Below are 62,795 nucleotides of genomic sequence, written 5' to 3' on the forward strand. Positions count from 1 at the left end.
ATTGGATGTTTTGTCAAAGGAATCAGGGCGATGCTAATTTCCAGCATTCATCATTCCTGCAGCGTTCTATATAGACTGCTAATCAACCGGTTCTAGGCTCCTCCTCCCTCCTTCACAGGCAGGTAACTCATAGCTGGTCTACATCACAGTGGGCAAAAACAGACTTCTTGTTGTTAGTGGGCGACTGAAATGATACGTGAAATTCTGCGCAGAGTAATGATGCAGAAAAGACTGAGGATAAAGCTAACAAGGTGTTTGCAATTATGTATAAAGGGTAACAAGGTGTTTGGAGCCTTAATATTGTAGTACTGGGTACTATTTTGTGATTTCTTGGTAACAGGCATCATTCTCATGTTTCAGTCAGGACAACAGAGTAACTAACCATCTTCCATTGCAGGCTTGCGCAAATAAACCCTCCAAAACTCTCGAAGCACTGTACTGTAGCACTGAACACATTTTTATTTATTTAAAAAGGGGCACACAGTCTTTATGTATGCAAGAGGATTAGGGTCAAATGTGAAAATATATATGTTTTTTTTTTTTTAATTCTGACTGATTTTTCTGATAAGAAAAAGAAAATAATCAGAAAGATAATTTTTTTCACCTGGCACTAATCCTCTTCCGTATCTATCGCATCTCGCTCTCGCTTCTATGTGGTTTGATTATTTGAACTCGCTGAGGTGACTGCCAGAAAGTATGTACCGTAAATGCTAATGATATAGTTAGTTAATTATATGCTGACTCTATACATACAAGATCGCTGCTGCTTACCTGCTTATTAGCAGGTAATGGTGACTAATGTTAGACACATTTATGTGCGCCCATTACATTGGGTTTCGGCATTTATTATTGCCTGGTAATGTCTTATGTGGTTCTCTGTTGAGGTCAGTTTGCTCCAAGTGAAACCAAGGCACAGGATCAAAGCTGAGGGCAGAAAGTTGTTGTTTCAATTCGGGGATTTATTTCTTGTAACATTTCCTGCTCAGTACTCACATTTCAGAGAAACTTTAGGACAGAATCGATCAAGTAGTTGTCCTTGAGGCATCTCAAAAGCACATTGTGATGCAGAAGTTTTTATGCGACACACCTTTTTCTTTTACATGGTATTCTCATCCACACCTTCAAACCTGTCAGGTGAGTCATCGGTAATCAGTTATAAAAAAAAACACAATGTTCTAGACATGAGGAGGAAACTAACAGTCTTTCTTGTGGTTCATAAACACATCTTTGCAACCTTCCTGTATGTTGTAGGCACACAGGTTAAATATAAGAAGCTACACCTTTTTTTTCTTCCAGGCAACCAGAACCTCGGACGGCTTTAATATTTATCAGATTTAATGAGTAAAGATTAGTTACAAAGACGAATGTGGGAACTACAAACAGCGAGGCAAGTCAATCAGACAACCTGTATGATGGGTTTTTATCGCACTGAGATGAAACCACGACAGATTTCAAAACACGGGAACATCTATAATCTCCATTCTTTAATGAGGACAGGAAAAGGTTATCAGAACCGCAGCAGGAAACGAAGAGATGATTTATTCCTGCTCATATGCCATCTTTATTCAGACCAGCATATCAATTTGAAGCCTGCAGGCTTTGTGTTGGGAGGCATCCGGCTTTTTTGTCAGTGGCATTAATGCAGTGACATGGACTGAATACAGATTATTTTAGCACAAATAATTGGATATAGGATATTTCATACCTTATGCTCCATATACCTGCACACAAATTTTATTAATACTGCATTATCTACAGGTATTATGTCAGTTATTTATTCAGTCTGAGGAAAAATGATTGCTGTGGAAAGAGCAGCTGAACCTTATGGTTCATTTTTCTAACTAGCAAGGCCAGCTTTACTAAGCTTTTAATGGACCCTCTTGTGACTTAAAAAAACACTGCAACAACCTCCTGACTACTATGTTAAAATAAATTAGCACTGGTGAATTGGTGCGACTGCTGTACCATTTTTTTTTTCAATTTAACAGTCAGTCTGAGTGCTTAAATACAACAGTATATACAGCTGTTCCTGCTCTCTCTCTCTATCTCTCTCTCTCCCCCACTCTCCCCAATTTCACTTCTCTCAACCCAAGACGGATGCCCACCCTGAGTGTGGTTCTGCTAGAGGTTTCTTCCTGTTAAACGGGAGTGTTTAGTGCTTGCTCATTGTGGGAACTGTTGGGTTCTTCTATAATATTGTAAGGTCTTGGCCTTACCCTGTAAAATGCCTTGAGATAATGGTTGTCGTTATTTGGTGCTATGCAAATAAAATTGAATTGAATTGAAAATATGTAAATCTGAAACCTATAATAACAGATGTTTTTGGCCACGTGTGGTATTTCTGGTCTCCACCAAATATGTGGAAATTTGTGGTTCTTTAGCTGCTAAATGTTCACAAGCTTGTCTCTAACTGTGTCTGTCTGGTGTTTAGTGCTGAGTAGGTAGTGTACAGTAGGTTTCTGTATGCGTAGGTACGCCCTCACTGTCCATACTCTAGATCTACTATGTTGTTCCTGTCTTTAGACATGACATCTATTGCAAGTCTGTCCATCCTGGAAGAGGGATCTGTCCTCTGTTGCTCTCCCTAACGTTTCTTCCATTTTTCTCCCCATTAAAGGTCTTTTTTTTTGAGGAATTTTCCTTATCTGAGGACAGAAGACGTCATATGATGTACAGGTTGTTAAAGGTCATAGAAAGTGAGATTTCTGTGTCTTCTTTGATTATGAAGCAGGCCTAAGTTCTATATTAATACTGTGAAAGTATCAAAGCGCACAGTTCACAGAGAAATGCACACACCCTGTGTTCAGAAACTGAGCCTTAAAATGAGCTGTCAGGACTTCTGGAACTTTGTGATGTCACAACAAAGTAGTCACCGCACCCAGCTGCGCTTCTAGCCTCGCCCACCTGGAACCTCCATCCAACCTTGCAGAATTTGGTTTCTGTGAGTCTTTTCATGAAATCTGCTATATTTTTATTCGTTCACACAGAAAACAGTCAGCCAATCAGAACAGAGGATCAGAGCCTCCTCTCTTATGATTGGCTCACCAACCTGTTGTTACTATAGCTCAAGAGCGAAGCCTGAGAGAGGAGATGTAAAACTAAATACATTGGTTCTTAAAACCACAAATATATCCTCTTATGGATCAACACTTCAAATAAAAGGAAAAGTGTAAAATATTAAAGCCTATTGAGGCAAATTTGTCATTTGTGATATTGGGTTATATAAATGATTTTTGAATTTGTGCCATCAGTGACTAAAAATCATAACCCTTCCCCCTCTCCCCCACTAATGATTTTCCTACAGTATCTAACTATGAGAATGACAGTTGATAAATTCTCAGAACAAATGTGTGACTCAACAGATGGTGAGCCCACTGATTTTTTACACAAAGCTTAACACGGCCACAAATAATTTTATAGTGTGTGCTTTTGTTTGTGCGTGTGTGCCACTGCTGTGTTTTCAGATGGAGCCGGTCCAAGAAAACATGCCACAAAGTGCATCAATCACAGATCATCCAAAGTCCTCTGAGTTATGTAACAGCCCTGCATTCCAGGTAGGATCCCAGGCTGGGCTAAAGCCCCTGTGGACTGAATACAGATTCATTTAGCAGAAAAAAATAGAAAGTATTTCATACCAAGTGGGCACAAATATGCTGTATATACCTTCACACACACAGACCAGACTCCTGCCAGATTTTATCAATGTACTGGAGGCTGTGCAGGAGCTGTGGCAAGGATGAGATGAACTCAATGTGAGTTCATCTCGTCTAGATCGTTGTGCGTGTCTGCAGAAGGCTCATTTCATTTCATGCTCTTAAATGTTAAAACATTTCATGACCCTTTGTTGCTATGACCTCCTCGCTCTTCAGCTCGCTGCTTATGCTGCCGTTTATTCATCTGCCTCCTCATGACTGCTCATTAAGCACCCGTCCATTTCCTCTGTGGCATGAAACCTACAGGCCGATGTCGGCGCAGAGGTCATTCACTGAGGTTGCTGCTTAAGTGTGAGAGTGCAAAACTGATGGAGAAGTTTCACTTCCAACGCCAAATATTATTTTAATCACACGGTCAGGATGTGTTGTTATTGCCGCCCTCTCTCTTTTGCTCTGCACACCACTAGCTGGCTGCATGTCACCCAGATCACAGTCAAGAACCCTCACTGCACAATCATTCCAGTTGCTGAATAATACAAAGCAAACAGTGACCTACTTTCAAAGTAGGGAACAAGCTAGATTAAAGACCTGGAGTGGAATCCGTGGCGGAGTGAGGGAGGAGCGGAGGCAGAGCGGAGTGCTGAAGCAGAGGCTTAGGCATTGGTTTGTGTAATGATCTAGGAGAAAGGAGGCCGGCCTAGATGTGAGCAGCAAGCATGGTCTGCCATGTGAGCTCCTGAGTCCGCTCCAGACGCTCTAGTAGTCCCCAACCGTGGCTTGTGGGCTCCTGTAAATGTGATTAAACAGGCAGGCACAAGAATACTGCAGCAAGCCCCTATCCTGGAGGCCTCCCTGCTCAAGGAATGCAGTTCACAGAAACAGGGCCTCACACATGTGTCACACCATCAGTCTGGGCCGTGTACACTTTCTGACCCAGTACCCACCCTTCTGCATTCCTGCTATTTTCCACCTTTTGTTTATATCGTTGCGTTTATCTTGCCTGGAGCTGCAGGTACGATGCAATGTTGCACTTGTTGCTAAGGGCGTTTTCTTAAGAGAAAACCGACAAAGTGGAAACAAAAACAAATATGCACACATAAATAAACGCGTATTCAAAGAAAAGATGCCCCCTCTGTCTGAAACTAATTCATAATTATCATATTGCCTTAAGTTGTTGCTGGAGTGACTTTAAAAATGTCTCACATTGTAATTTAGGGGTTAATTATTGGCTGAACAGGGCTGGTTATACTTTTTAATGAGTGTTATTAATGAGTACCCCAACATTTAATGACCTTTAATCAACTGGGGCTCTTTATTTAGATGAGAGCATAAATTTTGCCTTGAAGAAAGAGACAGTTATTCACTGGATCACTTCAGTAAAAAAAATGTAGATATTATTTTCCTCTGGTCTGTAGCAAACTGTAGTTCAAAAAGGCATCAGGCAAGAATTAAATATAAAAAAAGGAAATTACTGAGTCTGAAAGCGAAATAAGAAATTCTGCAGATTTGCCTTGTTTGCAATAACAAAAAAAAATCTGATGTGTTGTAAGCTAGACTCCACCACATACAGGAAGACAATTTTTTAAACAGAAGTGAGTTCTCATCTGTTTAACATGAACTCTTCTGCACGTTACTGAGGTCAACACACTTCTTTTCCTGAGTACTCAACTTTCACGACATTTGGAACTGAAACATGCAAGAAAAGTTGCCCAACCACAGACTGTAGACAAACATGGATGTACTGCTGCTGTAGTGCACATAAAATCTAAAATACAAAATATGAAAGACATCTGGCCATCACTATCCAACTAAATAAATAACCGATTATTTTGGCCAATTAGGGGCATTGGAGTAAGTGAAGTACAATTTAAGTTGTGATAATTGTTCAAAATCAGTTGCTTATTTACGCGTCCAGCAGTTACAGAGCAGGATTTGAAGTCGCACTTGTGTCCACCTGATGAATGCAGGTCAAATATTCGTTCTTTTACCTCTGTTTTTGGTCTCCACCCACTCCCGAGGGAAATATCTGACTCTTTAGTTGTTAAATGCTCCTCTATGTTTACCAGCTGATCTCTAACTGTCTCGCTCTCTGCTGAGCAGGTAGTAAACACTTTCCCTCTGAAAACAGCTGCTGCAGCTAAAAAGTACAATGTGAGAACCGTGAGAGTGAAGCAAAACAGTGTTGTCCCGACAGCTAAACAATGACCTGAAGAAGCTCCGTAACACCAAGGGAAGCTGCAGATAAAGTGACAACTCTCTGTAGGTTTGTTTTTACATTGTCATTTGATACACAAATATTAAAGAACATCCATTAGCTGCTGTAAAATCATCACCATATCTAACATTTTTTTTTCTTTTTAACAGATTACTTCTGAAAGGACTTTTGAAAAATAGTCAATCCAAACAATCCAGATTTAGCCAAAGGTGAGGACTAAGGCTTTCTTTTCATTATTCAGTCTGACATATTGGCTGTTTTGGTTTTGGAGTGCCCTTTGCCCTAACCTGTGTTGCACTATTAACTTTGATTTAACCCTCTTCTGTTGGACTATGGCTGCTCCAGAAAATGAAGGTTTGCAGACAGGGTAGTAGAAAAACAAATCTTTTGAATAAACTATGAACTTATTGTCCCATTAGCTACTAAGCCAAAATCAGTGCTAACGTGTTTGCTAGCTGACTGTTAGCAAACTTGTTAGCTCTGCAGGTATAGGCACTATGTCATCAAAACTTCTAGGTATTCTAAATATTACATAGATGTGTGGATTAATGTAACTGTACCACTTTCACCACTCAAACACTTTTTCCAGTTTAGTGGCAGCTTTTTTCACCATTTTGCTGGAACCAGATTAAAAGTGCTGAGACCACTAACAATGAAACCTATTTTTAAAACTTTTATTCATTTTTCCAGTCACCACTAAAACATTAAAAAAGTGAAAATGAGAGCTATCTTATGTATCTTAAAATACTGGCACTTTTAGGAAAGTTTTTTACTTTTCATACACCCACTAGTGGTCATCAGTGATAGTGCATCTCTTTGTCCATAGTGACATCTGAAGACATAAATGCAGATAAAGAACATAAATGTTGCTAAAACAAAGTCACAGATTAACTCGCAGGCATGGCTTGTTTCATACAAAGCTGTGAGACATAAAGCTTTCTTTTCCTTTCCTCACCCCTGACAGCCTCACAAAGCAATATGTGTCAGCCAGCGTTTCCTCTTGACTCTGCTCCTCCAATACTGAGACCGAGTCATGCAATGCTGCTCAGAGACCGCCGGAAGCAGAGGTAGACGTGTTCTGTATATCTGAAAGGGAAATGTAGGACATGTTGTTAGTACTCTGTAACCAGCAGCAGCAGAATGTATGTATGTGTATGTGGTGTCTGACTGGCTGGTAAAAATAGATCAGTGTATACAGGGGCCAAGCCTAAACTGGGGTTAGGTTCATGATGCTGGGAGGATGACTCCCATTGTCACTGCCTGCTCGACTGTTGGAATAGCAACACCTTCAGCTCATTCTTTGCTAATTAAATAAGATGGTTCTCGTGGTGACTAATGGATGAGTCATGATAACTGCAACTGCTCTGAAGTTGGTTTGGTTATTACAGTGATTTTTTTTTAATTACTCAAATCCAAATTTTTGGCTCTTATGTAGTGTATTCTAACACTAACTCTCAACCCACAAAAATATATAACTTTAAACATAAAAAAGTTCTCTCCAGAGTTCTCCAGAGACAAATACTACGGTATCAGTCTTACACCCCTAGTGGCAGCGAAAAGGAACAGTTTCTTAAACCACCACCTTGATGTTTAAGGTGGTGAATAAAAACGACAAAAACTTTCATTATGCTTGCGAATGAGCCCAAGTAAAAGCTAAATAGGCCTTTTTGTAGAAATATGCAACCTGTATTATTGAGAAGGCTCTGACCTCAGTGGCAGCTAAAGATGCTGGTTATCCTCATGCAGCTGTCCATCAATAAGTTGCAGAGATTTAGCCGTCCACTAGATTTTACATATGTGTTTTTGAATAAGTGAAGGAATAACTAAAATCTACATAACGGAAATGGAAAAAAAGCCTACTTTGACTAATTTGGTGGAGGTTTTGCTTCCATTGTGACAGATACAGGTGTATTTATAGCACAGTCAACTGAAACCCATCGACTACACATTGGTGGTCTCCACATAAATGAGTTAATTTATGTGGCTTCTAAAACCAGCTGACTTCACCACTGATGATTTAGGTGTGTCCTATCAAAAGGGCGTGAACACTTCTGTAAACATGTATTATATTTAAATCACTTTGAAGAGATCAGTTTTCACTGTCAATTTCTGTCAATTCCTCAATTTCTGAGGAGGCTGTAAACTTTTCACAAAGACAATGTTTGATTTTCATTCTGACTGTTTTGACAGTTTGAATAACCCAGTAATAGTCATGAAATTGAATGCACTGATTCATGTACATCGACACAAATTTTACATTTTTTTGTAATGTGTTGTTTCCTGTGTTTAATTTGAAGTGTTAATCCATAAGAAGATATATTTGTGGTTTTAAGAACCAAAAATAATCTCAATGTAGTTTTACATGTCCTCTCTCAGGCTTCTCTCTGGAGCTCTAGTAACAACAGGTTGGTGAGCCAATCAGAAGAGGGGAGGCTCTGAGCCTCCTTTCTGATTGGCTGACTGTTTTTTTAAGTGAACTAATAAAGATATATCAGATTTCAACTAGGAGACAACACTAGGAGAAATCAAATCCTTCAAGGTTGCAAGGTGAGTCCAAGTGGGTGGGGCTTGGGGCATGGCTGAGAGTGGTGACTGGTTTATTGTGACATCACAAAGTTACAGAAAGTAAGGCTACCAGCCCCGGCTGTTAAGAGCGGGGCTGGTAGCCTTAGGCACCTTGGAAGGGTGAGAGGCCCGTGGTGGAGCTGGTGAGGGAGTTGTGGGCGTACTCCACCCATAGGAGCTGCTGCGACCAGGAGGACAGATTCCGGGAGACCATGCAGCGAAGGGCCGTCTCCATCTCCTGGTTCTTCCACTCAGTCTGCCCGTTAGACTGGTGAATATGATGGCCCCCTGGAGAAGCTCGAAGGCAGAAGAGATGAGTGGAAGGGCGTAGTGGTTTTTAACCGTGATGTCATTAAGCCCCTGATAGTCTATACAAGGTCTCAGAGTTTTGTCCTTTTCCACAAAGAAGAATCCCGCCCCCGAAAAGGGACAGATGATGCCAGGGATTCATTAACGTAGGTTTACATGGCCTTTCTCTCAGGGCCAGACAGGGAGTACAGACGTCCCTTGGAAGGGGACACGCTGGGCTGGAGGTCAATGGCACATTCATAGGGCTGGTGAGGAGGCAGAGACGTGGCCTTGACCTTGTTGGAGACCTCTCGGAAGTCGTGGTACTCAGAGGGAACCCAAGTCACGTCTGGAATGGTGCTGGGTGGTGACGAGAATGGAGCTGAGGCCACTTGTTTCAGGAAAAACAGATGACAAGATGTGCTCCACCCAGTATGGCCACAGTAGTCCAGTCTATGTGGGGATTGTGCTGACAAACTCACAGGTACCCCAAAATCAGGGGAACGTGTGGAGAGTTGAGGATATGGAATTGGACTGTCTCATGGTGGTTTCCAGATATGAGAACGTGGACCTGGGTGGTCTGGTGGGTGACAGTTCCCAGGAGGTGTCCATTAATTGCGCCCCAACTGAGGCTCCGGAGTCGAAGGTGGCGAAGGTCTGGGGCCCATCAGAGAGGAGAAGCATGACCTGGAATAGGGGTCGATGGTTGAGGGAATGTTGCGTGGAAGCCCGGCTCATCAGAAATTCCCTCTCTACTGGTGAGCCCTGGCCTTTTACTGGGCAGCAGGAGACAAAATGGCTGGCCTGGCCACAGTACATGCAGAGGTTACCCTGCCGACAACACTCTCTCTCTTCTGTAGTGAGACTGGTGCAGCCCAGTTGCATGGGCTGAGGACCTCCTGAAAGTGGCTCTGCCGAAGAGCTGGAGCTGAGGGAGGAGAAAGAGACCCGAGGAATAGCACACGGGTGATGATTCGGACCACTCTGCCTCTTCTCTTGTTTCTGTGCCTGGATACGAAGGTCCAATCTAGTAGCTAACATGATCAACCTGTGTGGACGGAGGTCACGCGGCACCAGTTAAGCCTTGATATAATCCTCTAGGCCATGAAGAAAAGCGTTGCATAGAGCTGATGAATTCCAGTCACTCTGGCGAACCTTGGTGCCAAAGTCAATGGAGAAGTCAGCCACCGTCCGGTTGCCCTGACCCATGCTCATCAGACCCCATGCTGTGCCAGAAACAAAAGCCCAAATATCCAAAGGATATTGGTAGAACCCAGTTGCAGCACCACAGGTACGATTGGTAATGACCTTTAATTATGAACCAGCAGAGATAATGCACACAGGTGGGTATTAGGGGTAGAGGTAGGGGTCCAGGGCTGGAGAGCTGTGGGTCAGGTGTGTGGAGTGAGGTGACTGAACTCAAACACACAGGGGAAAGTTCATGGACCCAAAGGCTGGGGCTGTGGCGGTGCTGTTCGTTAGGGAGCAGGCTGGAGATCTCGTCGAGGGAGAAGGAGGATCAGAACCAGGTGAGCAGTCAGCGGGGAAGAAGAACCAGGAAGGAGCAGGCAGGCGGGTAATCAAAGCCAGACGAAGGATCAGGAAACCAGCAGGGAGGCACTCACGTTGCGACGTCGGAGCTGGTGAACACCAAACAGCCACAGGGATAGGCACACGGGGACCAGGAAGCGCACAGGCAGAACTCGTGGTCGGGGACAGAATGCTGAGGCATTTACCAAGGCAGAGACGAGGCAGGATGGTCAGGGACGAGCAGAGTCAATAACGGGAAGTCAGTCCGGAGATGAACGCTCGAAAGTCTTGCATGAATACTAAGAACGATCTGGCAAAGAGCGAGTGAACCAGGGATGCATGTATACTGGCCTGATTGGAGATAGAGTGCAGCTGGGGGCAACAGGTGAGGACAGTGAGGCTGATTAGGAGGTGTGGCAGAGTTTAGAGTGAGACAGAGGCTAGGTGAAAAACAGAGAGGCATAGCAGGCAGTGACACAGTGGTTTAAAAAATTCTCTATGGACATTTTTGCACATTTCCCCTTTGACTGGATGTGGACACTGATGGAAGGAAAGACTATGCTTCTAATCAGCTTCATTCAGTCATCATAACAGATTGAAGTATGTTGATCAGAGCAGGTCTGAGGAGTCCTCTCATCCTTACGAGTGGTCCCTGTGGGCTCTCAGCCCTGCTGGCCTCAGGCACATTGATGTCACATGTGGCCTCACAGGTGGCTGTGTGAGTCACCTTCAGCTTTATTCTGGATGGGTACACCAGCAGGTCAGCGTCTGATGTCCAGTCCTTTGGTCCAAGTGTTCTTAGCAGCTGTTATTGTGTTGATATTTTTGGACACACAAAGGCTGGGCCGAAATAACATTGTCAAAATGATATAAAAAAAAAAAAAAGTAATTTACTTGTTTTATTTAACCTTTATTTATTTTTTTTGTCTTTTCTATTCATTTCTCATTCATTCATGATTTTTTTTCTTTTTTTGACTTATATGTTTTGGGGAAAATAAACACAGTCCAACTTCCTGACATACCTGTATATAGATTAAAAGAGTATGCAACTTGAAATCAAGCATGACACACATTTCACAGAGAGTACAATGAAGTTAAAAATGAGGCTGGTGTTTTTCGGTATTCAAATCCCATGAAAAGACCAAAACCAACATTGTGAATTTAGCAGAAAGTAAAAGTAATTTCAGTTGGATACTGTAGTTTTCAAGGTAATGCTACTCAAACAGGAGAAAATAGTCTACAAAAAAAAAACACTTGTTAGCAGATCAATTCATTATAAGGTTTTTAAATTTCTTTTATATTTTAATTAGATTTATTGAAAGAAATTTTTTTTTTGTTTGTTTTTTTTAAAAGCACCGGCACGTATTGTTCAAACAAAGAAGCATAATTTGGAAATGGGACAGATGTGAGATGATGTTATGATGAGACTGAAATGACTGAACATATACACCCACACACACGGCCAGCCACAGGTTTACAGGTGTGTTTTCCTATTTGACAACATGTGCATTGTCACATGTTATAAAAGGCTCTGCCACCAAAGAATCTGTAGTCCTGGAGACATGATGCAACAAATTCAATGGAGCCATTATATCATGTTGTGAAGTAAGAGTTTCACAATGAAAATGTGGCCTGAGGATTGCTCTCTGCGACAACAGGAAGTCCTATGTAACGGACAATGGTGATTATGAGGCTGCGGTGCATTCAACTAATTAAAAAAAAAAAGATACAAAAATCCCTGACTGAAATGCATGTTGTCCGTGTGGAAGCCTGTGATTGCTACACTGGCAGGAGCCGAGAAGAAAAAAAAAAAAAAACCTGCTGCAGTGTGAAAGCGGCATCGTTGTTTCCTTGGGAACTGAGAGGAGGCTTTCCATCTCTGAGCTGAGTGCTGGGAGAGAGTGACACTGACCAATTAAGAGCGAGAGGGCCAGTGGCGCTGAGCCTCTCACACGGCCTCGCTAAATTATCTTCAAGAGCCTTTCCAGTCACCTCAGTGAAGAATATAATTAAAAAGCAACAAGGTAAAACTTGGAGTATTATTAAAGCATTTCGATTTGCTTTATTAGAGGTGAATCCAACTTTATCATCAAATATCCTTGAATTTCTCTTAAAATGTTCTCCATCTTAATTTACATTGATGGCATGTTTTTTTCTGACTGCATTAATGGAGTAGCACTCAAAGTCTATTACTGTATTAGTGTCCCTTTTTACGCAAATACATCATGAAAGCTCTATAAAGTCAGATTTTTAGATGCATAAATCTTTGCACAGCTCAGTTCTCTCATTTAGCCCTGCTGAATACAAGAACCAAATATCTGTATTTTACAGGTTTCTGCATACTGGTATGGCTTCCTGTTGCCCATTTAAATTAGGAGGAAAAATTATCTTCCCACCTCTGAAAGAAAATGTAAAAAAAAAAGGAAGCTCAAAGCTCTGCAAGTGGCCTTGACAATGTGTTATACCCCAAGATATGAATGTCTTGGATGGAACGAACAGCATCCTGCAAATCAAAACAGGGAGTTAGCACAAGAAGAAAAGCCATTAAAGGGGTTAAAATTGAAAAGCTTTTTCCTCTTGGGAACACAAATGTGCTCAGTAAACATACTGTACACAACAGGAAAAAGTGCAATATGTGAGCAGTCATTAGCAATTAGACCCCATCGTAACGTCTTAATTTCACCCCATGAGCTGTACAGCAATATCCCCCTGATTAGTCTGGACACTGAAAACAAATCTAAATACATTAACCATGAAAATAATCTCTAAGCTTTATTTGGCGTCATGAAAATTACGGCCATTTTTCAACTTTTGTCCTGAGGGTGGTGCCAGAATAAAGGTCACTAAGTGTCCAAAGTGTAAAGGCTTCTCTTTTGGGGAGCATGAATGTGGTCAGAAACTGTCATTGCATGCCAGCTGTTAGATGTTTATTTCTTGTGTGGAAATTTTGGCCAGCAGGTTAAGCTAAAAAAATAAAGAAAGAAGGGAGGTAAACAGAATAATAGGTATTCATGTCTGGGCACCATGAATACCCACAGCCAGTTTAATTGAAATCCAATGGTTAGTTGTTCCAAGCTGATCATTTATCTATTTCAGTGTCCAAAATGTTTTTCTCCAAATGGTGGCACTAAAGAACAGGTAATAAGTTCACAAAATGGAAGGATTCATCATCTGAGTGCCCACAATGAATTTTATAGGAATCCAGTGATTATTTAGTTTTTATATCTTGTCAGGGACGGAAATGTGAATTAAAGGCTTTTGAATCAAGTTTTAGGTCACAAAAAAGGAGTCAGAAAAAACATTATGTTTCATCCTCTGGGGACCATGAATATCCATAGCTTCTTTACTTGGCAGAGTGAAATTTTACTATTTAAATTGGTGATTACAATTTTGATGCAAAAAATTCACTTTATATCATCAGCTTCAAGTTTTCTGTGTAACTTAAGGACAAAAAGTCGAAAACTTTTCTGCACATAACTGAAAATAAACCTTTGCTCTGGTTCACCTGCAGTTTGAGCTATTGATTGAATGTCATGTTTGGATTCCTGGTAAAAAAAAGCTGAACTCAGACAGGTCCCGGCTGTGTTTAAGTTCACAGGTTTTTGAGTCAAAGAGCACAGATGTTTTCATCTTGGGTGTTGGGATCAGATTGTTCATTCCAAGAGGAAATGTTATTCAGAGTCAGAAGAAGCATTGCTCACTAATGTTAATACTTGATGTTACAGAGAACCCAGTGTGTTCTGCTACGTGGTTTCATGGATTCTTGTAAACATGCCAGGCAGACATGAGATCTTGTGTTCTGCTCAGTTGAATTTTATGAAATGAATGTCTGCCTCACTTAATCAGCCTTCACCAAAAAAACTTCCTCTTTGAATCTGACATGTGATCAACACATTTTATTGTAAGGGGCAATTACTATAATGACTTCACGGTTAAAAGCAAAGAGGTGCAAAATTCACATGCTTAAAGTCATTTAAAGTGTAATTTCTATCATCATATTTTCTTTTTTAGCCATTGAAGAAACACAGGTGTAAACAAAAATGGCTACTGGTCACTCGAATGAACCAATCAGGAGGCAGCACCTATAGAGAAAACGAGCTGTCTGACCAAACACACTGCACTCTGGGACATGCAGGTAAAAATCATGAAGTTAATAATACAACAAGGGGGGCATAGCACCGGCTGTATTATGACAGAGGCAGTCAGGACCTCACTGAAGGATTTTAATACAGGTCAGAAGCAATGGTTGTGACAGTGAGAGGGAGAGAGGCAGGGAAGTTGGGGAGAGAGGGGTGTGTGACATGCAGCATATGGCCACAGGCCAGACTCGAACCCAGGCCGCTACGGTAAGGACTAAGCCCACATGGTATGTGCTCAATGCAATATTTTGGCATTCCTCAGTGGAAGTATCAAAAAAGACGTTGTTGATGTCAACATGGAAAGTACCACACAACCCGCAACCAGTTTTTCCTGGAAAACCATCAGAATAATTTGAAAGATGACAAATCAAATAAAAATTCTTCACATAAGAACTTGAAATTGACAAACACTGAGGACTGTGCGGCATTGTTAGAGGTTTGTGTAGTTGTGTAGTTTAGTCTTGATTTTGGAGTTTTAGTCTCTCTCGTTATCGTCCTAAATCAGTGAATCACTCTAAGTTTGTGAGTTGTTGGATTGAAAACAATCAAATATGAACATATACTGTCATAATGGAATGTCCAGTCAATCAAAAAATATAATTTTCAGCAAAAGTCCGGCGTTAAATTTACACATTTGCATGTTCGCACAGAAATACTTCATACAAAAAACAAACAAAAATATCTATCAAAGGTGAAACTAAAGTTTGAAATGTTTATGAGCCAACATGACTGTGACAAACTTTGTTTTGCACAGTGGCTGCAGAGTAAAACGCTCAGTCTGACAGATATGTTTGTGCACCTCTAAAAATGCGTTACGGGGTGTACAAACTCGCTGCACTCTCTCTGAGGCCCCTCTGATGTCAGTCCAAGAGGATCTCATGTGATGTTTTCAGACCACTCGATGACCCAGAGGCACCGCTTGATCCCGGCCCTCCAACACCCAGAGCGAGCAGCAGCCAGCCACATGTCCAAACCCATCCACGAGAGCCGCAGAGATAGAATATGAGATAGAGAGAAGAGGTCAGAGTGAAGAAACAGAACACTCTTCACGCAGCTGACACAAAGCAGAAGCACCTCGTACTTGGCATTTCAAGTGTTTTTAGCGTCCCATTAGCATGTTAACATCAGCAGCGCAGTCTGCGTCCATGCTGAGGCCTCTCACTGAAATGCCTCTGAGTGCTCTTAGCGTCCATTTGCTGCTGCTGCTGCCAGAGAGGTTTTTCAAAGCGCTGAGATTTGTGGGAGTCCTGCGTGTTTGGGGACTCTGGGATCCAGTTGTGGAGCAGCTGTTACCCTAGGTTACAGTCTCCACAGAGGGTCACAGGCAGCACAGCTCATCCCTGCGCTCCTCGCTGGCAACAAACGCCCACGCAGCCTCCCAGAGTAGAGCATCTTTCCTCTCTGCTTAAAACCACCCACATCTCTTTTTCCCTGTCTCACTTCCACTGATTTTTTTTCCCCCTCTCCCACTCTGTCTCCATCACGCTCTCATCCCTCTGTCCTCATTGCCCTCACTACTACTTTTGGAAATGGCTGCTGCTCGGCCACCATCGGATGTCAGGGCTGAGAGAGTGAAAAAGAAAATCAGATTCAACATCGTTGGCATCTCTGCCGGGCAGTGTTGCGAACACTCTGGTATCCGGTGCAGCACTTGTGACTTTGTTGTAAATGTTGTGTGAGTGAGTGTGGCCAAGTGTGTGGACGTGAAGGTTCACATGTTTTGCTCTGCACTGCCACCATGTGGTCAGTGGGAGCACTGCAGCACTACACTGGATGTTTCAAGTGAATAAAACAGACAGTTTTAACCGGGAAAAAGACTCACTGCAAGGAAAAGTGCAAAACCTTTGCAGTGATTGTTTTGTTCTGAAACACAAAACTCATGTATTCTGTGGAAAGTTCATGAAAGCTGCTCTATTGGCTTCTTGTGAGGTGAAAGTCTTCATTGTGAAAAATCACTCAGCAAGTGTTTCCACTCCAAGAATCATTGCATGCAACACAACAATGAATTTCCACTCTTTCCAACCTTGAGTTTTCCTCTTCAGTGGTGAAAGATGACAAAACTACCAAATGCAAACAGGAAGCGGATGCAGGATGGTGGTTCGTAGAAAATGTGACTTTTAAAGAGCCAAAGAATGAATTTCAAGAAACAACTTTCCCAAAAGCCAGGGGAAAAGACAACCTTGTAATGTATTCATGGTAAAACTACAAAATGTAAAAGGGTTCAGACAAACAAGTGATTAATGCAGTAAGGTGTTGCATGGAAAAAAATAATAAAGGAATAGCTTTTACACTGCCAAATTTTTATTTCATGCAACACAATAATGATTGCTTTGACTCCAAAAAAAGCCTTGTACTTTATTCCCTTCAACTATAAATCTATATGACAAGGATTGTGCTCTAAGGTGTTTCATACAGTGGCTCTGAGAGCTCAACGCACTGCAACTTAAGAAAACACATGCAAATACACAAACGTGCTGCAAATTCAGAATCTTCATCAATTCGACAACAGATGCGTTGCATTGTTTCCTGGGGTCACTGAAAACTGATGAACCAAACTGATCCCTGTTGTTCAAAGCCAATTGTGACTTTTGAAGTTAAAAGCATTGGATAACAAGTGCGTCCCATCCGAGTTCATCACTTTTTCTTTTTAAGTTATTTTTTGCCCTAATTCAGAGAGTGAGAGAGAGAGTGAGAGCAAAGGGTCATGGGCTGGACTCAAACCTGTGGCCTGCTGCTGCGGTTAGGATTACACCTTCATGGCAACACCTTCCCACCCCCCACCCCTCCTCACACACTTCCGTCGTGTCGTAGGACTGAAATCGCAGTGCGTTTGTGTATTTGCATGTGTTTTTCCTAAGCTGCAGTGCGTCGAGCTCTCAAGGTAAAAAGGTGTTTCTTGCAGAATGGTGGTTGGGAAATAGAGGTTGTTCATAAGAGGTGGATAGAAAACTGACATTCGGCACAAAAACAGTTAAAAGAGCACTAACTAAAGTACAGGGCTCTATAAAATACCAAACGCAGCAAAAATAAAAAAAAACAGAAATCATAAGAACGTTGTGGGAAAGAGACAGAGTTCACGAATAAACTAATTCAAATATAAAAGCTTATTGTGAGCCAATAAACACAACTTTATTGTCCACCTGGGGCCTGTTCCAGCAAATTTGCAACATGAGATAATTTTCCTCTGGTGTTAATTTTGATCTGTTCTTTCAACCAGTGCATGAGCATCCAAGAGCCTGAGAGGACTCGTCGATTTATCTTCGTGACTGATGATAATTTATGAAATTGGAGGCCTGCCACCAATTATGATCTGTGTGAAAGCGATGCTTTTTTGTGAAACCGGTTCTGGACTTGAAAACTGTCATTTGCTCACTAAGACATGAGTCAAGCACAAAAGCACATCACACAGAAGATAAATAATAAAAATATACAGCTAAAAGAACACCAGTTAAGAAAAAACAAAACAAAATACAGGCTGACATGAAATACAGTGAAGAGTCTATTCTCCAGCTGCAGCTCTCATTGGATATAAACTTGTTTCTGTGAGGCTGGAAGACTGAAAGGCTCGTTGTTTTTTCCTGTCTTATGTCAAAACATGGATTGCAATAATTACCAAATAATTAGAGACGGATTTAGTCTCTTAAAATAGCAGGATCACAAGAGGAAATCCACGTGGAGAGGCAGATTTTGTATAAGCAGGACTGTGCTTCAGCGTTCGGCACAATGCAGATCATTTCATTCAATGTCCTTTTTTTCATGTTGACCTGTCGGAAAAGGAGCACGTCCACTTTTTATGGCCTCTCACGTCGCCCTCTGACCCCTGCTGTTGTTGATGTGGTGATGACTCTCAGAAGATGTTCGTGGAAGCAGCAGCTTTAAGGAGCTGCGGTCCAACATGCAGAGACTAGATATTATCAGAGGATTAGAATCCTGGAATAGTTTTCCTCAGGGAATACAAACGGAAAGCAACCTCATGACCTGAGAGACCAGTTAATAAAAGACATCAGGCCCTAGTTTTAGATGAGTGCTTATGATTAGATCTTTGTTTGAGAAAAAAAGGGATAATTCTGAGGACGATTTTAATGAACAGAAACCATGCAGAGTGGATTTTCGGTCGTTTTTTGGCAGATGGTTCTTCCTTTATCATCTCTCTAAGCTCCTGCAGCTTCCAGAGTATCAACATTCAATACAGGCAGTCACAACAAGCTCCTGGTTTCTATGGAGAGTCCACCTACACAGCCGGCACTGGAGGCAACACAAATGTGTTCATAATGCCAACCCCCCCCCCCCCGGTGTTTTAATGCCGCTGCTGCTTCTTCCCACTGTTCATCACCTTCCCCCGGTGTCTGTCAGTGTGCTGCACGGGCGATGTTAGAGAGCAGAGCGACAGCAGTGTTCAGTGTGTGCTGAATATTTACACACAGACTTCATATTACACAGTGTGTGTGTTTGCTCTCCAGTTAGGAGCAAGAAGTTAGAGACTCATCATTAACCCATCAAACTCACCCGTCTTTTCAAAATGTCTCATTTTGAAATGTTTGGAAATGAATGCACACCGTCTGCAGGTGGAGAAAACCTTCCACAGTTAAGAACCAGCTGCTTAAAGATTACATTTTACAAATTTTTGAATTTTTTTTTTTTTTTAGAGCTTTAATGTAAAGTTAAAATAAATCCGGCCCACACTTGGGCCACATGCTTGTTTTCTTCTGGCCCAGTATACGCTTGGTTCCACGGCCCAAATCTGGCCCATATACAGCATGACTATCAGATGCTACTTCCACACTTGGACCAATTCTGGCGCATACACAGAAAATCTTGTGGCATTCAGACAATGCCAGAACATAACAGCTGGAATCTTCCCACATGTGTAAGTATAAGGGCCAGACTCGGGCCGAGGACCCAGGCACTTTGCTACCGTTCACAGGATTCAGGTGTACCAGACCTCTGCAGTCATGGTAACAATAATAAACACTTAGTTAAGATTGTGGAAAGGTCATGGTTCGGTTAAGCATAGGCACAAAAGCACTAATTGGTTTTTGTGGAAAACGAGCCCACAGGTTGTTGAGCCCAGATTATCACAGCCCATAGTCTCGTTATCGTTAGGCGACCTCTAGTGTCCAGAGTGATTAAGATGGGAGCAAAGGAGGAAGTCAGGTTATGTAGTGTATTGAACAACAAAATATTGGATTTTCACAGGGGAGACCAAGGGAGTCAGCATTGTCTCTTTTAACTGGTTTAACCGTTCCACAGCCTTAGGCATGTGTTTATTATTGTAACCATGACAACAAAAGTCCTTAAACCTTAAAGAAGTACTTATTTTAACCTGAACCAAGATCTTTTACTAAACCTAGCCATGTAGTTTTTTGTGCCTGAAGCTAACCAAACTGTCCACAACCTGAAATCTGTGTTTGTTAATGTAATCATGACAACAATTTCGTTTTATTTGAATTTTCACTAATTACTGAGAAAATCAGAATTGAGAAGAGAGAAAAACTCTGTTTAAATCCAAGTAAGTATTTTACCTTTTTTTTTCTTTTACTGGTGTTTTTTTGCATGAAAAATTATGTTGTCCTCAAAACTGACATCTAATGAATCTCTGTTGAGCAACTTATTGATTAATCAACCTGTGTGTGTACATGAGCAACCTGTCCTCATACTCCCAGGGTTTCATGATCTGCTAACAAATAACATTTAGAAACACAACTTACTGGAAAGAACCTGCTGGAGACACTGGTAACTTCTTCTCTGATTGTTTAATATCTGGTGCAAATTGTAATAAAACTGCATGCTACAGATGGACTGTAATCTCTGAAACTAATGTATGCATAACAAATAGTTTGTCCAGTTCACATATCGTCCTGTTCTACTGAATTACCTTAGCCCTGAACATTTTCGTTTGAGTTGTTTCTGGTCCATTTTTTATCTTGATTATTTGTTTGATACAAGACACATTAACACTATAGCTGATCTTATTTCAGTGTTAATATTAGAACGTAGAAAAAAGCACCTTCGCAGTATCAGGATCAGGTGCTACTTCCACTTGTCTTGACAATCAGATGTTCTTGTGAAATCTTTTTCCTTCTAATCTCAGCAACAGTTCATCCACCTTTTACCTGAGAATGCTAACAGCTAGCGATGCACACTTGTTAATGAGCTTCCGACCTGTTCAATCTGTCAGCAAAAGATGCTTTCTGTTTATGTATGTGTTTTTTTCCCCCAGTGCACTTTCCTTATTACTGTGTATGTGCCATCATCTTTGTTCTTGCAGGTGAACTTTTCCTCTTTTGTGCTGTTACGGCTCAAATCACTTTTACGTATATATAACTGCAAATAATTACATGTTTTTAAACTTTGTATGATGGGATTCAGGTGTTATTTTGGGGTTTATGTTGAGCTAAATGCCCTTTCTTTGCACCAAATCCTGGATACATTCAGTGTCCAACAAAGTTAATAACCCTGCTGCAGAGTGTCATGATTGGTACTCTAAAGGTGTGTTGCTGTTTTCGTATCTCAGTGCATCTGCTCACTGCTTTGAAAACTGAATATTGGAGTTGCTTTCTGTGCGAGCTGAAGTGAGGAAACACCTCCGACACAGCAGCTTTATTTAGCTCCTCCGACACAAAGCAAGAATGCGGGAGCTCTGCAGGGTGCAAACTGGATAATTGTTTCAGTGTCGCCGGGCGTTTGTTTATACAAAAACACATCAGAACAAAAGCAGAGCTTTCATACGCCTCTAATGCCTCTATAATCTAATGAAGAAGAATCAGTGGCGCAGCAGCTGGCTGACTGTTGGAGGGAAATTCAGGAGCAACACATTTGTGCCAGTTTTACATTTAAATTAACAGAAAGAAGTCTGCCGGTAGATATCAGGAGCTCTCGACTACATTGCAGGATCTTGTTCAGCAGATGGAGTTTGCCCAGATGTGAATAATAAAAGATGAGTGCGATTCAGCTGAAAGCTCCAGAACAGCTACTGAATGGACCTGATCTGTTTCCAAGGAGATGATTGAATGAAATTTCAATCCGATTTATCTTTAGCTCCACAAAGGTGATCGAGCTTTTACCATGTGGCTCCTGGAGCCTGCAACAGTCTTCTGCAAAGTCTTGAAGCATCTTCAAAAAGTATCTTACAACACCTGTTTTCTTTGTCTCTTTCTTGATTTTCTAACTTTATATTCTGTGCTTTACACAGTATGTTTTCTGATGCGTTTCCCTTCTACATCATCCAATAGAGGAGCAGACTTTCTATACTGGACTTATTTATAACTGACTTACATTTCTTGAACTCACAGCTGGATTAACCTCCTCGAGGGCCCTGGGGCAAAAATATGTTGTTGGGCCACTATTGGCCCCCCCGCTGTACGTGCCACTTTCATTATTTCCTCAGGCACAAAGAAACCAAACTACAGCTAAAATGTTTTAATTGAGTTGCCTCAGGGTTAGCTTATCGACAGAAAGAATTGGAAACAATCGTCATCATTGTTTTTGTCGATTTTGAGTTTTACTGTGACGGAGCCTTTGACTCCTGCTCAGACAAAGCAAAAGACTGACTGTGTTCACCAGGGCTTCAGGGATCAGTAATGGACATTAAACAACTGTTTCCTGTCATTTTATAAACTGAACAATCAACTGTTTGTTTATGCTTAATGTCGTTTGTAAATTGACTTAAGTTTTACGATGACCTGAGATTTAGTTTGATTTAATTGTAAGAAACTGTCCAACATCAAGCATCTTATTGATGATGGGGCCGATTCAACACTGCCACTGTCCTATGAAAACCACGTATCCCCTCCAAGAAAAGAAAATCAGCTGTTTCCAGCCCCACAGACTCAGAGGCAACATTTGTGTTAAAAAAAACGATGGATGAGCTAGTTGAACTATGTGAAATCAGTGTGTAATGAGGATCACACGCTGACATGTTCTTGCTATACATGTGTACTTGAGCACTCTTGTGCTGATGCAGCCATCCCGTGTTAAAGGACAAAGTTAATCTGCAACCATCTGATGTCTGCACAACTTTTCCTCTGCTGTCCCTCAGTGGAGCAGAGGGGAACTACAACCGCCAGCGTCACACTACCATCCTGACACCGAAACAACGCACGCAGCTACAGAAAAGGGCTTTAAATTAATTTATTAAAAAAAAGCATTTCTCCACTGAAGCAGAACAAACATCAATTTTTTTTCTTTGACTATTGTTTGGAACGTGTACAATCAGAAAACAGACTCACCAGGTCGCCAGAGCAGAGTAAAATAATCAAGCAAAAGAGGAGGAGGAGGAGGTGGGGGGTGGGGTGTAGGGAATGGAGGGGAGGGGGGTCTGCCAACACCACAACATCAACACAGCTGGGAGGGACAAGGAAGAGGGGGAGGAAGAAGAGGAGGAGGGTGGGAGGGAAACAAAACAAAACAAAACAAAACAAAAAAAAAGAAAAAAAAAAAGAAGAGGAAGAAGGAGGGAAATGAAAACACAAACATTTAATCAAGTGCAGGTTCTGGTTTGGACAAAGCAGGTCTTTTTTTTTCCTCTGTTCAATTTACAGTTAACAACTTCTCTGTCGGATACATGCAAGGTCAACATCTGGAACTACACATGGAGATTTCATATGCTTATATCGGTTATCTGTGCAAGTATTAAAATATGTAGGTATAACGAAGCAATTTCATATGGATATGTCAGAACGAGGGGGGGAAAGAAAATATTACGAAAACTATTACACTGTTTCACTGAACAGAAAAACAGAAGTCCACATAAAAAAAAGTGAGATTTCTAACTTAGTTACCGAAATGTCACCGACCTCACCGTTCTGTACTCTTCCTTTAATTAAATTATTACTTATCTAGGTAAGTGAAAATACATTTAAAAAAAAATCCTATGCTCCACATTTTGAACAACAAAATACTGCATATCTACGTACAGCTGCGATATAAAGGAAGGTCAGTATTGTGAGAGGCTAGCTGCCAGAGTTTTCAGGAATATTGGCTCCGAGTTGATCCCTTTCTGGTTGCGTTGACCGTTACTTTTTTATTTTTATTTTTTTTAACCGTTGGCGTTCTCGTCACGCTCGGCGCTCAGTCGGTCGCGGACCCGGGGGGAGGATGTCGTTTCGTCTGCTGGCTGCCGGAGTCTCCTATCTGCTCTGAGGTAGATGCGACAGAAAGGTGGCGTCCAGCCCGAGCTGAGTCTTCCCGCTGTACCGCGTGAGGTCAAAGGTCAGCTCTTAAGGGTTAATTGTTGTTAAGGCTTCCTGTGGTCTTGGTTTAGTCACTCTCCTGTTTCAGTGGCTCACAGGGGACACCTTCTGAGTTCATCTTTGTCCCATTTCTTTATTTTGTTCTCAACCCATGTTCCAGTCTTTAAAGGGGTGGACATTATTATTGTTTTCTTTCGATGCTCTAGAACAGATAACCCAAACTGAAAATGAAAAGAATCCTCTCCGTTTGGCACCTCTGGAGTCAGTGGTAGAAGGAGGTGTAACAAAACAAACGACGGGGGGCGAAGACAGGAGGGAGGAGAAAGTGGTGGTGGTGGTGGTGGTGGGGGGGATTGTGTGGTGTATGTGGTTGTACAGACTAGTTGAGGTGGCTGCCTTGGTCGTTAGCTGCCGGCAAGTCTGAGTTTGCTCCGGCGGTGGCCGGGGCCGCCTCGTCCTCTGATTTCAGGCGCTTCGCGTCCGGCTGTTCGCTGGCCAGCTGGTCCCCGTTCTGACGCTTGGTGGGGAGGGAGGCAGAGGCGGAGGCGTGGGCCGCCAGCAGGTGGAGGGGGCTCGCCACAGCTGGAGCTGAGAAGAAAAAAAAAGGCAGGTTAACAGAGGAAATATTTCACTGTCAGACTGCGGTTAACCAACATCTGGAAGCAGCTGGCCTGTGGGAAGTGTGGTTTGGCTCCGAGAGAGCGAGATAGTTTTTTTTATTACGCGGAGGCTGAGAAAGTGCTTATTGTTGAACATAAACATAACTGTCAGGTCTTGTGGTGCACTTGAACATGTGTGGTTATTTAGAACCTGTAATGACACCATTCATTAGAGACCACATGAACACAGAGCTGAGACGTTTGGTTGATTCATGCTAGAACAAATGTGTGAGCAGCTGCGTGACACGCAGAAGTGATGAATATGTCATGCCCTCGTCTTCCTCAGCAGCTATCTTATCTCTTTGGCACATATTTGATCAGCGCCGCAAGGATGATGATGATGAACAAACTGTCCCACTTCAGCTTGGAAGCCGCCATTTTTGGGAAGTGGAGAAACAAATGTCCCCATGCATTTACGTCAAGACAGAGGGTGTACGCTTAAAGAACGCAGGCAAAAGGTAATCCTGTTAAATTGTATCTGTAATTTATCGGTTAAATGAAAAGGTTTAAACTACCCCTCTGTAATTGCTTCAGGCCTGTTTATTTATATGGAGCATGTTTATTCTGTTTGGGCTTTTAAACTGATGATAATCGGATTATTAAGCTCCATGTAAACACACCCATTTAAATCATCTCTGGTTCAGCTTCTCAGATACGAAGATTTTTCCTGTATTTCTTCATCTTGTATGATTGTGATTTAACATCTTTGCATTTTAGATGGTTGGTCTGACAAAAACTATCTAAAGACATCACCCTGGATTTTGCAAAAAAACAACCATTTTCTGACATTTTTTGGAGCCAACAGAGTGATAACAATCAGCTGATAAACCCATAACAACAAATTATTGTGGCAGACCTAAATTTGGTATATATGGGCTTTATTGTGAAATGAAACTGTGTTGTGAAACATGTGTTATTAGCTGTAATGAAAATCATAGTTAACGAAGCTTCCCCTCACTGAAGAATTATTTACATCCATCTGAAAAGTACTGAAGCACAACGTGAACAGCTGGGTTCATTTAATAAATAATATCCTGATTCCTCTGAGAGTGTTTCTTCAGAAATCATATTGGAACAAATAAAAATGCGTGAATCTTATAAAATCCTTGAAAGTAAACCAAAGTTTCTCTGAGGCAGCATCTCCATGAAACATCCCACACCTCCTTCTCACACTGTTCCTGTGGGTCTCACCTGAGCTGACGGGTCCCTGGATGGCAGTGGTGATGCTGTGGGTGCCGTTCTGTGTGATGGCCTTGATGGGCAGCTGGTGCTGACCCACTGGGGCCTGCTGCACTATGGTAACAGTCTGCAGGGCCGTGGCTGACTGGGAGCTCTGGATGATGCGACTGGAGCCGCCTATAGAGGTGATGGTGGGAACTGTCTCCACTTTGACTGAGAGGAGAAACGCATTGGAGGAACTCAGTGATGGGTTATGGATCAGACAAACATATGACATGGGTCAAATCCATTGTATTCATATAGCCCAATATCACAAATGAAAACCTGCACACAACACCCTCTGTCCTTCAAGAAGAGCAACAGAGGACGGATCCCTCCTCCAGGACGGACAGCTGTGCAACAGATGTGTATACAGAATAGCTCAACACAGAAAATTTCAGATAGATTGCAAACATACATGAATTATACCTGGGTCTTGACGATACTAATGTTTGGCTGACACCAAATGCAATATAAGAGGTGATACAACAGGTTTCCCCCGACTGACCTTTGACCTCTGTGTGCTCTCCGTTCTCCTGCGGCTCACTCTTGATGATGGTGGCTGGCTGGGCGATGACGGCGGCAGGGCTGAGCGACCCCGCCGGGATCTGCTGCAGGACGTGGACAGTCTGGACAGCAGGCTGGGAGGCGCTGGTGCTCACCGGGGAGGCCATGGTGTAGGTCATCGGCTTGATGGTGGTATGAGGTAACGGACGCTGGACTGCTATGAGTACCGGCTGGTTGTTGACAGGCGAGCCTGGAACGGTGCAGCACACAGTGACATTTAGACGGAGGGAAAAGTGAACTAGCATCCTATTATTAAACAAAGAAATGTGAAATACACTCAGACACTGTTTACACAAGTGTAAACAGTGTCTGAGGCCTTCAGGGCAAAAGAGAGTGATGAAAAGATGAAGACAGAGAGAAACAGACCAGAGAGGCCTCTGCATTTACATTCATCACAGGTATTGTTTGTAATGTTTTAGGCCATTTTCAATGTCAGCAGGTAAAAGCATCTAATTAAGCTTTTCATGTGTAACACTGCTGTCGGTTCAAGCCCTGTAACTGTTTTAACTGGACACAATAAAGAAGTCTAATAAGTAATGTGAGAGTCAATAAAATTTAACAACCTTTTTTATGGTTTTACAGTGAATCTACTGAGACATTGTGGTTTATATACCTCAGGATATTTTCTTTGCTCAGGAGAGATGTTTTGTACACCTAGACTCTGACTTGGCTTAATGTGAAAGAAGAAAATAAAACAATATAACATGTTGTGGCAGTCCAAAGGCAACGTCCACGGACGCAAAAGCAGCTCCACTGAAACTCACACCGCTGTGTGAGAGAGGCAACGACAATCAGAAGGCAGAGAGTGAGGGTATTCTACCTGGTGTGTTTTGTGCAAAGCGTGCTTCCTGGATGACTGCCAGTTTGGGCTGGACTGCTGTGGTGGAGGCCGGGGTGGGAGCTGAGGAGGTCTCCAGCTCCAGAGGAACCGGGGAGCCCTCTCGTGATAGGCTGTCAGGGGTCTGGACGCCGCTGGAATGAGCGGAGAGCACCCCCGAATGATTGGGAGACGCTGGTGCACTCCTGGGGATGAGGCAGCGTCAAAACAAGTGTTCATTAAATTTACCACAGGAAGAAGCACTCGACACATCACAGACATTGTGACTTAGACTGCAGCCAATAGTGATAAAACAATGTGTCATGGATCTTTAACGAATCTCATTTCAACTTTATGTGATGATCAGAACCACAACAAACAATCACACAGAGATACAGCATCACAAAGTTGTAGGTGTGACTGTGAATGTTGCTATAAAATGTCAGCTCATTGTGGTAATGACTCATGTGGAACTACACATTTACTGCCAGTATATATATAATGCTTTTACACTAGTGTGATTTTGTGTATGAATCAAAGCAGGAGTGCGTGGTTCGTGGAATGAAGACAGACCTGGAGGAGAGGGGTCCGTGTGGGGTCCTGAAGCAGGGGACGCCCCGGGGCCTTCGTTTCCTGAAGGCCTGCTCGATGAGCTTGCTCTCTGAGGACGGGTCTATCCTCCAGAAGGAACCTTTGCCCGGTTCCTCCTGCGACCGCGCCACTTTGATGAAATAACGGTTCAAAGAAAGATTGTGACGGATCGAGTTCTGCAACAGAGGAAATGTACGAGCGGTGAGGACGTTACAGCAAAAAAAACAAAACATGCTTTTCAGGTCCTATATAATATGAAGGTAGATGTCCATGTGTTCTTTGACTATAAAGCAGGTCTAGGTTCTATAACAATACTGTGAAAGTATCAAAGCGTTTAGAGAAAGGCACACAGCCTGTATTCAGAAACTGAGCCTTTAAACCATCCGTCAGGACTTCTGGAACTTTGTGATGTCACAACAAAGCAGTAACCACTCTCAGCCGCGCCCCAAGCCCCACCCACATGGACCCACCATCCAACCTTGCGGGATTTGCAGCCAATCAGAAAGGAGGTTTTAAAGGTTATCTTTGATCTTCAGCAGGTCTATATTTGCATCATCTAACAGATGAGCATGAGGCTTGACACTCACCTGCCAGCCCTTGTCTGCGGTCCTGTAGTATGGGTAGTTCTTTGTGATGTGATTGTAGATTCCGTTTAGTGTGAGCTGCTTGTCCGGAGCCAGGGTGATGGCCTGGACGATCAGCTGTGCATAGGAGTACGGAGGTTTGGAGTCATCCTGTGGAAAAGAGGAGAAATGCAGATTTCATGAATTAACAAAGTAAAAAAATTCTACTAGAATCAGAAAAACAAAAAGTCTTCATGTCATCTTGATGATAAAATATGTTGATGTCTGAGAAATTCACAGAAAGATCTGTCCTAAAATGTGGTGGGCAATTTCCCCATTTCATCCCTGCAGTTTCCTCTAAGCATGATGCACAACAGTCTGGAGTTTGCTTGTATCATATAATTCTTCAAATATTTTGTTTTTTATTTTCCTTGTGGATAAAATATGATTGCATTTAAGTCCTCACAAAGTTTGAGAGTTTTAAAAAAGAGATGAATTAGCCTTTCATCTTTTTTTTAAAAAACCTTTTTTTGCCAACAATCTCATAAATGTATTCATTTTTAAAGGACTGGGAAGATGATATGAACTGAACGCAAGATTTTACATTTGAACAATTAACTTGTCAGTGCTGGAAAAATTGTAATGTATACTATTTCAAAATGACTGCAAACATATATCTGGCATTTCTGAATTTAAATTTGGTTTAACTTACTGGCAAACATATGATTAATACCAATATATCTGCAATAAGTGGATATCTACCTGGACAATTTTCAATAACTGGAAGGGTATTTTTGTAGATAGAAGTATGTCAAATATAAAATGAAAAATTATGTTATGTTTTGGTTTCTTCATCTGACCAAAACTTATATATCAATTAAATGCACGGTATATGTCGACAGTGCGTAGTCATGTTTTTCACTGCTGTGTGTTGGATATAATAAACATTTTACATTTACACAGGTGAGATTTACATGTGTTTCATGATCTGACCACAGACCAGCAGCCTGAAAATGAGTAACAATGAGTGTGAAGGAAGGAAACAGTGGGCTATTATGTTTGAAATGTTGTGATCATTAATGAATCACAGTATTCAAAAGACATGTTTAACACCAGAGGAAGTGTGATTTACTGTGTAAAAGTCCACACTGCTCTGTGGGAGGCTACAGGAGAGCAGCGACTGAAGTGACTGAACTATACAGTGAAATAAAGTGTGTATGTTCAATCAAACTGGGTGAAACTAGTCACTGGACTCTGGTATCAGTCTCACCTTGGGACTGTCACCTCCGGAGGCCTCTTTGTCGTTCTCAGGCTGGGAGTTGTCGTTGATGAGCTGCAGCTCTGCAGAGCTGACCATGCGACCTCCCATCCTGTAGCCTGAAGAGCCGGCACCCCGCGGGCTGGAGGGGCACGAGTTAGCAGCACTGCGGGGACACGATGACGACAACAACAACAACAACACTGTCAGCTGCCAAGACACTTAGTGTAAATATGATTCACACCCAATCAAGAAATAAGCAACCAAATATAGGCTTGGATTAAGTGCTTAAACCTAAACTATAACGAGCGTGGCATTTCCCAGAAGGGGCACGCTTGCGTTCCCTGGCTTGGCTCAACCGCAGTCTGTGCTGCAGTGGCACGCTTTTGGCTGACATCTATGCAAATCGCCCTACCGCCCAGATTGTCTGGAAACACTGCAGTCGCTTTAGGATCCACAAAGCCTAAAGCAACAACGCCTTCAAACTTTAATCAAGTGTGATTATCCAGTAAATAGGTTGAATAACCAGGGGATGAAGAGACCTCAAATGTAAAGCAGGATTTCCATATCTGTTTAGGCTCTCGGGGTGGGGTGGGGTGTGTGGTGGAGATGTTGGCAAACCAAACAAACACAGAGGCAACAGCTCAGGATTCTCACATTCTCAACACCTGCTGCCTCTTTCATTACTTCCACTGTTTGTGAGCAGTACACACACTATCATTTAACCTACAGGGGGAGACTTGTATGAAAGAGGAAACCTGGTTGGTTTTTAAGCCATCTGGCTGAGATCAGGGGTTGAGAGGATCTAAGAGTCTGAGGTGGAGCCGCCTCCCTCTCTTAGCCCTGCAGTCAGTGACCTAAGCCTAAGCTGATCACCACATAAATGCCACGTCAAGGTCAGCTGACACCCCAAGGTCAACTAGGGGTGGGGTGGGAGTTACTTTACTTACCGCCGTGCACGGAACTGGGACTGCAGTTATTACACTGATGGAAACAAGTGCTGAATTTAGACCTGGTTAAACTGAAATGTTGAAGTGAGTCATTCAGTTTTAATATTTGCTTTCCCTATGAAAGGTAAAGTAATTTGCTGTGCATTAAGAAATGAGACTCAAACAAAGTTCTAATTATAGTTTTCCATCAGAATTAAACTGGCAACAAATTAAAAAAAAAAAAATTGCTGTCAAAAATCAACGCCTCATCTGGGAGATTGTTATTTTAACAGACACTTAATTTATTGGTTGAGATAAAGTGGTGAATTTTTCCACACTGATTCCTGCCTGCTTGAGGTCAGTGAATGCATCATCTCTAGTAGCGGGTACCTGATGGTGCCAGTAGGCGATGGCAGGGGGCTCATTAGGTGAGCAATGTTGTCTGGAATGTTGATGGTCAGGGGGGAGATCTGGGGCTGTACTGGTTTCACTGGGGACTCTGGAGCTTCGCGCTTCACCTTCTTTCCACTGGACAGGGCTGTGAACGTGATCTTGATGTTTGTGCTGGGGAACCTGAACGTGCACCTGCAGAAGGAAACAGACACAGCATTTAAAAAAAAAAAAAAAAAAAAAAAAATTAAATTAAAAACCCCAGCTTTTGTTTTTTCTTTGTAGCAGATGAAACATCATTTCAAAAGGCGAATCAAATCAGTGAGGACTTGCTAACACCACACACCGCTCTGCTGTTTGCAGATTCTGCCTCACTTCAACATGCTGAGAGAGACAATGTGTAAGTTAATTAAATTTGAATACTGATGCAATGGCTTGATGAAGCAGTTCTATACTGCAGAGGACTGAGTCCAGACTGGCACCATCTCTGATACGTGCTTGTTTTCAGAGGGAGCGGTCGCCTCAGAGGACGACAGGCCGGAATTAGATCAAGCCGTAAATATAAAGACACGTCCCATCAGCACCGTGTTAATAATAAAATACACCTCAGGTGAATGTGTGTAATTCATTTCTCTGTTTATTAGCGCTGCTTGATTCATCTGTTCACACAAGTCAATAGAAAATAAACTCAGTTACAATGATAATTATTAATTAGTGATGTATCATGTAAAATGGTACATATTCATCATTTCCAGGTCCTCAAATGTGAAGATTTGCTGCTTTTCTTTGTTTCATATCTTTGTGAACTGAAGGTCTTTGGGTTCGACTGTTCATCAGACTAATGAGCCAAATGAACAAGTGACAATGGGCTCTAGGAAACAGCCATCACATAGACTACATGATCCTTACGAACTTATCCGGAGGTTAATCAATAACAAAAAAACTCAATAGTTGAAACCTGAGCAGTTATTTTATCACCTGCCTGTGATATTCAAACCACTGCAGAGCAAATATTTCTCTTTGTTATATCCACTTTCCTCTGAGCCTTTCAACACACTGCAGTGTGCAGGGTCAGGACCTGCTTGCCTTGTTGCTTCATTGAATTAAGGCCCACTGAGGCTTCCTTTAACAGAAATGGGCGTCTCTGCCTCTAGGATGAATCTACTGTGTGTCCTGTGTTTCCTCAGTAAACTACAATATCACTTATACTAAACTGAGAGAATGGGCGCCGCATGCTCAACTGATAATTATGACACCAACATGGAGAGATTGTGGATAAAGGTGATGAACTGAAGGTGTCTGACTTCGAAAATGCAAATGCCAAAACCTGAAGCCAGTCAATCATGAGCAGGCATAGCTAGTTCAAGGGCCACTGCACCAATTTTATCCTACATGGGATGCTACATTTTAACAGAAAATATATATCTAAAAAGGGAAGGTGTGGGGTTTAAAAGAAGGTGGCGTTCCCATTTAACAGAGCAACCCGATTCAGTTCATCTCAACATGTGGTTTAGGCCCATGTGTGCTGCCTTCAAACAAATTAGAATATATTAAGTGTTCTCATTCATTCATAATCATTTCTTTTAAAATGCGACAACCTCATTTCGTGGTACAACAGGTCTGAACCACTGATTGGATTCTTAGGACATTAAAAACACTGATGTTTTAAATAGCTGGAAAAACAATCACCTTCACTCCTCTATTTGATTTCCAGAGGAATTAAAAAACTAAAACCAACTAAATGGGCTCAGGAATGTGAGGACGCTGCCAACAGAAACTGAGCAAGTTGAAGGGTGGGTTTCTGCCAATTAAAATATTTTAGATTTGATAAAAACCAGGCTCGTCATTGGTTTAGCATAGAGGGATGTAGGGAAACTGTTAAATGAAATCTTCAACAGTCACAGATGATCAGTGAATAGGAGCAGCTTTTTTAAAATCAGTGTTCAGGATCAGGCTGCCCGACACCCTGGAGACGGAGCAGGCACACATTGGTTTTCATTTAGCTAACAAGTGCCAGGCACAGCAGTGTGTTTTTTTTTGTTGTTTTTTTTGCCAGGCTCTCACAGAGCTGGCATCTGCTGAGAGAACCGTATCCCCGACACTTACATCTCAAATTAGCCTTGCCGCTCACAGGAGGAGACTCAAACACTTCCTGGAGCCAGACTGGTGAGGGGAGACACTTTCATTATGCATGGGCACCTCCAAGCACCCTTTCAGGAAGGGGGGGGGGCGCAGAGATTTCTCTGTGGATCTGATGAAGTTATGGACGATCTTTAAATAACATCAGAGCGACTGTGTGTAACTGACAGAGTGGGGACAATGATCTAAATATACCGATAAATAATAAAATATCAAAGACAACACTGCTCCTTAATGTTCTGTCCTGCGTTTCACCCTGTGGTTGCGCGCAAATATAAATACTGACCCAAACACTAGCAGCCTGTTAAACATTAGATAGACTATTAAGCTTTAGAGACATTACAATATGAGGGTACATAACATGAGCAGCACATGTTGATGTTGGCTGATGATTCCTGTGGGTTCAGAGTGTGTGTGGGTTGAGACAGAGTCATAATTAATCCCCAAATATTCCCTGAAAACCATTACAACAAGCTAATTTTTTCAAGAAGTCCCTGGTCTATAAGCATGCAACTGGGGCTGCAACTACAGATTATTGATTATCAATTAATCAGCTAAACCTTTAGTCTATGTCAGAAAACTATGGAAAATGATAATATTTCCCAGATTTGATGATGTCAAATTGCTCCAAAAGCTAAAGTCATTCAAAGTATTCAAGTGATGATCAACAATAAATGAATCGTCCATTATTTTAATAACCAATTAATGATTTAAGCCATTTTTGGAGCAAAAATGAAAAAAACTCATTGGTTTGACCTTAACAAATGTGATTTTTGCTGGTTTTCTTAGACATCTGTGATGGTACATTGAGTGTCATGGGCTTTTTATACAAAAACAAAAGATGTTTGAAGATGCCACTCTGGGTTCCATGAATTATAATAATACAATAAGGTGACACGGAAGCAGCACATTCACTCATTTAAATGATGAACTGATTATCAGAGCTCTGGCTGCGTATCAATAGAATTTCAGTTCAGGTATCAAAACAACACTTAATTAGAGCCGATTTTAGTTAATTGATCAAAAGAAAATTAAATAAATTTTTTAAACATTTGGCAGTTTCATACTTCTTCCTGGGGGAAACTATACAGAACATTTTTCTCTTTTTTATAGACAAAACGATTAATTGAGAAAATCAAACGCAGATTAATCAAAAATTAAAGTAATTATTAATTGCAGCGTTGTGTTAACCATCGTTCCTCTTCAATAAAATAAGACAAAACTGCTATTTATCCAGAAATATCTTGTCAAAATAAGTATTAATCAATTCTGTGCCAACTTTTTCAATGCTCTGGAAACTTTTGTCAGTATTCATTAAGTTCTGTTTGTCAATACTCCACTCTACCATCCACTGATGTTTCAACATGTTAAACTCATGGTTAGTTTTTTAATTGTGTAATTGTGAGGCTCCCTGCTTTGGAAAGCTGCGTTTATGTAGCTGAACACCCCATCCCCCACCCCTCCATGTATTCACACAAACCTCTTCATCGACCCTATTTTGCTCTTGTGCGAATAATGAGGCCTAAACACCAAAACACAGATGCACAGTTGCTGTGCTGCTAAACTGTTAGAACAGCAACAAACAAAGCTTATTCAAGTGAAAACTTTCACTTGATTTTCTCCCCCCTCCCACACTGCCAAAACAAGAGGGAGAATGTAAACAAAAGAAGACAGCAACACAGTAAGGGCACCAACTTGGAGAGAATTTGTGGGTGTGGGATAGAACAGGGGATGGGAGGAAGGGAGGGAGGGAAGGAGGGAAAGATGTTCCTTTCTGTATTGCTCTGTTTACATCACCAAAGAGGAATCCCTGGAATACAACCGACCTGTCCCCTGGGCCACAGCTCTGCGAGTTCTCTCATGCTGTCAATCTGCTCTTTTAGCTGCATCCGGGTGGTGAGGGTCGTTTAAGATGTCTCCTCTGACTCAGAGATTACAGTGCAGCATGTGAGCCCATGCAGGAAGTGTCTTAAAGTGTAATAAAGACTGCTACTGATTAAAAGCTCTTTATTGGCAGTCAGCCTGATCAATAAGAGAATGTGAAACCACTGCTGCTCTTTCTTAGTGTTGGTTACATAATGAAATGGATTGGGTGTATGATGTGGCTGGAGCAGCACAGAAACGATCAACCTCAGTAAAACTGAATTTATTTTTCTGTGCAAAAGGCCAATTTAGAAATTGCATCAAGTCAAAACAAGCCTGTTCTTTGTGCAGTACAAAAAAAAGTGGTTTCACATTGAGGGATTGCACAATAGCTGAGCGCAGGGTGGGAAGTATGGCCAGGGTTGGCAGAGGCTGGTGGGTTTCTCCACATGACAGACCACTTTAGTGAATAAATTGGAACCACTTATTTTTCTGCCAAAATCCCAAATAAACCTGTCTGGTCAAAATGTAAACAACTGGTTTGGTTTATTTTTGTGTCAAACACAAGCCTCCCACTGTGGTTTGTAGTTTCAATTCTGTAAAAAGGACAGTTTTTGCTCTTCTCTCTTACATGTTTGAAATTATACATCAATAATAAGAATCTAATGTTCTCTTGCCTATGTTTTGCCTTGGATATTATAGGAATATGGGCATATGATCACACACAGCTTCGAAATTGTCAAGGATAACACAATAAAATCCAATACTTTTTTCCCTTCTAGTACTCGATGTATAAACATGACTGGAAGATTTGTTGTTGTTGGTTAGTCCTTTTGCTTTTTTGGTTTGTAAATTTTTTCAAGATTTCCCAAAGTCTAATGTGATGTCTTCAAATTGTTCAATGGACAGAGATATAAAAACAGAAAAGCAGTACGTCTGCTGATTATTTTAACTGTTTGGGTTATACAAATGATAAAACATGACAAATGCCCATCATTGTTTCCCAAGGTCATGGTGGTGTCTTCAAATTGCTTGATTAACCAGACCAACAGTCCAAAACGCAAAGAAATTACTCCAATAAGTAATTGATTAGTAAAATTGCTGGCGATTACTTTGCTGATGATGAAATTAGCCTTTCAGCACTACTACATACCTTGTTGTTATCTAACTTTATCTGTATCTGCCACTCAAACATGGCCTACATCCAAGCCCCAGCAGCACATACTTGCTGGAATACAAGTGCCAAGTTTTACAACCCATTAGCAAAATGACATACAGATCAGGATAGATTCATCTGTGTGATATTTGTTTGTTTGGAAAGCAGCAGATTTCACAATAGCATATTATCAACAATCCTAGAAGTTAAACAGTGGCACTGTGTGCAGGCTGCAACCTGCACTACATAGCTCAGAAACTACCTCTTAACAGCTAAACCCAACTTGCTCACTAATAAGTCTTATTTAATTTGGAAATTAACCAACAGGCTCAAATTCGTATTTAATGGTTAATGTTGGCAAATAATTGATTGAGTACACGAGCTAGCATGTCTTCGGCTGGCTTGAATAGAGGCCAAAGGTCCCGCAGGCTCTGCTGTTGTGAGCCGGCAGGGCGGGGACGGGCTGGTTTGTTTACGTTTAGGGGTCGAGAGGAGCTCCATTCACAACTACAGAGATGCTACAGCTAACTGCTAGGTATCGTGTTTGCATGGCCACAGTGGTGAATGTTTACAGTATCACAACACATACATTTCTGACTTAAGAGTGTCCACGTGATTAAAAAACAATCAACAACAGTGTCCCGGCGTCCAGTGTCCCCAGTGAGCTAGCTAGTTCTTTTAGCTAACTACCTCCAATACAGACACTGTGGAATGCGGCTAACGCTAAGTTAACCACAGGAGGGAATGTGGAATGAAGGCAGGCGGCTAATTAACACTGTTGCTAACAAGAATGTCAACAAAGAAAATGGCTTTGGGAACAGGATGCGGAGTTCTTGCTAACATGCTAAAACACGTGGTCCTCTCGACCCTGCTAGCCAACACAAACTCAGTTGTTGTTAACTGTTAACTTTAGCTGCCTGGCTACTAGCGTTGCATCCACATGTTCAACGAGGGGAAACTTACATTCGTGGTAGCTGCAGAGGAGGGGCGCCCCGTCTGAGGAACACTCCGTCTACAAACACCCCGTTTTTACCGAGACATCTCAGGTAGAAATCGCCGCTGCCGGTGCCGTCGTCGCTGGCGGTGAATATCTCCAGATGCCTCCGTGAGATGAAGCTGGAGTGGCCCATGCTCACGTCCACTGAGCCCTGAGACGAGTTCCGGCCGATGGTCACCGAGCGCTTTTTCATCATGTATTCGAATTCACGGCCCTCGAGCCGGGCAACCGGCCCAGACGATCCGCTCACCACGGCCATGTTTGGGTTTAAGTCTCTAAACGCCAAATACTGGGATAAATAAGACACCGGTGTACGGACGCCCAACTACGGCCCTTCAGAGGCGTGTAAATGGAGCAAATCTACAAGAGGGGCATCAAATTCAAAACAGGAATTTAGAGGGGAACATGCGAGGCCAGGGACAGCGGCTCCGACCCACCGCCGAGAGAAAGGGTAGCGGAGAGATCCAACCGAACGGAGCAGGAGGCGGATATGGCTAGACTGACAGCGCTCTCCACCAGTGAGAGCGGAGAAAGCTGCTACAGCTACGATGCTGTGACCAATCACAGGCCAGAATTAATCCGAGGACAGATTCAAGGTCGGTTGGTGTGTAGCAATACGCGCATATGCTGCTCGGTGAGACGGAAGAGGCGGCGTAAGCGATTCAAACCACACAGGAAGGGAGCAGATCAACCACTTTACACGTGCAATCAGTCCCCATAATCACCATAGCGAAAGATTATCGACAATCTATGATCGTGCAGCGGTAACACATAGTAATCCTTATCTTAACCAAGAATCAACCACGTGTATTTGAAGTAGTTTGTAGGATGTAGCCCCCCCCTCAATCTCCACGTCGCAGCAGTGCTAAACCACAGGGCATGATGGGCTTCCTCCTCCACTACAAAATCCATGCCTGGCTTTTAGCATCGCCCCCTTTGCAGCATCTTGTGAGTTTGTAATGATGAGGTTAGCTATCTTTTAAGTTATCTTCGTTACAGATCTTTATTCACTACAAAGAAATCTCGTCGCCTTTATAGACCTACTTCACGTTACTCTGGAGGAGGCTGCAGGTTTTGTAATCCTGAGCCGTGCAGCCTGCTGCAGGCCATGTTATCGTCAGGGTGAGTGACCCTGCCATCTGTAGGCCACTTGTTTGTAAACACTGTCTGTGTGGAAGTAGTGTGGGTGCGCGAGCATGTGTTCGCGTGCAACAGCTCAAGGCCCCTCTCAGATGACAACACCTCTGACAGGGTGTTAAGTCACGATCAGGCGTTAACAGTCGGTTTGAACTGAATGCCAAATGGGGGTTAAACCAGATTAACAGAAGAAAATGGTCTTAAGTTTGAGAAGACCTTGACGTAAAAGTGTCCATAGAGGTAAGACCATGCAAAAGCAACATGCATTTAGGTCATCATCAAGACAACAAATAATCAAAAAGAAGAAAAATTATTTTTTATATGTCCACTGTTTCTTAACATGCTGTTCCTCTTTGTGGAAATATCAGTTCTTGTAAGTAAGTATATGTTGCACCCAGCCCTTAAGTTTTCCTGTAGTAGCCTACTAAAGATGTCTGCTCAATAATACAAATTTATATTACATGACATGTTTTGCCACTTGTGAATATATTACATGTACATGATGTGTAAAATGTGCTGAAGAGGATTAGGGTTAGGGTTTTGTTGTGACATCACAAAGTTGCAGAAGTCCTGACGGCTCATTTTAAGGCTCAGTTTCTGAATACAGGCTGTGTGCATATCTCTGTGAACTGAGGCTTTGATACTTTCACAGTATTAATATAGAACCAAGACCTGCTTTATAATCAAAAAAGAACATGGACATCTATCTTTATACTACATGGGAGAGACATAGAAATCTCACTTTATACAATATGGGACCTTTAAATTTGAATTTACTTCTTTTTGTCTGTGATATACTTTTTTGTTTTACAACTTCAAAGGTATCAATGAAAACTTGCTATTTCAATAATGATCCTCACTGATCATTTCCATGCAACATGAAAAATTTTTAACTGATGAAGTTTGATATAAAAATAAAATGCGTAAAGCATGTAAAGTCATCGCAATTGGCCAAAGATCAGACAAACAGTTCAAATAATACACAATACTGAAATATTGACTGAACAAAAATTAAATGTTCATGTACATTTTTATTTATTTTTTCTTTTATGGTGTTGATTTTTTTGTCTGATGCACCAAATGTTTCTCAGTGGAACAACATTTTATTTGACTGCATCTGACTGCAGATTTGTCCAGTGACATTTCTTTTGATATGACCCATATAGTTCATCTCATATAATCAGAACTCTGGCAGATTCAACAACTATTTCACACACACACACACACACACACACACACACACACACACACACACACACACACACATAATAATTTTCAAGAACAACAAAAGAGTAAAATCTGATATAGTCATAGAGGATATGACTTTTAATGTAGGTGGATTCAGGTGTTGAAACTTGCAGGTAAAATATCATTCACTGCCACCAGATTTTTTCTGGAACCACCTGAATTAACCGCCAACTTCAACTCTCCCGACCACTGGAGGGAGACATGCACCTTCACAATCCTCCAAAGATGACATCATGTGAACTCGCCAGCCATTTTAAGCTTTTAGTCTAGAGTAGTGTTCACAAACAGAGCACAATAATATACACAGGAGCATCACTTCATCACCTGCCAGGATACAGATTTACAAAACAGCCAAAGTACTGCAGCATTTATGTGCTTATTAATAACAGCGTTTGCATAGTGCAGATTATATCCACATGAGCTGCCTAATGGGATCGATCTTTATCCAACAACATTTTCATGCACATGAGATTGATTGTTATAAGTAGCTAATTTGACAAAGTACTTTTGATTTTGAGTACCTATCAGGATGATTTAATAAAGCCATTTAGAAACCCACATCTGAAATATTAAAAACCTTTAAATCGAAGACATTTGTGAGATACATCTAGTTATCTGTGATTCTTATTGTACTTTTTGTGTCTTTCTTGTGTTTTCCCACTGGTTTCCATTTCCACCATGTTCCAGGAAGAGCAGCGGCCGCTGTGGCACAGTGAATCAACTGTTAGTCAAAGCTCTTCCCAACCACATGGTTATAGGATTTACAAGCTAATATGTGCTGAGCACTACCTGCAGAGGAGTATGTCTTTTATAATGCTGCATTGTTTGATGTGATGGATGTCTGAGCCTCGTGTTCTTAGAGTAAAAAACTTTCTATAATCTCATCTCTCATGAGGGGTGCTATTATACATTGATTGAGTGCAGGTGTGATTTAGATAAAATGACATGAACTATCAGGACAACTTGGAGATCTCAGTATAACAGAGAGGGCGGTGTCCCCTGGGCAGCAGGGTTTCCATCTCTTTGCAGAGAGAGAGAGAGAGAGCGAGAGCCCCATTACGCCTCTCCTCCATTTCCTCTCTCAGGGGCAGGAACCAAATGGAAACATTAATAACACTCTCCATGTCTGAAGGAGCTAATGGTGCCTTGAGTGCTGATTACGGTTGGGAAGAATTGGGCGTGGAGGAGGAGTATTAGTTTCATTCTCCTCGCAGTGCTGTTTGTGGTGAACACACTGAAACACACATCCAGCTGTTTTGAGTATTTTTTTTGTTTGTTTTTTTAAACAAGAAAACTGCTAATTGGCTAAAACCCTTTGGCAAATGCAATTAGGTGTTGGAGATTCATTGTTTCGTGAAGGAACATGTTTCCTGCCTTTCTACATACCTGAGTAATTTTTTTGTCCATGTGAGAGAGGTGTTTATTCTCTCCTTCAGGCTTTGCACTGGGCGAATCTTACTAAAATAACCCTGAGCACAAACCCACACTGCCTGTTTAGCTAGTTTTTAATGAGGAGACACCTCACAGAGAACACAACAAGAATCATTTTAAAGCATCTTTACTTACTAATTTCACAAGCCTATCCATCTTATGTGAACACGCAGAGATGCTGAAATATAAATATCAACTCTCAGTGTACACAGGTGAAAATAATGGTATTAGAATAAATAAGGCACACATTATTATCACAGTGCAGTTTTTCAAAGCTTCCTCCTCCAATTGAAAGTGCTGAGAAATACATTTTCCACTCCAACAAAGTCCAGGAATCACTGGTGCACAACATGACAAGTTGTTTTTACCCTGAAGTCAAAGGGTGGAATAGAGATTTTTTTTTTTTTTTTTTTATCTTCTAGGATTATTCAAATGTGTTCCAGGTTGTGCCTGGATTTGAATTTATCACATATCCTTCACTGAGGCAAAACCTCAAGGGGTTCAGGGAGCCAGAGGCTCACAAATTCATGATTTTTCTGATGAAGCGTCTTCCTCAGTCCCACCTGCTAGTTCCCTTTTTCATCATCATGTGGCTGGTTTGAAGCAGTCCAATGTCTTGTCCAGCTTTGACTCAATCCAGCTTCCCTCATACTGCGATCACAGTATGTCATGTTTGGGCAGGTTGAGCTCCTCCTCTGACACAGTGAGGTTCCCCAGGTACCAAAATATCCAGAAGACCAGGCTGAGGAAGATCAGCAAAGGCCCGGACAGCACAAAAAAGTCCCAGAAGCTCAAAGGGGCAAAGATCCCCACGAAAAAGAGGATGAGGCCAATGACGTCCAGAATCACAGCCAGTGACAGGAAGAAGATGGTGGACCTCCCCTGCTCCATGGTCGGGCCGGGTGAGGCACACACGTCTTGTGAGGGTCTGACAGAAGAAAGAGCGAGTCTCTCCAGAAAAGTGCTTTACTGTCTTCTGCATCATTCTCTTTCAGTGGCAGCACGCCTTACATTTCTTTCATTGCACAAGACTTAGTGGCAAGACTGGTATCCAACCACAACAACAGGTTGTTCTGCTCATTAACAGCAGCTGAGAAAACCCCACAGTCCATCTTCATTCCTTTGCAGGACCGACTTGTTTTTACACCTTTCACATCAACCCATTGTCTGTAACCTGCGTGACAGATTTATGCACATTCATTTCGCAATCAGTCGCCATTGAGCTCATGTTTACACAGTGATAAGCCTGCCATAATTAATTGCCCCCTTCCACCTCCACCCCCCTCCCTAGTTCTTTTTGTTCAGCTAATGAAATTGCATCAGTGTGCTGCATCTTTTATCAGATCGTTCAAAGCCTCCTCTTGACTTCACTCCCACTGACTTCACAGATTTACCCCAGGAAGTGTATTTACCCTTTAAATATTGGGAGCAGCTCGGGGTTGATACACTACATTCAAGCCTTTCTTAAATATTTAATAAGCCATAATTCATGCTTCACTACAATGACGATAAAGGTCTATTGTGAAGTGACTGTCACAAAGAGGAAATGCGCGTAATGGAAACTTCTCTGTGAGGACCTTGTTTGACCAGTCAAGCCGCCACTATTTGTCTCTGCTCTGCAGCTTTGACTTACTGCCCTGCCTAACACACAAAGAGAGGAATGATGCTTTATTTACTGGAACGCTGTCATGAGTATGATGACAGTGTCATGCCGACTCTCTGTCTGTGAGAGGCCCTTTGCATGAGGTATGACAATGTTGTCATTCAAATCTGAGGATCAAACTCTGCAGCTACTATCCCCACAATGTTATTATAGAGATTTGGTAGATATATACAGTATCTTACACAGTTTCCCATGTCACACTCTGTTGAGGATTTTCAGGCTTGTTTAACCAACACCACACCACACCACTGGGACAAACCAGTCTGACCAGTGTGTATGTTTGACAGTAAATTAAAGAACAAACATGGCCTGACTGCTAGCAGTTACCACTTAAGATATGACAAAGCATTTGTGAAAATAAAATAAATAAAGTTGAAATAATGGAGGAAGGTTCAGAGACAATAATCTGGTTCAGAACCAGTGTCTCAGGAGACTGACATCAAATTTTCTGTGTTTTACTACTGAGCTAAATTTCAATTCAATTTCAATTCAAATAAAAAACTAAAGATTTTATGGGCAGATTTTAGTATTTTGAATATATATATATTATAGGTTGTACTAATCTAATGGGGGCCCACTCAGCTGTGGGACCCTGTGTTTCTCCCATTCTCTGTACATTAGTTTGTCTGTAGAAATCAGTTTACCTTAACTTGATTAAGCAGGATTCAATTTAGAGAAATGCACCATACAAGCACAATACAAACTGATATAATAAAGGCCCTAAAAGTGAATTCAAACTCATGGCCCCTCTAACAAGACTCATTCACTCAAGTCATTAGGCTCTCATCATTTCAGTTTATAACATGCTTGAGTGGTTGAGTTTTAACAAACACATTTTGAATAAATGAAATTACCACAAACTAACAGCCACATGCTGAACCGCTGACACTCTGGGGCCTCTGAGGGTCTTGGGCCCCTGGCAGCTGCCTACTTTGGTAACCTGGTTGGTAATCTAGCTTCACCTGGCAGTATGGAGAAAGCTTTGAAATAGCATTTAGGATTTGATGTTTGGATATAAAAATACACATAAAATACAAACTGAACAGTTAAATGAAAAAAAAAAAAACTGGAATGTATTATTGCACGGGTCCATGAGTCCATTAGCATTATTATTATTATTATTCAGTCGTTATTCTTTTGTTAATGGAAACTAAACCCTTCATTCTTGTCTGTCGATCAGTTTCACACATTTCACATGTATCTTTCCAATACCATGTCCTTTGCAAGAAACTTCATAGGGAACTGTTAGGAAATGATGGACCTGTAAAATAAAGTATTATAAAAACAAACAAAATAAAAAAATAAAAAAATAAAAATATATATATATATATATATAGAGAGAGAGAGACCTTCTTTTCAGTGTCAAGACAAACTTTTCTGAGGGTGTGTGGGGGACACTGAGGGGCTTTGAATCTCAGTGTTTCTGAAATCTTGGCTACAGTCTTGCCTAATAACAGTCTGAATGAAAATGCTCCCATGAAGAAGCATCCTTCACAAACTGAGTATTTTATGTCAATCAGGTCAGATCTCCTGGTTTATTTCTTTTTCTTTCCCCGCAGTATTGTAGTCCAGAGAGTCATCATACCCTTCATTGTTGTAGACAGCGGATTTGCCCCATGTCACCCTGCTGGCTTTGTGTGGAGGTGATCCCACCTGGCTGCACCTGTTATCCACGGCGCTGTTCACGTCTTCCACCCCTTTCAGTTTCTGGCTCAGCCTCTCGGATATTTTTCTCGCCAACATCACGACCACGCTGTTCCTCTTCTTACCACAGCCGTCGTCCTCGGACACCTGGACGTTCCCCACGTACCACATGAGCCAGAGGCCCAGGCTGAAGAACGTGATCAGGGCGCCGGTGTAGATAAGAAAGTCGCCGTAGAAGCGGCCGTCGATGCGCAGGTTGGCGAATATCCCGATGAAAAGCAGAATCAGGCCGAGGACGTCAAAAACGACGGCGAGGATGAATAAAGGCACACAGCCGCCTATGCACTTTATCGGGTCCATGCTGGGACATCACAGCGTCTTGCAGCGTAGTATAACGGGAGGATGCTTCATCCTGTGTACCTGAGCTGAGGCAAGCGCACCTGTAGAGAAACGCCCCACCTTAAAGTGAAGATAAACAAGGTGTTTCCCAGACTTCTTCACTGTGCACACACCTCAGACCGGGCTTAAACACACACTGACTGTCATGGCTTTAAGGCAGTGTCCTTTTTGTTGTCTTGATGGTCAACAGAAACATCACCGAACCGTCCAAATTTCACAATAATGTGGTCTGGCTTCGGTGATGCAAATGACCCAGGGCTTGCAGGAGGTTTGATTTGGCAGTCAAATTGATTATTATGCATGACTCAGCTTTTCTCCTGCGTATGTTGCATATACTTTGTATATAGACCAGCAACACTAGCCTAGTATATGTGAACAGAAAACTATAGGCTTTTACAAACATATGACCTCCTTCTCTCATGTAATGAGGCCAAATCAACATTTTTCTGTTAAGTCGTGCAAGGTAATGGCCATCCAGTATGATACTGTGAAATGTCCTAAAGATTATATGTAATTGATTTTGCATCATTTGTTGTTTGTTTAAACAATCTATACATTCATTTATCCATTGCTGCTACTTAAATGAATTATGATAGAATAACAAAGCTATTTGAGAAGTCCTCTGTGGTGTTGTCTCTATGTTGTGTTTAGTTTTACAGCTGTTTTAGGGCTGTAGCGATTTTTTGGTTAATTGATACATTTTTGGTCATAAAATAACAATCATATGACTTATTCAAATGCCAAAATGTTTTTCCTGACCAACAGCCCAAATCCAAAGATGTTCACTATGATGTCTTAGCAAGAAGCAAATATTCACATTAGAGAAGCTGGAATCAGACAATTATTTGTCATTTTTGCTTTTAAAAAAATGTCTTAATTCTCTGTTTATTGAATATAAACTTAATCGGCCCTAACCGGCCTTCCAAACAGGTCACAGCTCTGACCTGTTTGGAAGGCCAGTTAGGGCTGTGATGTCCTGAAATCTAGAGTAGGCCTACATACTGTATAGTGGTATGGTCATTAGGACAAACATCATCTCATGTGGATTCAGAGATTAAGTGACACCATCTGGGGGCTTCTCAGATACAGTATTCATGGTTGTATATGACCAATGACAGTGACCAATGATTTCTGTAACTGGAATATAATAATATTAACTTGATATAATCTATGTTCCTTACTTAACTTTTTCTTTTTGACTGTCTGTCATGCTGGTGTCGTGACGGCTAAACTTTACGTCTATTAATTAAAAATGCATGACATTAGCATTCATTTGAAGTTGTGTTTTTGGTTACTTCCTGTCACAGCCGGTGGTGTAGGAGCAGGAGCAGGGAGGTGCAGTGAAGGACCTTTGATAGAGTACGTGATGAGGACCAGAGAGGTGGACAGGTGGGCAGGCAGGCAGACATGAACCGTCAGCAGGTAACTACAAAGAGGTATAGCAGGAACAGGATGAGCAGCACAAAGTGAAACACACAGAGAAGTTAGCAAACAATGTGGGGAACTGACGTACAGCAAAAAAGGGCTTGGTCTAAATACCAGGAAGCAGGTCAGGGGGAATGAGGAACAGGTGTATAGGTAGGCGGGGACAGTCTGGTGATTAGAAATGGGAGAAGGTGGGGCTGGAAACAGGAAAAAGGTTCAGGGACATCTGGTGGGCGGGTAGAGAATGACAAGAGGATAATAGACAAGGGTTGAGACAGAAATCATGACACCTCCTTAAACTCCTGAGAGAAATATCTGTCTTTTTAGCGGTTGGCAGTTCCTCTGTGTTCACCAGCTGGCCTTTAGCACTGTGTGTGTGCTCTTTGGTGGCAGGTAGCGTACAGTTGGTTTTTACAGATGTTTTTTAAAATGCAAAACAGCTGCCTACTACGGCTGAAAATGACGCTATGAGATTGGTGAAGATGAACCAAAACAGTGAAGTTGTGGACTAGAAACCACCTCCCCCCGAAAATACAATGAGCTATATTGCTCCAGAAAACCGCAGAGTCGGGTGATAACTCTCTTTAGCTTCATCATCACTACGAGCCATTTCCTTTCTCCTTTCTGGTGAACCATTCTTAATGTAAAAATACTGATTATAGATGCTTTGAATACAATCAACTCTGACATAACAAATCAGATTTTAAAACACCAATAAATATATAATGTCCATCAAACCAAAGCTGGGTCTGAAGGAGTTACGTCAAATTTCCTGCCACATAATATTAAATCCCATGAAAATGCACAGGGTCATGCTTCAGGTCACAGTAGTCAAATTATTTCTGTTTTACATATATTTGAGAATGATTTCACTCAGATTCAAAGTCGTCCTCTCAGTGACTCTTTCCCACGGTGAGGACTTCAGTGGACTAGACACAGTAAACCGGAAACTGACAATTATAAGCTCTCACAACCTTTAATTATTTATGAATTGGCATATACTGTACCACACAGCATTAGGAAACCCCCCCCCCTCTTGTCCACTTTCCCCTCATAAATATTCATAAGTACAGTTTTCTCTCGAGTATCCTCATCGCTAAATTGTGTGTGTGAATTTGTGGGTAATTGAGTTTCATACAGCACATTGTTGTCCTAGCGCTCTCACCTTCTTTTTTCAACAGCCGGGGTTATTAAAGCAAAATGTTGTCATGCACACTGAGACTGGGATAAGTGCTTTGTTTTGTCAGTCCTCCTAAATCAAAGGAATAAATGTAAATGTCACCACCACGCAGAGTTTTACAATTATTTCCCACAGAGGCTCCCATGCCAAAAAGGTACACATCAATGCGGCGTGGTCTTAAAGTTCAGTTACTTCTGAACGTGTCGTCACAGATTGAACATGGGAGGCCTGTAGTAGGTGAGGGGCCTCTTCATGTTCGACCGCTTCCTGTTCTCCTTAGTGATGGGGATGAGGACCACGCCCACCACAAAAACCATCAGCCCGATGGACAGCAGGGCCGGTCCCAGGATGTTAGTGACCTTCCTGCAGTGGCCGGCAAAGTACAGGCCGCTGATGATGATGCCGCACGCCAGGAAGCTGCCCCCGGTGGACATCAGGTGGATGGGGAACCAGAAGACTTCACATTTGCTGCGGGAGGTCTCATTGGTCCAGAGGGACTCGCTGCGAGAGAGGCTGAACACGGTGCTCTCGGTGCGGCTGGGGGGTGTCAGCTGGTCCCTGGACTGGGAGAGTGTGCACTCTCCCAGGGGGATGTTCTCTGGGCTGCCTGGCATGGCCTCCTGGATGACTCTGTGGAAGAAATGTGGAATCAATCTGAGGATGTCATGCTTCTCTGACGTCTCTGTTGTAACACAATTAAGTATGATTGGTGGATAATTTGAAATTCTAACTCTCCATAATTAAGATATTAAACAGTGATACTGTCTTTACATCATAAAAATAGAGATAACTTCTTACGAAGCCATTGTTGTTCAGCACTTAAATCATATGAATAAAATTAATAATAATAATAACAATATAATAAAATTATTTTAAATCTGGGAACTGGGAAGCAGTTCACATCAGGCAAACAGAAGTAAACAACTAGACAAACACCTACCTTCAAAATCTGGATCAGCTTCCTTTGCCTGTATTTTCAACAATAGTCAACAATAAGTTTAAATGTCTTAACCATTAGAAAACATCCAGAAATCTGAGGTGGAAGAAAAAAAAGAATTCCGCCCACCGTCCGACCAGAGAAACCTGTAAAATGCAATGCTACTGATTCCCACTGAACAACCATCTACCCACCCTCCTCTGCTCTCTCCACCTCCTCAAGACGATCCTGTGACCACCATCCCCTTACCATCATCCACCATCGCAGGCGGTCAGTGCTGATGTTGCATCCAGGGCGAGGAGCTTGCCTTCTGGTCCCCAGAGGATATACATACACCACAAACCACTCAGAGTGATGTCTCCACTGGGCTGTAAAATGCTTTTGAAAAAAAAAAAAAAACTTCTACAAACAGCTTGAAATGTCTAAAAATTTCCCAGGACTGGACAATGAGAGGAAAATCTGACTCACTCCTTCCACACAAAGAGGATCAGGGCAGGGCAGCAACTAGGAAATGGCTCTCTGTTATAGCCGGATTGATGCAGCAAGCAATCACCCATACAGAGACTTTCCAATACAGCCTGATATGTTGGCACAGTATTGATCCCAAAGTAGCCTGGAGCAATTATCTGCAAGTTGTAGTTTTGTTCGCTGAACATGAGATCGATGAAATCTGTGTAGCATAATTAGCCCTCAGAAAATCCAGGATATGATATAGAATCTCAGATTTAGGATTTTTTCATCATCACCTGCCTCGGATGGACAGGGAGGATGGTGGGGTGAGGGGGGAGGCACAAGAGGGATGTTGCTGCAATATGACACTCCTGCTTCCATTGAACAGCCCTGATATTACATTTGTGTCTTTGTTGATTTTGTGTGCTCTTTTGGAAAGACACAAGTGTCAGTGTGAGGCCATTGATCTGAACATGAGCTCATTCTTTAACACAATTATGCCCCCCCACCCCCCACCCCAGAGAACTCCAAAGCTTTGAAAATGGCTCCGCAGCACTGCTACTTGTACTTCGTAAACACCAAACCTTCAGCCCTGATCTCGTCACTGATATCATGAAACCTGTCACCACTCGCAATGAGCCGCACAGTCCAGCAGAGGGCAGTGCTGGCATGTGTCTGGGCGTGAAGGGGTGCGAAACCGCTGAAATCAGTTTAGCTGTATCATTAACTTTTAGTGAAATATTTCACACAAGGATTAGTTAATTAGTCGGTTAATTCAGTGTTTTTGTAATTACCTCAGGCTCCAGTTCATTCTGACGCTCCTCACAGATCAAAGTCTTTTATTTTGCAGCCACGTGAGAAACTAATTATCCATCCCATGTAATGTGTTACAGTATCTTGCGATTATGATGTGCCTAATTCTCCTTAATGGTCCGTTTAAGTGGGTTGTTGATCATAGTCATCTGAAGGTATTTTACACTGCTGAGTAAACCTGTTAAAAGATGAGGGGCAGCTGCAGACCTCCATTTATTCACTGTGTGTTTGATCAAGTTAGATCAGGAAGAAGACTGAAAGGATGATAAACAAGTGTAAGCATTTGAGCAACATGCAGGATGTAGTTTTGGACCTTAAGTGTTGATCAATACTGGGATTTAAAGTAGGGCTGGAACCATGAATTGATTAGGACAGAAATGTAATGATCTACTTTCAGCTTCTCAATTCTTTTTCTTATATAATAAAGAATTGATTATTTTTAGGCTTTGCACTGCTTGTTGGACTAAATAACATAATACATAATAAAAATAATACAACATGACATGCTGGCAAAATGACATAATCTAGGGTTTCAAGAAGTTGTGACTGGCACTCTCTCTCCAAAAGATAAGTATAATAAGTTATGATAATCAGATCAGCAGATTATGAGGGGGACAAAACGTTTTTGAAGAGTAATGGTACTGATATTTTTGAAGCCTCTGTTGTTGATGTTTCATACTCTAAATGTGACTATATCTGACTCTCCACTGAAGGACAGAGTCATAAAATTCATTTAAATGGTCAGCCAGTTGTAAAACAGGGTAGATCAGCTCATTTAATCAGTGTATATCATATATTATCAGCTAAGAAATGGTCAGGAAAAATTCTAAAACACATTAGGCCTTAATGACAATCATTTATTTCCAGATGACAGGGATGAAATAAAAAAAAATAAATAAAAAAAAAGATTTGCAATGCCAATTAATGTGTTGCAGGTTTCCCAGACTTTATAGAGGATCCTGTATCATATCACAGGTGGATTATGGGAGCTGTCAGTGTCCTAAAGTTAAAAGTTGAGCCAGTATATTGGTAGAGCGACATACAGGTATCAGTCTAATCCTGTTTGATAATACAAACACAGAGGGCTGCCGGGGATTAGAGCTAATAAGCCTCATCTTGAGTCAGCACGCTGACTTTGTTGGTTTGGCAGGGGTTTTAGGACGAGGATTCAAATGAACTGTGGACTTTGAGGTGCAGCGTGCACCCTCCGGTTAAAGCCACCAGAACTAAGATGCTCTAACAACTCCAACCCTTGCGTTTTTAGTTTTTTTTTTCCAAGGCTGTGGATTAAACAGAATACTTTTTTTGCCAAATGACGCCTCGCACAGAGCCTCGTTAACTCCTGAGCAAATATCAATAAAACCTGTGCAGCAATTTATCTGCAGATATTCGCTCGTATGCAGACGAGTCACATTTCTGGTAATACGCTTCTGATTTATTAACGCATGCGGTCTCTTTTTTCTGTGCAGGTGACCTTGGAAAGCTAATTAATCTGCTTTGCATATTTACAGCTTTTTGTTGAGTAATCCCAGGGGGGAGGGCATGCAAACAACTGTAGCATAAAGGTTCTTTCACTCATGGAAACACAGAGAGATCTGTGATACTCATAGTTCTCCTTTAGCAATCAAACTTCCCAGCCACTGACTTTCAACCTTCCAATACCCACTTTTCCTAGCAGTGTGTTTTAGTGTTTAGTGTATTTTTTTAGTGTGTTTTAGCCTGATTTGATGATCACTAAATAAGAGGCATTATGTTCCTTTCAGGGAGAGTTGCCTAAAACTCAGAGCAAACGAACACAGGCAGTTGGACGAACTGGGGCTCCTCTGTGCCAAGAGGTGTTCACTACCACTTCACCAGGAGGTCTCAGTCCAAACACTTACAGAAAAATAAGGGCTGGACTAGACTGACAGTATAACACTGTTTAAAAAATCCCATAAAGAGACCATTGTGTTAATTTCAGTGAGATTTGGCAAAAAAAAACAACTCCTCAACACAACAGAAAGTTGAGTCTGGCTCAGATCCTTTGGCGCACTGCTGCACATCATCCATCAGTGCATAGCATGGGCCAACATATTTTGAACCTGCCCCTTCCAGAGTGCCAATAACCTCAGGTGTAAATTCCCATCAAGCATTTTTTTTTCCCCTTTGTGGTGCCTCAAACTTTCACCCCTCCTTGTTAGGTGTAAAGTTGAAATAAGGCCTTAGTTTCAAACCTGATAGCTTTAGTGAACTCAGAGCTAACGCTGAAGCTAACTTGCGGGTGATGTTGACTTGCTGCTTAAGCTCACAGAGGGGATTTGGCCTCTAAAATTAATCAGAAAAGCAAAATCTGATGAATTCGGATTCTCCAGCAGGATATTTTAACAAGCTCTCTTGGTATTTGTAATGACTCAAAGTGACTTAAAAAGTGGGTCAAACATGTATAATACATTATCAACATTAGTTAAATGGTAAATTGCCCTGTTAGTAGTGCTTTGTCTCTCCGGGCTGGTTCAGAGAAAACAATCCTAACAAAGAGCAGTGGGAATAGAGGAGATCCTGGTGTCATATCAGGTTACAGAGCACAGTAGGCAGATTAGGCAGGTTATAACTGCAGCAGACAGACACCGTTGGGGACTAATAATGAAGAACTGCCGCAAGTGTTTTGGCATCTGTATTCAAAAGCAAAATTAGACAATGAACATTCACATTTTCTTTTTTTTTAAAAATCCAGGATTAACAGTATGACTGAAGTGTTTCTTTGTAGGAAGCTTGATGAGAATGTGATATGATTCTCTAAAAATATTAGCACACTGTTTAATAGATAATAAGCAAACCCCATAGCATTAAATGGTGTGAGAGAGGGAGATGATAAGGCATCATTCGTTTTCTCCATTCACCAAATTTTATTGCTCAGTTTAAATGCGACTAAAAATAACCACTACTATGGCCTTTGTAAAAATAAACAGCTTTAAAATGAAATAATGCTGAATTATAATGTGCCTATCATGAAGTATAAGAAACAGGAAGCGTTATCTGGATCATTGCTTTACTAGGATGCAAGATTTTCCCTCTCCAAATGAATGAAATATGTGTTAAGGTGGATTTTTCCCATCCACTACCTGTGTCCAGGGAGGAAAGTGAAGGCATGCTTTCACTCCATGCATTTCCCTGCTTTCATGATCACAGCATCCATATGTATTAACTTATAGATCTTCTAGTCGTCTAGTTGATTCAGTGCAGTGGAATAAAAACAGAGCACATAATACATGCTTTCAGCAGTTAGAGGAGAGGTACCTGTGGTCCGCTGATGATGCCGGCCCCTGATGGTCCTTGGGCCTTCGTGACGTCAATGCCCCTGCTCTGTTCCTCCCCTGCTGTGGCATGTCAAAGATGGGGGAAAGGCAGCCAGTGCTAATAGATGCTGTGGGAACAGAGAAGATGTGCAGGGTATAAACAGATCAATAGCTCAGCCACATCTCATTTCTGACAGATTTGTTTTCCCAGTCTGATAATTGGGCAGAGAACAAAGTGTGCCACACTCCTGTTGATCTGATGGTTCACGGTCTCCAGGTTCACTGGGCTCTCTGCTGGCTCTTTTTTTTCCAAGGTGAGGATGTTGGAAGGTTCTGATGGTGGACACAGAGGTAAGATTTTTGCTACATGTTGCCCTGACTATTATTGGACACAGGGTAAAAGGTTTTCCTTTTTCTCCACGCCAGCCTTTGGGAATCTTGTAATAAAGATGGTCAGCCATCAAAGAGGAGTAAATTTAACCTCTTAAGACCTGAACTCTTCCATGGCGTGCATTTTTAATTTCTCTTTGCTATTTAGGCTGATTTTTCAGGTTGATTTGGAGAAAAATGATGTCCACTTATGAGGACATTAGTTTTAAATTTCGATTACTGAGTGGCAGTATAATATCCTCATATGTGGTCACCAGGCCCTTGTTGAGAAAAAGTTAGTATTGTGGTCTAGAGAACCCAAAATGTGAGGTCCACATATGTGGACGCCAGGTCCTAGGAGGTTAAAGTTCCTCTCCAGACATGTTGTAAGCTATGTAAAAATCCTCTGCTATGGTTAATATTTTGTTTAACATGGTTTTCCCACATAAAAAGTAAAAAAAGGAAAACTGGGTCTGAAGCTTATCTACTCTTACTTCCTGATTGAGAAATCTGGATTGGGCCTTGTGCCCCGCCCACCACCTGCTGGCTCCAGGTGGACAGGTGAGAGAGCAGAGAGTATCAAGATGGTTAGAGGAGGAAACATCAGAGAGACTCAGACACATGTTTGAGCCTCAGTCAGACCCAGACTCAGATGAGGAGTCTGTTTTGTGCCAAAATTAGCGACTAGCAGACAGAATGGTTAGCACAGTTAGCCTCTTTTATTTGTTTATGTTATGTTTATGTTAAGTTGTAATTGGCAGTGGCTGACACAGTGTTAGCGGTTGTGCTAATGCAAACGCTGGGTGTAGCCTGGCTGTCTGAATCTGTTTTTTTTTTGTTTTTTTTGCGACTGTCATTGGTACACTGCAGTTCAAGGTGGAAATACACAGTCATGGTGTTGACTGTTTACTTCGCTCATGATATGACTTGTATTATATATTAAAAAAAACACCATATGGACATGTTAACAAGGTAAAACACTTGATTTTCTTCGGAGGGGATCTTTAAGTTGAAGGAGTGTCCAGTTCAATGCCTCTGCAGTGCAACAATGGCTGGTGCACTTTTAACACAACAATTCTAGCTGGATGTGAGACATGAAACATTATGCTAACCATGAAGAAGAAGCTTCAAAGAATGTGTCTGAATTCAGCCAAAAGAACATGTTTGAGGAGTAAGAGGCATCTCAAACAGCCTCTTTAAAAGAAAGAAAGTGGGGTGCCTGACCTGGAGGTGTCAGCTCACTTCCAGGACTGTCACTGGCAGTCTGCATGAACACAATGCTTTAGGTGAGAAATCTGGCAGAATTAACAGGACATCGTCTTTGATGACAGATCCTGTCTCTGCATATTACTGCAACTCTCTCACAGACTGGCCGGCAGAACACACTCAAAGGGCGATTTTCACACTTGAAATGAATAATTTTATGATTTTCCTAAAACATTATCCAATAATAATGAGTCTGTGATGGTGAGTCATGTATTTTGTCCCATTTTGAATTAGAAAAAGAAGCTCTAAAGAGAGAGAGGACCATCAGCCCTTTGGACAAAAACACAGCAGAGAAAACCCTTTTTTTCAAGACACACGTTGTTAAAGATGCTGAATGGGAACCAAGCACATTTTTTTTGCTTTTTTTGTTTTTTGTTTGATGTCGGACAGATTGATTTCAAAATATTTGGCCGTCTGTGCAAAACAGAGCACTGAATGATGAAGCAATTTCTAAAAATAACAGCGTCTACATTTCACTCCAGCCTTACATTCTATACTCCATGCAGCTTTCATCAAAGGGCATGAGAGGAGTTTTATGTATGGAAGATAAGCACTTACATGTAGGTGCGGAGTGTTAAAGTCTTATTATGTACACTTACAGCCTTGGCCAGAAATACACAGAAGACTGTGTACGACGCACTTAAGGTGAAGAACCTTTTAATATAGTGCTGTATGGAAGCATTTCTGTGGTCCTTCTGTTAATGTATACAGTCTGAACAGCGTTAAAGATGGTACTAGTATGGTATAAAAATTGTGTTGTCGCTCTCTAAGTGATCTTAAAGCATGTATACTAGCTATATAAGAATCACACTTGATGAACAGGTCTTAATATTATCTGCATCAAGGTAACACTTTCATATAACAATTCATGTAGACTCGTTTCAGCTCAACTCATTTCAGAAGGAAAAGACGACATGAAATGTACCTTTTGGAGTACCAAGCTTGTTGCTGGAATGGAACAATGTGCAGGTGCATTATGATATAATTTCTTACAAGTCTGTTTTTCCATGCTAACTCTATAAAAAGTGCAATCAGTTACTAAAATGTACCAATAAATATTCATAATTACGGGAAAACACTTTAATTTACCCCTGTTTGAAATGGGCTATTACCCCGTCCTTGTTGTTGCTAATTCCTATGGTTGGAGACAGTGAGGTAGACCAGCCAGTAGTGGACACTATAGCGCTGTGACAGAGACATGATCCCTCACCGGCTTCCCATAGCACACAATGTGTTTAGTGGGGCCAAGCTGTGGTTGATCAAAATCCTTTACTTTATAATTGTCCTTTACCTACGTGTTTTTTTGCTTTAAAAGCGGCTATAATCAATATATTTGTTTTAGCAATAGGTCGCATGACTACAGTTGCTCGTAGTGACAAACCCACAGAGAATCCTCACCTGACAGGCAGCTGCTTTTACCAAAAAAAAGTCAGATAAACCCACTGAACTCTACCTGCCAAGCACCAAATGACAAACTGACAAATGTAACAACTATAGGTGATAAACACAGTGGAGCATTTAGCAGATAAACAGATAGCTGTTTTCTCAGGGACTAGTGGAGACCAAAAACAGAGCGAAAAGAGAGTGGATATTGGAAACATCACTCCAAATGGATGATGATGTTGTTCTACCACATCAACTCAAAACGTGACCATACGATCCGTCAGTGTGGTGTTCACATCCTCTTTCTCTCTGCTGCTCCCAAATCAGTTATACCAAGTTTAACTGAGACTGTATTCTGTTTGTTTATGATCTGTTATTCTGTTCTATTTTCAAACTCGCTGTAACTGGAAACAGGGCATTGATGTAAAATAGCAGTCAACCCTGTAAATAAAGAGATAAAAGACTAAACGGGTATAACTCTATTCACTAGAGGTCTTCTTATGTCTCTGTTCAGGTGCGGCTGTGAAAACATGTAATTTCTCCTCTATACATGTGTCTGGATGTGATATGGTTTAGAAGTGTAAAACAAGATACAAGGGAATTTTTGAAGCTATACTCTGATGACTGATCGACACAAGGGAGACAAAGGAACAAGCACCAACCACATCAAGTCAAATGCCCTCAGGAGAAAAAATGAAGGACACTGATGTCACACGGTCTGGACAGTAATTGATTAAAAAGGTGACCTCTGTTTGAATGAAGATTTTCCAGTATTTAAAGAGGGAATTGGACGCTATCTGGCTGCGAATATCATCACAGAAATTCAGGTATTTTGCACAAGATTTAGTGAATAAATTCCCAGACAAACACAAAGACAGTGAGAGGAAAAGAAGGGAGCAAAAACTTTGAGGGTGACTGAGCACTGTTTGATGCCTCAAAAACAGTGCAGCGTGCCATCTCTTTACTTCTCTATGATCCTCTTAGAGGCAATAAAACACAAATGATGTCAGGTCTGAAACGGGGTGGAGAGCTCTTGGTTTGAGGTTACAAAACAAGTGAAGCAATATACAGCAAGTTATGACTCTGCTTCACAAGATAGACTCTGACATCTAATTTCATATATCAAGAGGGCCTGGCTTCCTGAACCATGGGAAATAAGAGCAATTTAGCTGAGGTCAAAGGGATAAAGGCGCTGCAGCTGGATGGCTATGTCCCAATATATATGATTGAGATTCCACAATCAGTACTCCATAATGCTTAGGTTTCCACAGGCTGTAAAGCTGCCTAGTGTTCGGTAGAGTCTGTCTTTGCTGAGGCGCAGAGATCACAGGTCAAGGCTCAGACATTTCTCACCTCTGATGGAGAAACCCTCTGGTGGATGTATTATCACAGTTGTAGCTGGAGTTCCTTTTGAAATGCTAATACCCCTCGGAGCAGAAGGGACAAATCAATGATATTGATCTACATGCCCATCAGCAGTAAGGACAAGATACTGCGGTCATATGTATAAGTATTTTACATTCCCTTTCCCCCCCCCCGCAGACCTCCATATTTTACATGTACGCTGATCAAACTCAGACGCTAATGTTCAGTGACACTTTGATGGCCAAGGCTCCACAGATGTTCAGAGACTTCAGACCTAATAAAGATAAATGGGAGCCTTTTGTTGCATGCTGAAAAGTCAGTACAGTGGTCCTGCTGAGTTACCTGGAGAAACTCCCTGTGGAGCTCTGAGGCCTGGCAGGCTTTAGATTACTCTGAGGGAACAGTGAGGAACAGACTCTCACAACAAGCGGCAATTAACAAGTTTTCTTCAACTCTACTCTGATTCTGCAATTTCAGCTTAAAGGAGCTATTTGTACGTTTTGCTATTGCTACATAGCCAACGTTAGCTGTTTACTTTCCAGTCTAGAAGAAACATTCAGAGTTCAGCATCAAGCTTCATTCCTTTACTTGCCAAGAGCTGGAAAGCAAAGCCAATGTTAATAGAGACTCTTGTCTCTACTTTCATGCTCCAAGCATGAAACTTACACATAGCCCCTTTAAAGTGCCACATCTCACAAGATTTAGAAAACAATTGAGGAAACTTGTGGGCACCTCGAAAAAGGTCAAAAGAACAATATAATGTCTCAAGTAAGGGTCAAAACATAAAGTGAAACACGTGAAACAGTATTTTACAAGTGGTCAAACATAGGTACACATCATATGATGATAATTTCACATTTGAAATATCTGAATACAGAATGCCTAAAGACCTGTGTTAACCACTTTGTTGATAAAAGGGGTTGTCTTTATTGCAGATTGATTAACATCTGTTCACATAATGACAGCAAAGTTCTACATTTATTATGATGTTACTGTTTTCTGTTGTTCAAGGTTCATTTCATAGCATTAACATTTGTAAAGACGGGTGAAATAAGGTTATATTTTCAGTTATGATCAGTTGAGAAACTCAGACATGCACATTGATGCCAAACATGCCTGTGATTCTTTTCCCCTTTAAACACAAACTAACATAAAGGCCGTAAGCCTGGACACAGCTGTGAAGCTGCAGTGTGTAAACAGGTTCTGTAACTTAATATAAAGCCTATTTTGATTTAAAAGATTCCTGCTTTAGAGCCTGTCACCAAAAATACAACAGCGCTTGTTATTCACTGGGGTGTGTTTATTTCCCCTAAACGTCCTGGGTGAAAGACAAAGTTGCTGTTTACCACTGAGGCTTTTCTAGGGAAACGTTCATCTCACGTGTCTGCGATCACATTATCCTTAATTTCAAACCGTGACGTAAAAATCACCATTAGCCGGTGCGACCATGAACTGTGACCACAGGGACCGGCTCTCACAAACAATCAGCGTGACGGGCTGTTTGGGCCTCTTGTGCCTCTATGAGGAGATTTCATTAATCTCTGGCTCAGTGTGGAGATGGCACAGTGTTAGATGAAGTTAGACCGCCCGTTCAACTCGCTCCGTCTATGTGTCACTCTGAGCTAAATATGAATAGCTCCGATGCAGTTTTGCTGATTTGGTTGTTATTTTTGTTTAGTTTGTTATTCAGAGTAATATTTGGACAAAGCGAAGAGAAATTCATGAGTCACTTTGTGCCCATGATCATAATCACAAGCACTGCTCTCTCCGATTTTAACCCTTTCTTTACTGGCAAGCTTCACTATGACCATCACATTCACTGCAATCTATCAATCCTCTACTGTTTTCACAATGGGCTGAATATCAGTGTTTGATTATAATAATATTTTTCATGGATTTGTAAAGAGATCAATTGATGAAATGCATGAAATCAATATTGTTCATCGTTGGCCTTAAAAAGTTAGTTTAACAAGAAATTCTTAACTTAAGTTTCACTTACATTATTTTTCCTGGAAGTTTCAGTTTAAGAAGAACTTTTATAAACTATTTAATAAACTTTTCAGGAGAAAGATTTAATAAATGTTTTTGTCATATGTCAAGGCTAGTTCAGTCGTATATCTATTTATTCTCAACCTATTGTTTCAGTACATAAGAAAAGCAACATTTTAAAATGAATAACAATTTGTTGTAGATTATATTTTATATATACAGATATATAATTATATAAAAACTCCATTAATCAGTATAATGAGTAAACTGTGAAAAATATATAAGAAATTCTTATATATATATATATATATATATATATATATATTCTTATATATAAGCTTACAGAATGTCCTGCTTCTTATCATGGAAAAGTTTAGCCTTGTGGTTTGTGCTGTTTTGTGAGCAATGGTTTTCTGTGCAGTTCCACGCGGAGCCATGTCATTACCTTGTTCAAGCAATTAGCCTAAATTTGAAATCACAGGTGTACTCACTTTTGTTGCACTGAGGGTGAACTTTGGGGCCCCTATTTTTAATGTAATCTAACTTGTTTTTAATTATACATAAGAGCAAACACCTCACACTTCAACTTCAAAATAATACAGTTATTGGGCCTCAGATCTTACCACATCTTACTGAAGATGTAAATCTTACAAGTACTAAAACACAAACAAGAGGAAATAGTAGATTTTCATGTTCACCATTTTTAATCTCATTAATCCACACAGGGTGGTGAAGTTTACAGCAGCAGGACAGTGTGTGTGTGTGTGTGCGTGTGTGTGTGTGTGTGTGTGTGTGTGTAAGACATATCAGGCTTTGGATATAGAGACTGTGGCTATGGAAGAGATAGAGAGTTGAAGACTGACATCGCTGTCACATTGCTTTGTTACCATTTTATCAATGAGCTCCTCCATCAGATGTTTGGATGATGTCATTTATTGATGAACTCTGTGTCTGGTGATAGAAGTCTCACTTCCTCTCTGCTGTTTGAGCTTTAAAAGATTTCATTCAGGTATAAAGATTTCATTCAGCACTTCTTGGACAAACAAGCAGAGGAACACTTACTCCCTCAGATTGTGTCGATAAAATTGACCCCCCCCCCCTTCATTTTCATCTCTCTGTCGAGACAGCATTGATGTTTTGTTTTTTTCTTTACTTGCTTCATTTCAAAAGAGGAACAGCAATATAATTACAGCATCTCCTCAGTGTCTGTAGATTCAAAACTGTGCACCTAATTGTATCTGTCACCTCCTCTCAGCGTGCTGGTGTTTTCTACTTGACTCAAACATTGTCAGTATCAACACGTTCTTGGCAGCTTTACTTTCTTACACTCATAGCTCATTATAAAGTGCCGTTTGCTGAAAGACTAACATTTTGAATTATTCATGAGTGTACTCTTTTTCTCCCAAAACTGTTTTTGTTTGCTTCAAACTGTCATGCCGCATTTTAATTATTCCTCAGCCTCTCCAGGCTTATAGAGGAAACACATAGAGGTTTGACCTTAACAGGAAAATCTTGTTGCCATTTCAGATCAAAACAGTTACGATTTTGTTTCCTTTTTTCTCGAGGACATTGCTTGCTGCAGTTTTGCAGGACATTTGAAAGGCCAGATAAAGTGAAATCACAAAAACAGACTGCTTATTTTCTCACTGTTTCTTTTTTTTGTCTGCAGTACACAGCAGTTAAGGTCAACAGCCTTTTATCAGGCTCAGTGAGAGCCGGTCTAGAGAGGCACACGTTTAAGAATTTTTTGATGTTATTCCTTTCGCCCCCGTACGCTCAAATCAATATATGTGACTCTGAACGATTCTTCCAAAGCCACAAACCAGACAGCGAAGACTCAAACTTGTGATATCATCAGGTTTTTCGAGTTGGCCCATAGACAGTAAATTAGAAAAGAATAGTGAGTTGAGTGGTGGGGCTTCCAGGGTTATTTTCTGGTGATTTACAGTAAAAGTACATCTGACAGGACAAGTAAAGGATGAGGCAGATGGAAGTAAAAAACTGAAAAATAAAAACAAAACAGAAAATGCTCAAAGTCATTAACATTGAGTTTATGTAGCTGAAGACTTGAGGTAAAAGTGGAAAAAATAATCTATATTGTGATCTTATCAATACAGTCACAGTGACATTATTTCAATACTTTCTGATGAGTACACTAAAGGTCTGTTTGATGAAGGATCCACAGAGATTTCACCCAGATCTCACAGTCTTCCTCAGCACGTCTGTACATTAGTTGGCATGGAAATAGCCAAGCTGTTAAGTTCATCAAACGCTGTTCTGCACATAGCAGTGTCCCCTGAATTCGAACTCCTACTGTGGCAGAGACTGTTAAAATACATAACTAACTTTAGGCACAAAAACAACAGTGAAGTTTAGGGAAGGATCGTGGTTTCAGGTTGAAAGTCCTATATTGTATAACGTGAGATTTCCATGTCTTCTTTGATTATAAAGCAGGTCTAGGTTCTATATTAATATTGTGAAAGTATCAAAGCCTCAGTCCGCAGAGAAATGCACACAGCCTGTATTCAGAAACTGAGCCTTAAAACAAGCTGTCAGGACTTCTGTAACTTTGTGATGTCACAACAAAGTCACCGCTCTCAGCCATGCCCCAAGCCACGCCCACCTGGACCCACCATCCAATGTTGCAGGATTTGGTTTTGTCTGAGTGTTTAGCTGAAATCTGCTCTATTTTAATTAGATCACTTAGAAAACAGTCAGCCAATCAGAAGAGAGGCTCAGAGCCTCCCCTCTTCTGATTGGCTCACCAACCTGTTGTTACTAGAGCTCCAGAGAGAAGCCTGAGAGAGGAGATGTAAAACTACATTGAGATGGTTTTTGGTTCTTAAAACCACAAATATATCTTCTTATGGATCAACACTTCAAATAAAACACAGGAAAAGTGTAAAATAAGGGACCTTTAAAATGGGCATGGTTACACTAAGAAAATGTAAAAAATGGTTTGCAAGAAGTTGCTTGATAAAACGACCTATGGGGTTGTTTTTATGGGATGGAAGTCTTGGCTCAACATATACTTGCATTATATTTCTGTTATTGTGTCCACCTCTGAAACGTCCAGTTATCACAATTAAATTGAGATCCACATGAACTGACAAGTATAATTAACATCCTTCCTTCCTTGAGAAACTGAAGTGCTGCAATAAATGAACATGAAACTTTATTTTTTTCTTTTTCAACATTGTGTGCTCAAGCGATTTTCTATGGATTAAAAATGGAATCTTTACACTCCTAAAACGGACTCGTATCTCCATCTTGCTTCTTTTTTTTAGCATGCACATAAATACACAGCAGCTATTTGATAACAGGTGTGTACACACTTTTTCTAGGCTTTAGGTATTGCTTGTGCAGTGCTTGGGGGGAAGTTAGCACCCTGATTTGGCAAATCACAGGAGAGTTAATTGGGGTACCGGTTAGCCTGAGTTCCGCATCCCAGCAATCGAATGTAGCACATTTCATTTAGAAATTCATGGATTCTGGTTGAGCCTCTCTCTGAAGTGATTTAACACAGTCTTTGAATTTTTCATGGCCTGTGACCCCGATTTTAGGTCCCAAAATTCAGATGACCCTCCCCAATATTCTGTTTTCAAGAACATATCTGAGTCATCTTTGCATATTAAGCTGCCCCATACGGCTTTCAACCCCAAAGATAAGAAGCTCTCATTTAACACTTGAATGGGAGCAAACAGTGTCTAAAAGGCACTTGAGCCTAAACAGTTATGTTATAAACAAAATATTTTTTTTTGTCCATTCATTTGTTTCATTTTAACCTGAACCCGTTGCATGAGTCATCACAAAAACCCACATGAATCAGCAGCTCTAATCGAAACAAACTTAATAAGCAACAGTCATCATTATGTAATTTTAGCTTTAAGGTTGGTTGTTTTATTGCCTTTATCTGTAATTTGCTGTAATAAGATCCACACTATCAAATCCATGCAACAACTTTATTAAAGGATAAAGAATAAACACTTTTGAATAAAGTGAACAATTTAAAGTGACAAAAAAACACTTAGACCTTCTAAAACTGTAAATTTAGCACAAAAGCAATTGCTGTGTATATCTGTGTGTGTGTGTT

At 41.3% G+C, this 62,795-nt stretch overlaps 3 protein-coding genes across 4 annotated transcripts; all 3 read right to left on the minus strand.

Annotated features, from left to right (window-relative positions):
- Positions 1-22,504: 22,504 nt before the first annotated feature.
- foxk2b (forkhead box K2b) lies at positions 22,505-37,184 on the minus strand. Its single transcript, XM_056401496.1, has 9 exons — positions 36,695-37,184; positions 30,574-30,768; positions 29,267-29,420; positions 28,021-28,167; positions 27,416-27,609; positions 26,846-27,048; positions 25,967-26,215; positions 25,432-25,632; positions 22,505-24,169 (listed from the first exon to the last, which is right to left on the minus strand). The coding sequence occupies exons 1-9, from the start codon at positions 36,985-36,987 to the stop codon at positions 23,961-23,963; spliced, it is 1,845 nt and encodes a 614-aa protein (XP_056257471.1). The 5' UTR covers positions 36,988-37,184; the 3' UTR covers positions 22,505-23,960.
- Positions 37,185-41,440: 4,256 nt separating this feature from the next.
- Positions 41,441-45,459, minus strand: LOC130185175 (transmembrane protein 238). The gene has a single exon (XM_056401497.1). It carries the CDS (start codon positions 44,209-44,211, stop codon positions 43,729-43,731), a length of 483 nt encoding a protein of 160 aa, XP_056257472.1. The 5' UTR covers positions 44,212-45,459; the 3' UTR covers positions 41,441-43,728.
- Positions 45,460-47,034: 1,575 nt separating this feature from the next.
- On the minus strand, positions 47,035-48,275 carry LOC130185176 (phosphoinositide-interacting protein-like). 2 transcript variants are annotated; one of them, XM_056401498.1, is made up of 2 exons: positions 48,042-48,275; positions 47,035-47,485 (listed from the first exon to the last, which is right to left on the minus strand). In XM_056401498.1, the coding sequence occupies exon 2, from the start codon at positions 47,467-47,469 to the stop codon at positions 47,062-47,064; it is 408 nt and encodes a 135-aa protein (XP_056257473.1). In that variant the 5' UTR covers positions 47,470-47,485; positions 48,042-48,275; the 3' UTR covers positions 47,035-47,061. The 2 variants fall into 2 exon arrangements, with proteins under 2 accessions (XP_056257473.1, XP_056257474.1); XM_056401499.1 differs by having other exon boundaries at positions 47,796-48,275.
- Between the last annotated feature and the right edge of the window lie 14,520 nt (positions 48,276-62,795).

This window comes from Seriola aureovittata, chromosome 17, assembly GCF_021018895.1.
Source record: "Seriola aureovittata isolate HTS-2021-v1 ecotype China chromosome 17, ASM2101889v1, whole genome shotgun sequence".
NCBI lineage: Eukaryota > Metazoa > Chordata > Actinopteri > Carangiformes > Carangidae > Seriola > Seriola aureovittata.

Coding starts and splice junctions, on each gene's coding strand:
- foxk2b (XM_056401496.1), bottom strand. CDS start 36,987: ATGGCCGTGGTGAGCGGATCGTCTGGGCCGGTTGCCCGGCTCGAGGGC. Junction 30,769..36,694: donor CCTCTGCAGCTACCACGAAT/GTAAGTTTCCCC, acceptor TTCCTTCTGCAG/GTGCACGTTCAGGTTCCCCA. Junction 24,170..25,431: donor CCAGGGACCCGTCAGCTCAG/GTGAGACCCACA, acceptor TTTTCTTCTCAG/CTCCAGCTGTGGCGAGCCCC.
- LOC130185175 (XM_056401497.1), bottom strand. CDS start 44,211: ATGGACCCGATAAAGTGCATAGGCGGCTGTGTGCCTTTATTCATCCTC.
- LOC130185176 (XM_056401498.1), bottom strand. CDS start 47,469: ATGCCAGGCAGCCCAGAGAACATCCCCCTGGGAGAGTGCACACTCTCC.